At 44.4% G+C, this 70,587-nt stretch overlaps 4 protein-coding genes and 1 long non-coding RNA gene across 6 annotated transcripts in view; 3 read left to right on the top strand and 2 right to left on the bottom strand.

Annotated features, from left to right (window-relative positions):
- Nucleotides 1–3,100, bottom strand: part of ZKSCAN1 (zinc finger with KRAB and SCAN domains 1) — a 55,375-nt gene extending 52,275 nt beyond the window's left edge. The window contains exon 1 of the mRNA XM_086691973.1: nt 3,006–3,100. The gene's annotated coding sequence lies outside the window, so the exon portion shown is untranslated. The remainder of the gene's footprint in view (nt 1–3,005) is intronic.
- LOC147572922 (uncharacterized) overlaps nt 1–5,211 on the top strand; it is a 34,199-nt gene extending 28,988 nt beyond the window's left edge. Inside the window, exon 3 of the long non-coding RNA XR_015245430.1 lies at nt 5,023–5,211. This is a non-coding gene — a long non-coding RNA (uncharacterized LOC147572922). The remainder of the gene's footprint in view (nt 1–5,022) is intronic.
- Nucleotides 5,212–10,289: 5,078 nt separating this feature from the next.
- AZGP1 (alpha-2-glycoprotein 1, zinc-binding) lies at nt 10,290–16,942 on the bottom strand. Its single transcript, XM_025923291.2, has 4 exons — nt 16,785–16,942; nt 14,765–15,025; nt 11,490–11,765; nt 10,290–10,873 (listed from the first exon to the last, which is right to left on the bottom strand). The coding sequence occupies exons 1-4, from the start codon at nt 16,858–16,860 to the stop codon at nt 10,608–10,610; spliced, it is 879 nt and encodes a 292-aa protein (XP_025779076.1). The 5' UTR covers nt 16,861–16,942; the 3' UTR covers nt 10,290–10,607.
- An 18,688-nt stretch (nt 16,943–35,630) lies between these two features.
- GJC3 (gap junction protein gamma 3) lies at nt 35,631–46,405 on the top strand. 2 transcript variants are annotated; one of them, XM_086692012.1, is made up of 2 exons: nt 35,631–36,063; nt 42,251–46,405. In XM_086692012.1, exon 2 carries the CDS (start codon nt 42,252–42,254, stop codon nt 43,074–43,076), a length of 825 nt encoding a protein of 274 aa, XP_086548138.1. In that variant the 5' UTR covers nt 35,631–36,063; nt 42,251; the 3' UTR covers nt 43,077–46,405. The 2 variants fall into 2 exon arrangements, with proteins under 2 accessions (XP_086548138.1, XP_086548137.1); XM_086692011.1 differs by lacking the exon at nt 35,631–36,063 and having other exon boundaries at nt 41,994–43,032; nt 43,348–46,405.
- Nucleotides 46,406–47,901: 1,496 nt separating this feature from the next.
- TRIM4 (tripartite motif containing 4) lies at nt 47,902–68,473 on the top strand. The gene is made up of 6 exons (XM_025923288.2): nt 47,902–48,510; nt 53,484–53,579; nt 54,247–54,477; nt 58,824–58,846; nt 59,110–59,207; nt 62,667–68,473. Exons 1-6 carry the CDS (start codon nt 48,118–48,120, stop codon nt 63,248–63,250), a joined length of 1,425 nt encoding a protein of 474 aa, XP_025779073.1. The 5' UTR covers nt 47,902–48,117; the 3' UTR covers nt 63,251–68,473.
- Nucleotides 68,474–70,587: the final 2,114 nt, after the last annotated feature.

Below are 70,587 nucleotides of genomic sequence, written 5' to 3'. Positions count from 1 at the left end.
AGTGTCCCCGTGTGGGGCAGGCGAGAATCTGGCCTGAATCCTCCCTCCCCCTACTGCTAGCCCAGCGCTCGGGTTACTGTGTGCGCTGAAGAAGAAAACGCAAAGCTGACGGATCCAGGGCGCATTTCGCAGTTCAACAACCACTTCATTTTCTTTTTTTTTTTTAATTTTTTTTTTTCAGAGTTTATTTATTTTTGGGACAGAGGGAGACAGAGCATGAACGGGGGAGGGGCAGAGAGAGAGGGAGACACAGAATCGGAAACAGGCTCCAGGCTCTGAGCCATCAGCCCAGAGCCCGACGCGGGGCTCGAACTCACGGACCGCGAGATCGTGACCTGGCTGAAGTCGGACGCTTAACCGACTGCGCCACCCAGGCGCCCCGAACCACTTCATTTTCAAAAGGACTTTCCCTGTGGAGCAAAACGGATTTGGGAGGCAGCGCGGTCGGCCTGAATTCTGCAACCAGGCGGAACGGGTGTGTGTGCGTGGGTAACCGTGGACACCGCCGCCCCCCCCCCCCCCCCCCCCCCCCGGCAAGTCTTTGTTAAGTTCCTCGCCTGCCCGGGGCACAAACGGAAGGCGAGACCCGAATGCGCGCACAGGTGGAGACGCGGTGCCCGCCGGGGACTGCCGGGCCTCCTCCGGACCCCACAGGCCGCGCTTCGGCCTGGGTAACCCCTGCCTCTGCCCTGGGGTGGGGGTGGGGAACACCGAGTCACGTAAAGAGCGCACTGACGCCGGCCCCGGGCCGCAGTCTCCCGTCTCCCGCAGCCACACAAAGGCCGGAAGTGCGCCCGAGCTGCCTGTGGAGGCGACCTCTCTAGGACTCAGGAGGCCCCAGTTCTCGGTGGTTCTCTAGGCCAGCGGGATGCGTACCTGTAGCGCCATACCCTACCATACCCTAGACCCGGACTTCCAGGGCGTGTACCCAACTCCGGGGGCAGCAAAATGAGTTAAAAGAAAAACAAAACAAAACAACGACAACAAAAACCAAAACCTGGAGACCGAATCCAGCAACTCATGAGAGAGAATGTCGCCTTAAAATGTATCCAGGCCTGAGTTTCAGCTGAGGGGGCGGAGCACAGTGTATTCTTTATCATGGTGGCTGCCCCAGGAGGAGGGGGAGGGGGAGGGGAAGGGGGAAGGGAAGGGGGAGGAGTATGGGGAGGAAATGAGGCCTAGAGAAGGTTCTCTCCTGCTCAGGGTCTCCCGGTGACAGATTTAAGGCAGAACCCAGGACTTGTGCCACCGTGGCCTGCGCACTTGCCATTGCCCGGGGCTCCCCCTCATCTGAAATGAACACTGAAAATTAAAACCTACGAGTTCAAAATGGCAGGAAACCTCAAACAGTGTCAAAAACCGATCAAGTGGAGTGTGCAAGAGTTCAGAGAAGACCGTCTCATACCCATTAAAATGGCTACTAACAAAACAAAAAACAAAACAAACAACAAGTGGTGGAAAGGATGTGGAGAAATTGGAACCTTTGTCCACCAGCATGGCTGGTGGGGATGTAAAATCTGTGCAGCCACTGTGGAAAACAGTATGGCAGCTCCTCAAAAAATTTAAAGGAAAATTACCATGTTGTCCAAGCAATTTCACCCCTGGGTATAGACCCCAGAGAATTTAAAGCAGGGACCTGAAGAGATATTGTATGGGGTTTTTTTCATAGCAACATTGTTCAGGATAGCCCCAGAGTAGAAGCAAGCCAAGTGTCTGTTGATGAATGGATGAACAAAACACAGTACATACATACTATGGAATATTATTCAACCTTAAAAAGGAAGGGAAAGTTTGACACTGATCCTACTAATGTAATCTTTTACAATATGTAATTGTATCAAATGGTCACACTGTACACCTTAAACTTACACTGTATTATATGTTAATTATACCTCAATGAAAGAGGGGAATCTATTCTATTAAAAAAAATCACACAAAAGGGATGCCTGTCAGGCTCAGTTGGTAGAGCCTGGGACACTTGATCTCAGAGTCATGAGTTCAAGCCCTATGTTGGGTGTGGAGCCTATAAAAAATAATCACATTAGAAAAAAAAAAATCACATTAGAGGAAAACCCTAAGACAGGAATTAATTTGGGAAAAATTTTAGGCAATGCCCAAATCTTGTTTAGTCTCACAAGAGGCACTCAAATCAGGACCCTCTGGAAAGTAGTAAGTGTGGCCAAACTCCAAGGCATTTATTAGGATTTCTTATACATCTGAGAATTTACGTTGGTCAGAAATCCTAGCAAAGGTGGAAATGCTTCCAGTTTAACTCAAGCCAAAAGAAATATTAGAGAGGCTGCTCTGGAGGGGTGCCTGGGTGGCTCAGTAAGTTAAGCATCTGACTCTTGATTTCAAGAGATCTCATGGTTTGTGGGTTTGAGCCCCGTGTCAGGCTCTGTGCTGACAGCTTGGGGCCTGCTTGGGATTCTCTCTCCCTTGCTCTCTGCCCCTCCCCCACTCCCCCCCCCCCCCCTCTCAAAATAAACTTAAAAAAAAAAGGAAATTAGAGACTGAAGAAATAGCTGATTTAAAGGTTTACTTCATATGTTAGAAGTAGATCCCTCTGTCATACCATTTGCCACGTGTTGGGATTTTGTCTCAAAAGCCAGGCCTATTGATACAAGTATCTGGATCCAACAGTCAGTTCTGGATGAATCCAAGCCCTCCTGTCCCTTAGCATAATAACCTCAAGCTTCATCTGTGTTGTAGCATGTGTTGTAGCATTCCTTTCTGGGGTGCCTGGCTGGCTTAGTCAGTAAAGCATGTGACTCTTGATTTCAAGGTTGTGAGTTCAAGCCCCACATTGGGCATAGAGCCTACCTACAAAAAAAAAAAAAAAAAAAAAGAAAAAAGAAAAAAAAAAGAATTTCCTACTTTTTAAGGTTGAATAATATTGCATTGTGTGGATAGACCACACTTTGTTTATCTATTCACGCTTGGATGAACACTTGGGTTGATTTCACTTTTCTTGACCTTTAAAGAAGGAAATGGCATAATCTCACCTGTGTTGTCAGAGCATCAGGGATGACTGGAAAGACAGGTGACCTGGGAGGACTGTGCACTACTGGATGCAGACACATTTAGACAGGAGCAATCTGGGTGGAGAAAAGGACCAGAGTGAGAGCATAATTTAGCTTTGGATGGTTGGAGGATAAAGAAAAATCTGAAGGAAGGAGAGGAGGTGGAGGGAAGAGAGGTTGTTTTGGTTTTCTTTGGGGATGGGGTTGGGGAGGGGGATCAAGCTGGAATCTGAACTCTTGATTCTGAGGGGTCTTCAGGACATTCAGGTGGAAATGCTGAGGGACAGGTGTGAAAGCGGTGTGAGATGATACAATAATTATAAGAGGGATCAGCAAACACAGTTGAAAGGAAGTGCCACCTAGGGTTCCTGGCAGCCCTACAGTTTTTTATTTTGAGAGAGAGAGTGCACCCACACTTGCGGGGAAGGGGCAGAGAAAGAATTCCAAGCTGGCTTTCGAACTCATGAACTGTGAGATCATGACCTGAGCATAAGCCAAGGGTGGGGAGGCTTAACTGACTAAGCCACTCAGGCTACCCCAGCCCCTACAACTTCCTAAAGCTGCTGGGAGAACCTCTCCAAATCCGTTAGCATGGTACATAGTGCCCTCTCGTGACAATAAGGTGCAACTGCAGCTGAGCCTACACGCTAGGGAGGAAATGTTTTTCTGAATCCTGAAGGCGGCAGTTATGTCCCTTAGCTGAAGGAAATCTGACACTGACTCACACACTGTGTTTTAAGATCCTCATGTAAACACTGGGTGCTCAAGGGTCCAGGGAAGCTGACTGCTCCCTCAGTAAGTGCTGTGAGCCTAGGAGGCACCTGTGAGCACAGTAGGAATGGTTCGTGGACAGATGGAGGAGAAAGGCAAGGTCAAAGGGGTGTAGTTAAATGAGAACAGTGTGTATATTGAAATTATTTTGGGGTCACCCTCATGGTTCCACATTTCCTTTCAACTATTTTATGAAAAAAATTTTAATGTTTATTTTTGAGGGAGAGAGACAGAGCGTGAGCAGGAGAGGGGCAGAGAAAGAGGGAGACACAGAATCGGAAGCAGGTTCCAGGCTCTTAGCTGTCAGCAGAGAGGCCCATGCCGATGCCAGGCTTGAACTCACGAGCTGTGAGATCATGACCTGAGTCTAAGTCAGACGCAACTAACTGAGCCACCCAGGTGCCCCTACTTTCAACTATTAATGTACAACAATCAATATTGAATTTTCCAGCCAGGCAGCTTTAGTTTGAATAAATTATCTGCCTGGGTGGTCCCTAAGAAACAGAACTACCTGGAAAACATTTTGCTTTGGGGTTCTTTCTTTTTTAAATCTTTCTTTCTTTTTTTTTTAATTTTTTATTTGTTTTTAGTACACTCCATACTCAATGTGAGGCTAGAACTCACAACCCTGAGATCAAAAGCTGTGTGCTCCACTGACTGAGGCAGCCTGGAACCCCTTGCTTTGTGCTTCTTATCTCCTTTTAACTGGCCCTGTCACAGTTAGGGAAAGGTCGTTTCAGAAGTCTGCACATTTCTTTCTTTGTTTTAAAAAAAATTTTTTAACGTTTATTTATTTTTGAGACAGAGGGAGACAGAGCATGAATGAGGGAGGGTCAGAGAGAGGGACACACAGAATCCAAAACAGGCTCCAGGCTCTGAGTTGTCAGCACAGAGCCCGACACGGGGCTCGAACTCACGGACCACGAGATGACAACCTGAGCCGAAGTCAGCCGCTTAACTGACGGAGCCACCCAGGCGCCCCTGCACATTTATTTCATACTACACCCAGAATGTCCCAAATGGCAGAGACCTCCTGGTGGTAGGCTGTTATCAGGATGAGGTTTGACTATAGTGAATGAGATTCCAAATGAGAGCGGCTTAAGCAAGACAGAGGATTATTTTTGTCACGTTTGTAAGGTCTGGGTTTAGGCAGTTCAGGGCTGGATTGGTGGTTCCACTGGCACCTGGTACCCTGATCCCTTCCAGCTTTCTGCTCTCCTATCCCCAGGGTGTGGTTCTCAATGTCACAGTCCAAGATTGAACTCCAGGTACCACATCCATTCCCAAGGAGCAGGAAGAGGAAGACCAAAGGGAGGAGGACGGCTCACCCTTTCCCTGTAAGGGCCTGACCTGGGAAGTGCATGGAACACTTCTGTTGTCTTGAGGAGTGAATAAATTAATAGAGTTTTGAACAGCACTTGGCTTAAGAATGCCTTTCTTTCAATAACAACCATGATAGTAATACTTAACATAGCTAATAATGTTTGAATGCTTCCTATGTACCTGCTACTAAAGAGCGTCACCTGTGTTAGCCCACTTGCCCCTCTTCAAGTGGGATATTTTCCACACTGGTGCTATTTCACAGACAAGCAAACAGGTAGAGAGATCATACAGTTATAAATGGCAGTTATAAATTACAGTCAAAACCATTCGATTGTATTCCAGAATCTGCTTGCTCAACCAGTAAGCCATACTAACTCAGTGTACTCTGTTTTGTCTATATATATTTTTGGAGGGGTATTTAGTATTATATTAGTAACTTATTCCCATATCTAAAGACAAATTGTTCTCAGGCCACTGCAGCCTGGCCCGTGTTTGGTTCTCCAGACCCCTTACACAGCCTGGGTAGAGAGAAAGTGTGGATGGGATGTGGGATATGCCTGAAAGCTGGAGACAGAAGGGCTGGGAGAGTTCCTAAAGAGGAGTGGCAAATACCAGATTCAAGGTCAAAGATGGGAAACTCTGCTGCAAACAATAAGCTATATAAATTGGGACATCCTGCTCAACCCCCAGGAAAACATGTATTCATTCCTGGCTATTTTGTTTTTATTCTGTTTAAAGCTAATGTGGCTGGGTTTCTTTTTTATTTCCCACTATTTGTTGTTGGTGTGTAGAAAATCTATTGATCTCCTGTATTTGCTTGTCACCCACATTTTTGAACTCTGTTTTAGTGAAGTGGCCATTGATTTTCTTGAGTTTTCTAGGTAGGAAGACATAGCATCTGCTAATAAGTGTCATTCATTTCATGACTGTCAATATTTGAACTTCTCACTTCCTCTTGTATTAAGGAATTAACTTAGAAGTTCTAGAAAAATATTGAATAATTGTGGAAATAGGCATTCGTGATATTCCTGACATGAATGGGAATGTGCTAATGTTTCGTAGAAGTATGGGAGCTGGTTTTTTGTTTTTTTTTTTTAACATTGTATATATTTTTCCAGGGTAACAGAAACTGTTGGCGCTTACCTCCAAATAATCTTCCTCCTTCTTCTGTGCTAAAAAATGCCCTCTGGTTTTGACAAGAATTGACAGAAAACTCTTAATCTCAGGGGCTCAGCCTGTGGCATGAAACTGACTTTGGTCGGTGAGATGTAAAGGGAGGTCGGCTGGGGGTGGGTGGGTCTGTCTTCCTAGGAAGGTTTTCCTCGGTGATAAAAGGCAGGAATTGTGGGAGGAAGAATTTAGGCCATTATCTCAAGGCGTGAGTCCTGACTTTGAGCTGAAGAAGGCTTCTGTCTCCTAACACCTAACACCTGCTGCAGTTATTATTGTGACCAGTAGGGGGCGACCCCAAACCCATAGAGAAGGGGGGCTGTTGTGCCCTGAGAAAAATCCCTCGTTTGAGCCATCTGCAGTCAAATACGATATTCCTTGCAGCTGAGCGGCATTCCTAAATGACACATTTGTGCAGGAAGCCTCCTTCTGTCACTAGTTTATTCTGAGTTTTTGCCTAAAGTAGGCACTGGGAGTTGCAGTTCAAAGCCAAATGCAAGCCCTTGAGCCAGAGCAGGTGAGAGCTAGGAGTATCGGGTCAGCAATGAAGAAATTCTGGGGCAGCCACGGGGGAGAAGCAGATCCAGCGGGGCTTAGGAGAAGCATTCAGTCGGGTCTTTTCAGTTTGGGCCACCCGGGGTTCCTTCTTCTCTCTGCCAGCTCTTAGTTTAGGAATGGTCGATAGCAATTATTCACCTCTCAGGTAGAAAGCATTTCCACTTCCTGGAGCTCTCCTGCTGTCGGGGATCTACATCCAGCCACCTTGGCTTCCTAGGTTCCAAGGGAGCTAACGCATTTCCTGGTACTTAGCCAGGAGGAGACCCGGCCCAGGTGCGCGCGGCCAGCCTGCACCTTTGCCTTTAGACCACGAGGGGGCGCGCGAGCAACGCTGAAGATGCGTCTGGAGAGCTTGAGAGGAAGGTCTGGGAGGAGGCTCTTCACCCAGGGTACGCAGGCAGGGTGGGGCCGTGTAAGGGGGCTAGAGGGAGAGACGAATGAGGTCTGAGCTGTAAGAGCGAGGAAAGACGCAGAAAGGAACACGGATCGGTTTGGAGGCTGGTCTTGGGAGTAGCTACCCTGGGAGTGCAGGCAATACTATTGGAGGTGGATCATCTTGAAAATTCTTCCTTGGATGAGAAGCAGGAAGCTTCCAGATGCTCCAGCAGCAGGGATCAGGTGGAGTGAGCAATCAAGGGGACTGAGGCAGGAGGCCTGTGTGGGACATGACAGCCTAGGGAGGAGCGTGCTGCCAGAAGTGACTCAGATCAGACTCTACCCCACAGCTCATAGCCAACCTCTCAGCAAATTCGGTGCTCATCGGGTCCATCCGCAAGTCCCCGTAGGCTTGATCCCCAGAATATATCCTGACTCTGGCTGCCTATCTTGACAGCTACTACGACTGTGATCCAAGTCCTTCCCCCGGCCTTGTATCTAGTCTCCCTGTTTCCACTCTTCCGTCGCCGTGGTCTGTTCTTCACATAACAGCCAAAGGAATATTTTATTTTTAAAGTTTATTTATTTATTTTGAGAGGGGGGTAGGGAAAGAGAATTCCAAGCAGGCTCCGCACCGTCAGCGTGGAGCCAGACGTCGGGCTCCAACCCATGAATTGCGAGATCATGACCTGAGTTGAAATCAAGGGTCCGAGGTTCAACCCACTGAGCCACCCAGGCACCCCAAAGGGATATTTTAAAAACCTAAATCAAATCATATCACCATCTTTGTTAAAACCTACCAGGCAGTGCCATTTGCAGTAGAAACTCCTTCCCAAGGCTGACAAAGCTCTTATACAATCTGGCTGCTATCTGCCTTTTCAACATCTTCTCTTATGACTCTGCTCTTGTTCATGATGCTGGAGTCCACTGGTCTTTATTCTGCCTTTCAAGCACCATGATTGTTCCTGCCCTGGGGACTTGGCCTTTGCTGTGCCCTCTGCCCCAAATGCTCTTCCCCCCGGTTATTCCCATCTTTGATTCCTTTCCTTTCACTTGGAAAGGGACAAAAAAGAGATGAGGTGATGGGGTGGTGTGGGATGCTTAGATAGTGTGGAAATTAGCTTCCCTCAGTGGCTTTCTGGAAATCTTCCCTGATTTTTCTATCTGAGAGATAGCATAGAAGGAGTATGTGTTGGAATTAGTGATCATGGTAGCGGTCATGGGAAGAGGTAAGCTTTGGGTTGAACCTTGACAGAGGGTATTGTTTCAATAAACAGAATTGGGGCAAGCTCCAGGCAGGAAAGGGTGGTACCTACTTGTCCTGCTTGGTCTCCACTGCTTATTAGAGTACCAAGCAGAAAATCGATACTCAGTATAGAATACTTGAGTGAATGCACCAATAAATAAACAAAAGAAACAGGAGAAAACACTAAACATATCTGACAATCAGGTCTACTTGGCTGGCACAGCAAGACCCAGTAGCACGCTAGGCTGAAAGGGCAGCGTTCAGCCAAACTGAAGAGGACCTTAACAGAGACTAGGGTTAAGTCTTGTAGCCCTTTGGCATCTCCTGCCCATTCTTGCAGTCTAGCTGGTGAACTGTTCCCAGAGGAATCTTCCAGAGAGACGAGGTAGTACTAAGGGACTGAGGAACTGCCAAGGAGATAGTTTGTGGCAGTGAGGCCCTCCTGGGGTGGGGCATCTTTAAAGTGCCCTTGAACTTAGGATCTGTTGCTGGTTCTCTGTTGGGCAGGTGGGAGGTGCTCAGGGAAGGACACACATTTGGTCCTCTGGGCCCTTTATCCTCCCTGGTGGGCCTGGGCATGCCCACGGCCTAGCTCCACTCTCAGTCACATCCCTTGTCAGGTCCCTGTGGCCCTCCACTCAACCATCTCATGCCCGACTGGTCAGGAACGATCTTTTTACCTCTTCTTGGCCAGCTGTCTTGGCCTTCACACCTCCTCTGAAATCTGAATCCCTCCAGGAAGTTTCTCTGGGTGTCCGAGTGGCTCTGTGTCCCTCTCCCCTTCCCCCACAGCTGGCCAGGACTGGGGTCTTCTGAGGTTCCCTTTCCTGACCCACTCCCAAGCCATGTCCCCTGTCCTAGGTGGGGTGGGGTCTCACATTTCAGTCTGCCTTAGCCCTGGCCTGTTCCTGTGGACTTTGGGTTTCCTTATTGATCTGAAATTCTCCCATCACGTGGTTTTCTTTATTTGTTCAGTGTCATGTGGTTTGAAATGTCAATGGCTATATTTTTCCCTCTTGACTATTGGGATATCCCCACCTGTAGCCCTATACTGTTTATTTGTTTGTGTTTTTGTCTCGGAGGAGAGGAATATGGATTTCACATAGACGGAAGAAACTATTTCTCAGCTTTGATTTCCAAACTTGGTCAAAGTATCAAAAATAAAAAGTATAATCTTAAAATTTAGAGTTTCCAGAAAAATAAAAGAGTCAGCTTAGAATTCTGAATGCTTAATGAGCTCAGCTCAGCTCATTTCACTTGGAGAAATCCAGTGTAGAGGCTGAGGCTGGGAAGGAAAGGAAGGTCTCGTCATAGAGATTAGCTTAATGAAAAGGTCAAGTGTGAGCTCTGCTCTGTCTTTTGGGGTTTAAACCTGTGGATGGTGGTGGGTAACTTGGTTAAACACACACACACACACACACACACACACACACACACACACACACACATACAAGTGAACATCAGATTCCTGCTTTCCTGGGAGTATGTCCCGGAGAGAGGAAGCCTCTCGAATGAGCTATGGTGTGTGGCTCCAAGGCAAAATGGTGTGGGAATGATGGAGCACTGGAATGGAGGGCAGTGTTTCACAGGGAGGAGGGAGGTCTGGGGCAACTGAGGCACAGAGGAGGCTTGGGTTTGTATTAAAGAGGTTCTCCAACCTCACAACAGATGGGACATCCACAGTGGGCTCCTAAACAAGGCCCAACGGACCAGGTGGTCCATGCCACGCTACAGTTGACACCCCAGGTCATGATGCCCAGAAACGCTGCTTTGAGTCGATGCCGAGAATTTCAGATGAATCAGAGGCTTAGGAGCACAGGACGAATGGTAACATGTACTCATTATTTATACTCCATTGCAGTTGAAAAATCTCTTCCTACACTGTGTGCTAGGCAAGGTGATTACTGTTGATTTGATTCTATAGATTAGATAATGGGGTTTTGCAAGAGAATTTAGCAGTGAGTCAGCTCAGTGGCCGGCATTCAAATCTTCTGTCCCCTGACTTCTCGCACTGTTCCCTGGGCCCCACTGGTGATGCTGACGGTGATTTCTAGAGCTCATCTTCTGGCGTTCCACAGGAAGGGTGACTGCTGCACCTGAGTCCCCTTGCGGCTGTCAGCCCTGGTTCCCTGCCTCTTGTCCTACAGCCCAGTGAGGGGCTGGTCCAGGCTGCTGTGCACTATGCGACAGAAGACTGTGTTCTTAGTTCTCCAAGGGGAAACTGTCAACGACACCCAGGACAGGTAAGTGCCGTTTCCACTGGGGAGAAGGTCTCCCCTCACCTCAGTCTCTACTGTATTGCCCCCCTGAATCCAGTGCAGATCAATATCTTGTGGGTAGAAGTCACTGGCCCAGCACTTGATTGTATCTTCTCCTGGGGTCCTGGTGATGGACATAGATGGGGGATCTGCAGGGGGACAGAGCCCGGACATGGAGGGTGTGCCCTAGATGACTCCCTGCTCGTGTCCCTTCCCTCCACTCTCTGGGTGTTCGTGATGAGCAGAACTCCAAGTTTTGTGTCTGCCTCCCCAGGGAAGCTTTACAAAGATCAGGGAAGGCTGAGGGTTTCCATGTTGGATCACGGAATGACTGTGGCCACCCTCTTGCTCCCCTGTCCCTCCACCATGTACTGACATCTGATGGCAAGAAATTGTGAATGCCTCCGTACAGTTTTTATTTTTTCCCAAACTTCTGAGTGGGCTTTGGGGCTCTCTCCTCTCCCAGGCTCAGCTCTAGGCCTCAGTTCTGCCTGCAGCTCTGTCCATCAGATCCTTCCCTGCTGTATCCTGTAGGACCCTCGTTCTCATCGCCTCCCAAACCAACGTGTTAGCTTGTGCCTACCAGTCCTGTCGCAGGCAGGCATTTTACATGCCTGCCTCCATCCAGGGCCAAGCCAGGAGGCATCAGCATAGAGACACCACCATGGGATGTGCCTGAGATATTCCCTGGGTTCCCAGCCTGAGATCACCTTGGTCCTTCTCAGCTCAGCTCGGGAGGAGCAGGGCACAGGAAGTGGGGGGTACCTTGTCGGTCCAGGAAGGCCTTGCCATATTGCAGGTACCTCCGCAGCATCGCCGGGCACTCCTCTTCCAGATAGGCCTTGGCCCGCTGCACGTAGACCTCTTCTGCCTCCCACTTCCGCTTGGTGTTCAGAGCTGCTGGGTCCTGGGGGACCCAGCCTGGGATTTCTCTGTTGAACTCGATGAAGTTCTGTCCATCGTAGGCATATTTCCAGAATGCTCCACTGCTTTTGTTATTCAGGAGCTCACAGCCAAACCTTCCCTGAAAGGTGTGAGACCCTGTACCCTCCCCGGGCCCCCAGGAAGTCAGTCATCCTGGCATCAACTCCGTCTTAATAACTGCTATTCCTACACAGTTTGCAAAAACAGCAGGAAGAGTGGTTTTGGAAACCTAAGCACACGGTCCCTTTATCTTGACAAATGGGTTATGAGCCAGACATACAGCAGACAGAGACAGGGAAAGTTGCTTTGCTTTGGGTTTTAGGCCCGTCTGAGCAGAGAAACATTCTTCCCAGCCGGGGAGTATCAGGGAGCTAGAGACTAGGCACAGGATGTCTAGTCCCTATGCATCATCTCATTTAGTGAACTGTGAATGCACTGGGAGCTCTTTTTATATTTTATAAATTCTTTTTTTTTTTTTTTAAAGTTTATTTATTTTTGAGGCAGAGAGAGACAGAGCATGAACGGGGGAGGGGCAGAGAGAGAGGGAGACACAGAATCCGAAGCAGGCTCCAGGCTCTGAGCCATCAGCCCAGAGCCCGACGCGGGGGGGGGGGGGGGCTCGAACTCACGGACCGCGAGATCGTGACCTGAGCCGAAGTCGGACGCTCAACTGACTGAGCCACCCAGGCGCCCCTATAAATTCTTTTATTAAACATTTTTTAATGTTTTATTTATTTAATTTTTTAAAATGTTTATTTTTGAGAGAGAAAGAGACAGAGACAGAGACAGAGAGTGGGGGAGGGGCAGAGAGAGAGGGAGACACAAAATCTGAAGCAGGCTCCAGGCACTGAGCTGTCAGCGCAAAGCCAGATGTGAGGCTCAAACTCATGAACCACGAGATTGTGATCTAAGCTGAAGTCAGACACTTAACCGACTGAGCCACCCAGGCGCTCCTATGTTTTACTTATTTTTGAGAGAAAGAGAGAGAGAGAGAGAGAGAGAGGGACAGAGAGAGAGACAGAGTTGGAGTGGGGAGGGGGCAGAGAGAGAGGGAGACATAGAATCCAAAGCAGGCTCCAGGAGAGACAGAGTTGGAGTGGGGAGGGGGCAGAGAGAGAGGGAGACACAGAATCCAAAGCAGGCTCCAGGAGAGACAGAGTTGGAGTGGGGAGGGGGCAGAGAGAGAGGGAGACATAGAATCCAAAGCAGGCTCCAGGAGAGACAGAGTTGGAGTGGGGAGGGGGCAGAGAGAGAGGGAGAGACAGAATCCAAAGCAGGCTCCAGGCTCTGAGCTGTCAGCACAGAGCCTGACACAGGGCTCTGACTCATGAACCGCGAGATCATGACCTGAGTTGAAGTTGGACGCTTAACCCACTAAGCCACCCAGGTGCCCCATCGGAAGCTCTTAGAAACCTGACACAACCACACTGAAGTGCTGTCTCTGAGTGAAATAGAATTTCATATTTAGAGTTTTATGCAGATTATGAAATGTCCCCCTTTCCCCCCTCTCATTTCTAAGTGGAGCTGATGTCACCACTGGAGTAAATGTGATGTGATCTCTGCTTCCCTCTTCTCCAGAGTTTGATATCTACATTACAAATCTCGGAGGCCCCCTCTCTTCCCAGAGAGCCACAAGCCTTGGAAATCAGCCTCCTTAGGGAAGGGGACACATGTCTTCATTTTGGTGATAAAGGGAGGTGTTTACCCAATACTGATTAGCGCCGAGGGCACAGGTTCTCCTCTCAAGCTCCCTGGCCTCAACTGGCAGCTCTTTCCCCACCCCCACCTGGCTTGTGCACCAACTTGGGCCTTTAACCTCTCTGGGCCTCTGTCTTCTCATCTTGGAGACGGCGATGGTGACAGTACTACTTTAGAGGGTGAGCGGGAGCATGACATGTGTTAACACCTGTGCCTGGTGCCTAGCAAGTGCTCAATAAGTGTTCGCTCCCATCCTTTTTCCTGCCACCCTGTGTTCATCTCTTTACCCTCTTTCCTCATAATTACTCGTGTCAACGTTTTTATTCCAGCTGGTGAAATGTCTGCTGGTGTCTCTGGGCACTGTGCATCAATCACCCTGTCCTATTTCTGACACACTCACTGGGCTGTTTTCCTTACCCGGGCTTCCCAGTCCTTATCCTTCAGATTTCTGCAAAACTCTGGCCTCCTTTAGGAAACTTTCAGGTTCTGTGTAGCTTCTTAGGCATTTTTGTACTCAGAAACCCATCTTTCGACGCCCGCCCTACGAAGACTTAGCATCAACAGTTTGCCAGCCTGTGACTGGCTGACTTGGGGAGCGGGCAGTGTGCAGGACTGCGTGCTGGGCTGGACACATGGGAGCCAGTCCTGGTGCCCTGCACTGTCCTGGCTCCTCAAATGCCTCCTACCACAAGTCCAGATGAGCCCCCATGGAGAGGAGGGCCTTTAGGATTCCCTGTACCTCCAGCAGCATGTGGCTTTGAATTCAGTCCCCACTAGCTCCCGGTATGGGCCATGGTTGGTGCCAGGCACTTTCTCTCAATCATGCAACACATTTCATTTGGGCAGGTGTTACTGGCTGTCCTAGGGGATGGGACTAGAGGGGTGATCAAGACAGATGAAGTTCTAGCCTTTGTGGAATTCACATAGGTAAGTTTGATGGAATCTCCTGGAGATTCCAGTTTTGCCGATTCAGACCAGGCATTAAGATGCGTTCACTGTGAAATGGCTAGTGACTGGCTGGGCTGCGATGTGAACCCACATCTGACCGACTCCAGGGTGAGCTCACTCTCTGCTCGACATCCCTGGGCAGGGGAGTCTGATGCCTTCTAAAGTGCCAGCCAGCAGCCCCAGACGGATTGGGGTGTGGAGCTGAGAGGTCACATGTGCCTGGGTGAGAGTTGACTCTGACATAACTTCCTGTGAGAGCTGAGGTCTGGGAGTGAGGATGGGGACATGACAGGGCAGGTGGAGAGCAGCTGCGTTGTGGGGTGGGGGTGGGGAGATGCAGAATGTCCACATATTTCTACTCTGCTTTCTGTTCCTTGTTAGGGATGGGGATTAGTTCCACCCTGCTGATCCCTTTCCACTCACACCTGCAGGGCTAAGACCCTCCACCCCACCCTCCTTGGTCCACTGACCTTCTCTGTCCTTGTAATAGTCCATGATGTCCTGCAGAGTCTCCATGAAGATGCTCTCCCTGGCCTGCTGAAGTTCACTCTCCTTCTCCCAGTCCTCTATTCCTTCCATCTGGCTCCATGGGTCCAGGGGTATGGCCTTCCTGCTTTTATTGTCATAGTGAAAGAAGACCTGGTCATTGAGGTAGGCAGTGGCCTGGAAGCTAGGGAGGCTGTCAGTGGGCCTGGACACCCCGGTGTAGAGGAAGCTCAGACGGTAAGACCCTGAAAAAGAGGAAGAGACTTTGAAGTGTGGGGTCCATGCAGGCCCAGCGTGGGGCAGCAGAGGGCCAGGAAGGGGGATGTGGTCACTGCGCCTTGGCCTCTGCAGCCCACAGCCTCACCGCACTGGAGGCTCGCTCGAGGGAAAGGGCCCTCCCAATTCTAGGGATGGTATTTCAGAGACCATTCTGTAGCTTCACCACACTGTCTTGTCTTGGCACGAGACAACACAATACTTCTCAGCCCCCTTGTAGGTATATTGGGATCATGAGACTGAGTTCTGCCAAAAGGGGATGCGAACTGTAGTGACGTCTTTCTTCTGGTCTCAGGCCCTATTAGCTGGTTTGTCGTCTCTGTCTCTTATTTAGGTGACGACTGTGGAGGCCTCAGGATAAAACAGAATCCCTGGATTCCCGAGTCACCCCACGGAAGACAGGAAAGTTGCCTTATCTGTATGCACTTTACATGAGTAAGAAATAAACAATGTGTTGGGTTAAGCCACTAACAACTTGGTTACTGGAGCATAACCTAGTCTAACCTAATCTAATACGTATAGTTCCAATGTGTAGGAAGAATTTACCAGCAAACTCAGGAAATGACCTAGAATGGATCTAGAGCTCAGAATTCCCAGGGCTGTGCCTTATGTTTTGGTATAAGGCAGGGACTTGGAGAGGAGGACATCGCCATAATTAATTCATGATACAACTCACAGGGGTGTTAAATGTTAATCACATTTAGAAACTAATTAGCAAGAATAATGTCAGTACTTGAACTAGGAATCTGCCACATGACTACCAACATTATTAATTCAGTAGACCTCAAGTAAAGCATATTACCCTTCATAATGTGGGTGGGCCTCACCCAATCAGTTGAAGGCCACAAGAAAAAAGCCTGGTTCCCCAAAGAAGAAGTAATTCTGCCTCCAGACTTCCTTTGGTCTCAGGACAGCAACACCGACTCTTCTCTGGGTCTCTACCTGCTGAACTAGCCTGTGGATTGCAATTGTGCAAGCCAATTCCTTAAAATCAATCTCTGTCTGGGTATGCATCCTATTAGTTCTGTTTCTCTGGAGAACCCTGGCTAATACAAATTTTGGAGTAGGGTGTGATTAACATTCTCAAATAAAACCTATGTTCTCATAGTTTGTAAATGTAGCAAACTTAAAACATGCACACTGTGGCTTATGTTTCTTCCCCCTGAGATTTTTGGCTGAGAAACAGCCTCATTTTCCTGTTCTAGAGTTGACTTTGGTTCTTTCAAGGTTCCAGCTGGCCTCTCTCCCAGTAACTTGCCTTCAGGGTTAACAGTGGCACTGTGGGGGGAGGGGACAGATTTCTTTCTAGAACCCTCCAGTTAACCTGCCTTCATATCTGCCCCTTGGGGTTGCTCTCTCTTCCCTGAGAGTCAGACAGATTCCTCCAGCCCTTGGAAGAAAGAAAAGAACAAGAAGTTCTACCTGTGTGGCTCCTGCCCCGTCCTGGCTGTATGACTCTGGCCAGGTCACTTCACCTCTCTGGTCTTAGTTTTGTTCATTTGTAAACTAAGGGGTTTCAGATCTTTACGGCCTCATTTAGCATGGGTCCAGAGGCTCCCTCAGTGCTTCTAGAAGTTTCTGAGCTGAGTTAGCTGACAGCCTTGGCCTCCCATTCACACAGTCTACTTGTGGATCACAGCTGTAGGAGGGGCCCTTCTCCAGCCCACCTGTTCCATTTATTACTTCCCCTCCGTTCTTCTCCAGAGCCACCCTTACTTCCTCACTCACCAGCTTGGGTCTCCTGAGGGACTGCAGGACCCAGAAGGAGCAGCAGGGACAGCAGGACAGACACCATTGTGCCCATTGTGCCTGACTGGAAGGTTCTGGACTGCCTTGGGTCCTGGAGCTCGGAGCAGACTACTTGGAGATAAAGCCAGGTGTAGTTGTGGGAATGGTTGGGCTTTGAGCCCGGCCCGGGGAAGGCGACTTTGCAGGCCAATGAGAGTGCAGGACAGGCTCCTCCCCTGACAGTGAGAGAGAAGGATGCACAAGCCAGAGGCTGCACTCAGTGAGCTCAGAGACGGTGTGCAAATCGAGAGCTGAGACGGCTGATCTGCAGGCTGAAAGTCTGTGTATCCCCCAGGTGAAAGAATGCCAATGGCTGGGGGTTTCAGGTAGCAAATGCCTCTGCAGTCTATCATGACCCACCCTAGGCTCACTGTGGGTGCGGGGAGGGGACTTGGGTGTTGTCAGACCACCTCTGGAAAAGCTCTGCACCTGGCCAGAGCCTGGGCCCCTGGCAGAGCCCATCTAGGGTATGACTCTCTCTCTCTCACACCCAGCATCCCAGAGTTCTGTCTGGAGGACATTCACATCCCTGACTCCCTCCCTATCTCTCTGTCCCCAGGGGAATCTGCCAAAGAGACAAGGGAGTACTAAGGGACTGAGGAACTGCCAAGAAGGAGACAGTGTGTGGCAGTGAGGCCCTCCTGGGGTGGGGCATCTTTAAAGTGCGCTTGAACTTGGTTCTGCCTGCAGGAGGATCTGTTGCTGGTTCTCTGTTGGGCAGGTGGGAGGTGCTCAGGGAAGGACACACATTTGGTCCTCTGGGCCCTTTATTCTCCCTGGTGAGCCTGGGGGTGACCATGGCCCAGCTCCACTCTCAGTCATGTCCCTTGTCAGGTCCCTGTGACCCTCCACTCAGCCGTCTCATGCCTGACTGGTCAGGAACGATCTTTTTACCTCTTCTTGGCCAGCTGTCTTGGCTTTCACACCTCCTCTGAAACCTGAACCCCTCCAGGAAGTTTCTCTGGGTCTCTGAGTCGCTCTGTGTCCCTCTCCCCTTCCCCCACAGCTGGCCAGGACTGGGGTCTTCCAAGGTTCCCTTTCCTGGCCGACCCCCAGCCTATGTCCCCTGTCCTGGGTGGGGCGGGGTCTCACATTTCAGTCTGCCTTAGCCCTGGCCTGTTCTGTGGACTTTGGGTTTCCTTATTGATCTGAAATTTTTCTTTTGTCATGTGTTCTTTCAATTTGTTCAAAGAGCACAAAGTTGCTTTGACATATCACTGGCTGAGTTATTTCCTTCTGAGTTATTTGGGTTTTCTTCCATGACTAAATATCAGAGACAGTATTTTTGCATATGGCTCACCCAATTCGGTGTAAGAGAAAGTACTATTGAGCAAGAGATCTGAAGGATCTGGCTTATCCAGGCCAGTTTCTCCCTAGGGAGCTCAGGATGAGGACAGAATCTGAACTTAGGCACCTTCCTTGAGTCTCACGAGTGTACTGGCTGGCAATGTCTCTCCCTGTCTCCATTCTCGTCCTGAACCCAGAGCTTTTGAGAATATGTATAGTGGCTAAAGTAGGATTCTGAGGAACACCATTGCATACTTCTAAGCCCTCTTTCTATTCTGCAGGGTCTTCTGCCTGCTGTGTCCTCTCTTCTCGAGGTTCCTTGGTCCTTCTCATGCCCTTTGCTGGCGAGTAGAACATAAGAAGCAGTGAATGCTTAGTCCAGGTAGTAGGCGCTCACTCTGAACAGGTCAGAGTACTCCGCCTCCAGGTAGACCTCAGCCACTTCACTGGGATGTTCTCTGATTCCCATTTTTGACTGCTGTCCAGGGCTACAGGGTCCAAGGGTGCTCAGGCTGGGATTTCTTTGCTGAATTTGATGTCTTTTTTTCTTTGTTTTTACTCTAGAGCTTTCAAACCAACATTCCCTGGAAGGTGTGAGGCCCTGAAGGTAGGGCCTCCATACACAGCCAGCTAGTCTGGCTTCATATTTTTTAATTTAATTTAATTTTATATTTTATTTTATTTTATTATTTTAGTTTAGTTTAGTTTTTATTATTGGTTTTATCCTATAAAGCTATAAAAGCAGTTGAGGATTGAATCAAGTTTTTGTTCAAAATAAATTTCCAGGGGTGCCTGGTTGGCTTAGTTTGTGGAGTGCTCAACTCTTGAGCTTGGGGTTAAGTTCAAGCCCCACGTTGGGTACAGAGATTACTTAGAAATGAAATTTCCACATTGTTACTTCCAATTGCATGATCTTTCTGCAGTTCTTCTCTTTTCTGTCAACCATTCCCAGTGAAAATTCTTTACTTAAGGACAATAAGTATTTTTTCAATGCCTGGTTTATGCAAAGTAAAATGACTTCCAAAATATTTTTTCTTCATTTTTCATTCAATGATTTTCATATCTTTCTAGGTGGTTATTTTGGAGATGTATACCTCCATGTTTTTGAATAAAATGCTTCCTTGATATTTCAGTGTCAGGCATTATATAGGTGTATATAGATATCCTAGATATTCTGGAAGAGATGATTTACCTTCTTTCCTTTGCCAGCCTCCACCACACACACCCACTTCCCATCATCCATCCCCCTAATATAAATATTATATATGAGAACTTAGGTTAGATCTATATTCATTGTTTTCATTATTATGACTATGTAATACCTTTACAGCTCTGTTATACAATCAACTATAATTATTTTACTTTTCCACACAAACTTTTGTTTTCTTTTTTTTTTTAATTTTTTAAAATGTTCTTATTTATTTTTGAGACAGAGAGAGGCAGAGCATGAGCAGGGGAGGGGCAGAGAGAGAGGGAGACACAGAATCAGAAGCAGGCTCCAAGCTCTGAGCTGTCAGCACAGAGCCCGACGCGGGGCTCGAACTCACAGACTGTGAGATCATGACCTGAGCCGAAGCCGGACACTCAACCGACTGAGCCACCCAGGTGCCCTACAAACTTCTGTTTTCAATGGAGCTGCTAAGTCATTACTTTTCTATGTTCTTATTCAACTGCAAACTCCTCACCAATCACATTAATCTCATTGCAACACATGCAGAGAGGTACCAAAGATCAGTGTGTCAGTACCTTTGGGATACAATCCTGCCTTGCCAGCAGAGCAATCATTTTGTGAGTTGCAGAGCTCATGGGGACAACTGGTCAACTCAGTGCAGAGGTAGGGGAGGTCAGGGGTGTCTGCTGGGCAGGGCAATCTGCCATGGGTCTTGAGCTTGAGCTTCTTGCATGTTCTTACTGGGCATGTCAAGAATGCCAAGTCCTGTGTGGTCACCAACTGGGCCATTTCTCAGGGTAGTGTTTGCAGTGAGCAACCTCAAGAGATGCCCTTTGGAAAAAGATCAGGCTCAAGACAGTTCATGAGGAAAGCATGCCTTTCCCAAGTTCAGTGTTCCTTGACTGTAACGTACACAAGCCTACTGCTTATATGGCATCCATTTGGGTCCTTCAGAGATACTGCCTGGGATTTAGGGGCACAGGGTAACCCTGGCCAACGTGATGTTCATACTGCCTGATGTGCGATGACCAACAGTCCTTTCTTTGTGTCCGAAGGTTCTCCTGTCTTCTGCCAGCATCCACGAAATAGTAACAGTTAATTTATGGGCTTGCAAGTAGGGCTAAATTCCAGACTCTGACAAGCACCTGCCTCAGGGATGGTCCCACACCCCTCCTGTCTGCATGTGGATTCCCACTGGCAGAGGGGATTTTGTGTGCCAAGGTGATCAACCCGCCTGTGTGCTCCAGTCTTGGTGGAGGGGGGTTGAGCAGAGAAGGCTCCCTTTGCGTAGATATGCTGGTGCAATTTTGGGAAAGCTGGTCTACCACTGCAGGGCAAACAGGATGATCCAGTCCTCACTGCTGGCCTTCTGAAACTGCAGTAGACCTATAAACCTAATGTCTCCACATCATTAAGGTCCAAGTCAGACATTTCCACTTGGGTTGGTGTTTCTTGAGTCTTAAGGGTAATCTCCCATTTGCCACAAGAGAGAGCTTATTGGTGGGCTGGGAGAGGAAAATCAGATCTGAGGATGCTCTTGAGTCAGTTGAACAGAATTTATTTCTTTGGATATCTTGTGACTGCTAAGAGCACCAGACACAACAACATTTGTAGGTATTCCAGAACCAAATAAAAGTTATTTTTAGTCTTTATATTATTTGCAATTTTTCTTTCCATTCAACGTAAGATTTCAACTGTTCAGTTTTATGGTTGTGCAGTGATTATGTCTGCTCCTTTATTTTTTTACTGGCCCTATCCCAAATTCCGAATGTCCCCATCTCCCCCACCCATTTTCAACAATGCCCCTTTGTTTTATCCTCTCTGAGTAGCCAGTCTCTGGGATCAATATAATCCCTACCTAGGGCTTCCTCCTCCCTCCTTCTGATTACTCAAAACAGTAACTACTAATATGGTGAGAGTTTTGGTTAATGATCCAGGTTTTACAGAAATTATGTCTGGGTTTGATCCCCAGTGCCACCATCACCTGCTACATTTGTGACCTTGAGGAAATTACTTAATTCTTCTCTGCTTCAATTTCCTCATTGCTAAAATGGATATTAATAGTAATAGTTTTACCTCTGATGCGTTTTTTGGTGAGGATTAAATAAGATCACAGGTACTTGGTACATAGCACTTGCTCAATAAATGCCATCTATTATAATTACCTTGGGGACCCCTCTTCCTCTCTTTATTTATCATCCATTACTCATGACTTCTGACCACAAGTTTTCTGTTCCAGGTAATGTCTTTCCAGTCCTCTATGCCCTAATCACTCCTACTTATGATCCAGGCTCTTTTTCTGGTTCATCCTCCTGGAGATTCCAGATTCCCTGCAGCTTTTGGGGCATTTTGTTCTCTACTCCCACTCTTAGTCTCTAATTCTGTGCTCGGTATCAATAGTTTACTGGGTCTGAGGAACTGGCCTCTTGCTTTGCATCTTGCAATCTGTATGACCCACAGAAATGATTTATTCTGGGTCTGCTTCCTCTTATGTAAAATGGCCTGGAGGATACTTAGGGTTCCACGTGGCTGTAACAGTCAATGGCAAGGAAAACATTCAGTAAAAACCCCAAATGGACTATGAACTATGGACCATATTTAATGAGTAAGTTCTAAATGCCGAGTAATGTCCTTGGCAACGGGGGAACAGGGCAGATCAAGAGACACTATCCCTTGTTCCCATGCAGCTTACATAGGCTAGTTTTTAAAAATGGAATTCTCACAATAACCATGAGAGGAGTTGTTGATACAAAGCAGCCCAGATGATTAAGTCACTTGATGAAGCCACTATGAAATATCTAGTGACTAGCAGAGCCACCATGTAAACCTTGGTCAGAATGACCCCAAAGTCAGCTCATTTTCCAGTCAACAACCCTGGGCAGGGGTGAGTCTGATGCTTTCTAAAGTGGAATCAGCCTCAGATGGGTAGGGGTGTAGTCAGATGTGTGTGGATGAAAGTTGGCTCTGACACCGCTTCTTGTGTGAGAGCTAAGGCCTGGGGGTGAGGGTGGGGAGGAGGAAAGTAGATGAGTTGTGTCTGCGTATTTCTACTGTGTCTTTTGTTGGTTTTCGGGGCTCTGATATTGCCTTCTTGCTAACTTCCCTCTTCATGCCTACGAGGGATTGTCCCTTGAGCTGTGAAAACAGCATAGCATTCATTCTACTGGCCTTCTCTGGCCTTGGAATAGTCCATGATGTCTTTCAAAGATGTCTTTTCTAGTCTTCTGAACTTGGCCTTCCTCTCGTTCTCCATCCCTACCATTTGGCACTAGAGTCCCAGGGGATTTCTGCTTTTATAATCATGGAGAAAGGAGGCCTGATTGTTGGAGCAGGCAGTGACCTAAAACCTGGGAAAGACTTCACTAGGCCTGGAAAATCTGGCATAGAGAAAGTCACAGACTAAGGCGCTACCAAGGTGGAGAGGATTTTGAGGTATGGGTCAACTGTGAGTCCCTTTGTGAGGTAGCAGAAGATCAAGGAGGAAAAAACTTGGGTCATCGGGATCAACAGCTGACCATGGCCTCTGGTCTCCAGGCTTTCCTTCCTGTCCATCTCTCAGCATTGCATTCTTGCATGGGCAAGTGCTTGCCTTTATGTAATACAAAGTGCAGGAAGGAGGATTTTCTAGAAATTCTAGAAATGAGCCAGATGGGATCAGCATGGAATAAAACCAGGATGCTGCCTCTATATCATCAGTTCTTGAGTTAAACTTGTTGCTAAGTTGAGTTCTTTCCATAATGGTGAGAAATACATTTGTTGACTATTTGTAAATGTTACAGATTTTAAACCTGCACAATCTTAAGAAATTGTTGGTTTATATTTTTGTTTCCTCCAGATTTTCATTGTGATGATGGGCCCAGGACTAGCTTAGCTCTCTTCTTTCCAGGTCTCTAAGGTCCAGTGCTGCCGTATTCAATTCTCTGGCGGAGATGTTTTCCTTCTTGTTCTGATACTTTACTTCTGCTGACCCCTCCTCAACCCTTGTTCCTGGTGACCTATCACACTCCTCCAAACCAGATAGATATATCCAACTGTGAAAACGAAGGAGGGAGGGAGAGAAGAAAGGCTTCTCTTCCCATAGAGGTGGGTTACAGAGATGCCAGGCCTCCAAACTTCTTTTTACTCCCGACCCTTGGGTGATCCCTGCACCCTGCTGCTCCAGGTCATGGCACATGTCATCAACATATGGCTGTGGGAGGAGGCTGGTCTCTTTTGGTGGGAAGAGGAGAGACAAAGAGGGCATTGTTTGGTGGAATAAAGAAGTGGGAGGAGAGCTCTCTCAACCCTCAGGGGCTTCTTTCTTGGCACCAACCCTCAGAAACTTATTGTGAAAGAGAAGTTTGTCTTGGTGCTTTAGGGTCTTGTCAGAAGTTTAGAAATAACTAGGCAAAAACCCCCTTCCCCTACTACTCCCCCCCGCCCCGCACCAAACTTAGCCTCCTCCCTTGATACCCACACTGACCCGGGCACTGGGGACATTTATAAATGGAGCCATTGAAGAATCTGGAGAAATTCATGCAACTTTGAAAAGTGTCCCTATTCCCCAGGCTCTGTGCACCTCCCCACTTTCCACCCCCACTTCAGACATTTAAACAAGGACTTTGGTCACTCTGGCAGACCATCTGCATAACTCTGAATGTGGGGTCACAGCTCTTGGTTTCCAAGGAGATGATTACAAGCCGTATGCAAAGATGTGCAAAAGGCACCTGACTCAGTAGCTCCTCCTCCTTGAGAAGTGGTTTGGCAGAAGACTAAGAGTCTGACCCTAGAGCCACCCTTAGTTCCCATCCTGCCTCTTCCAGAGTAGAAATAAATGAAACAGGGACCAGAAACACAATAGAAAAGATGAATGAAAACTAAGAGCTTTTTTTTTTAAAAAAAGGATAAACAAAATTAACAAACCTTTAGCTAGTCTTACCAAGAAAAAAAGAGAGAGAACTCAAATAAAATTACAAATGAAAGTGGGGATACGACAACTGATACCACAAAAATACAAAGGAGTATATGAGACTAGAATGAACAATTATACATCAACAAATTGGATAACCTAGAAGAAATGGATAAATTCCTAGAAACAGACAACCTACCAAGTCTGAATCATGAATAGAAAATCTGAACAGACTAATAAGATACATAAGGAGATAAGTAAGGAGATTAAATCAGTGATCAGAAATCCCACCCCCAACAATAAAAAGCCCAGGATGGGGCACCTGGGTGACTCAGTCTGATGAGCATCTGACTTTGGCTTAGGTCATAATCTCATGGTTTGTGAGTTCGAGCCCTGCATCAAGCTCTGTGCTGACAGCTTAGAGCCTGGATTCTGCTTTGGATTCTGTGTTTCTCTCTCTGTTTCTCCTCTGCTCATGTTCTCTGTCTCTCTCTCAAAATAAATAAACATTAAAAAAAAAAAAAGAAAAAGCCCAGGACCAGATGGCCTCATGGGTGAATTCTACCAAAAATTAAAAAAAAAAAAAAAATTAATGTCAGTTCTTCTCAAACTCTTCCAAAAAATAGAAAAGGAGGAAGTACTTCCAAACTCAATTTACAAGGTCAGCATTACCTGGATACCAAAACTAGGTAAGGGTATTACAAGAAAAAACTATAGACCAATATCTCTGATGAAAATAGACACAAACATTCTCAACAAAATACTAGCAAACCAAATTAAACAGCAAATTAAAAGGATTGCACACCAAGACCAAGTGGGATTTATCCCTGGGATGCAAGACTCATGCACCATATGCAACTCAATAAATGTGATAAAACCACACTAATAGAATGAAAGACAAAAATCATATGATCATCTCAAAAGATAAAGAAAAAAACATTTGGCAAAATTCAATGTCCTTTCATGATAAAAATTCTCAACAAATTGGGCATAGAAGGAACACATCTCAACATAATAAAGGCCATATATGATAAACTCATAGCTAACATCATACTCAACAGTGATAGGGTTGAGTGCTTTCCCCCTAACACCAGGAACAAGAAAAAGTTGTCATCTCACTACTCCTATTCAACACAGTAGTGGAAATCCTAGTTAGAGCAATTAGGCAAGAAAAAGAAATAAAAGGCATCCAAATTGGAAAGGTAGAAGTAAAACTGTTTCTGTTTGCTGCTAACATGATCTTGTGTATAGAAAATCCTAAAGACGCCACCAAAAAACTGTTAGAATTAATCAATGAGTTCAGTAAAGTTGCAGGATACAAAATCAACATACAAAAATCAGTGTATTTCCAGATTCTAACAACAAGCTAGATGAGAAAGAAAAAAAGAAACAATTCCATTTACAATAACATAAAAAACAATAAGATACTTACGAACAAATTTAACTAAGGAAGTGAAAGGTCTATATATCAAAAACTGTAAGACTTTCATAAATAAAACTGAAGACACAAATAATTGGAAATATACCCCACGTTCATGGATTGGAAGAGTTAATATTGTTAAAATGTCCATACTACCCAAATCTGTCTATACAGTCAATGCAATCCCTATCAAACTTCTAATGACATTTTTCAAAGAAATAGAAAAAAACAAAGCTACAATTTGTATGGAACCACAATAGACCTCAAATAGCTAAAGCAATCTTGAGAAAGAACAAAGCTTGAGGCCTCCCACTTCCTGATTTCAAGCTATATTACAAGGCTATAGTAATCAAAAGATATAGTACTGACATTAAAAACAGACACATTGACCAATGGAACAGAATCAAGAGCCCAGACATAAACCCACGCATCTATGGCCACCTAATATTTGACAAGAGAGCCAAGCATACTCAATGAGGAAAGGATAGTCTCTTTAATAAATGGTGTTGGGAAAACTGAATATTCACTTGCAAAAGAATGAGACTGGACCTTTCCTTACCTTACTACATCACCCACAAAAATTAACTGAAAATGAATTAAGGACTTAAACATAAGACCTGAAATTATAGAACTCCCAGGAAAAAACACAGAGCACCATCTTCTTGATGTTTATCTTGGCAATGATTTTTCGGATGTGACACCAAAAGCACCAGTAACAAAAGTAAAATAAATAAGTGGGACTACATCAAACTTAAAGGTTTCTGTGCAGCAAAAGAAACAATCAACAAAATGAAAAGGTAGCCTATGGAATGGGAAGAAATATTTGCAAACCCAATCTATCTGATAATGGGTTAATATCCAAAATATACAAGGAAGTCATGTAACTTAGAACAACCCCCCCCACCACCCCCAAACAATCCAATTTAAAAATGTGCAGGGGTGGGGTGCCTGGCCGACTCAGTTGAAAGAGCATGCGACTCTTGATCTCGGGGTTGTAAGTTCAAGCCTCACGTTGGGTATAGAGGTTACTAAAACAAAACAAAACAAAACAAAACAAAACAAAACAAAACAAAACAAATAAACTTAAAAAAGTTCAGAGGACTTGAATAGACTTTTTTCTTCCCCAGAGAAGATATACAAATGGCCAACAAATATATCAAAAGGTGCTCAGGGTGCCTGAGTGGCTCGGTTGGTTCAACGTCTGACTCTTGGTTTCAGCTCAGGTCAGGATCTCACAGTTTGTGAGTTCAAGCCCTGCGACAGGCTCTGCACTGATAGTGTGGAGCCTGCTTGAGATTCTCTCTCTTCCTCTTTCTCTGCCCCTCCCCTGCTTGTGATCTCTCTGTCTCTCTCAAAAATAAATAAGTAAACATTTTTTTAAAAAGGTGCTTAACATTACTAATCATCAGGGAACTGCAAATAAAAACCACAGTGAGATATCACTTCACACCTGTCAGAATGGCTATTATGAAAAAGACAAGAGATAATAAATGTTGGTTTGGATGTGGAGAAAAGAGAACCCTGGTGCACTGTTGGTGGGAATTTAAATTGACAGCCACTATGGAAAAAAGTATGGCAGTTTCTCAAAAAAATTAAAAATAGAAGTACATTATTATCTTGCAATTCCACATCTGGGTATATATCCAAAGAAAATGAAATCAGGATCTCAGTGTAATATCTGCACTCCCATGTTCACTGCAGCGTTATTTACAATAGCCATGGTGTGGGAACAACTTAAATGTCCATCTTGGTGAATGAATAAAGAAGATGTGACACACACACACACACACACACACACACACTGGAATATTTTTCAGCTATAAAAAGGAAGGAAACCCCTGAAACCCATGTTGTTTGGGTTTGAACTGTGTGAGTCCACTTCTATGTGGCTTTTCTTCAATAAATATACTGGAAAAATTTTTTGGAGATTTGCAACAATTTGAAAAAAGCCACAGAAAAACCATGTAGCCTAGAAACATTGAAAAAATTAAATAAAAAGGGATGCATAAAATATGTGTAGATACAAATATACTTTATCATTTATCACCATAAAAATACATGAATCTATTTTATCTTTTATTTCATTATTATTATTTTTTAAATTTTATTTTAAAGATAAATCTCCATGCCCATTGTGGGGCTTGAAGTCAAGTCCCTGAGGATTGAGAGTCCCGTGCTCTATGGACTGAGCCAGCCAGGTGCCCCTATTTTATTATTTTTTTAAAAGGTTTTATTTTTAAGTAATCTCTACACCCAATGTGGGGCTCGAACTCACAACCCCAAGATCAAGAGTCACATGCTTTACTGATGGAGCCAGCAAGGTGCCCCCACAAATCTTATTTTAAAAAGTTAAAATTTATCAAAACATATGCACACACTTACAGACTGTAAATGGTACTATTTGCCGTTGAAAGAAATGTAAATAAATGTAAAGGTGTAGTATTAAATCCTAACTGCATAAAATTAACTGTAGTACATGTTGTTCTGTAGTGATTTCACAGACACTTCCTGTTGCTACTGCAGTGAGCTCAAGTGTGAGCATCTGCTTAAAACGTGGGGTGCTAAGCATCTCCCAGGGAGCAGTTTGTCTCTCCAGAACATTGTATATTGCAATAAAAAGCGACCTCTTGCAGTTCTAATAGTAGTTAAGTTTTTGGAGAGTCATACATGGATTTTTTGACTGCGCAGGGGTCAGTGTCCCTAACCATTGTGTTAGGGGTCAAATGTATACTGGAGAATTAACTAAGTAGGAGTTCCAGATTTTAGCCACTGGGCCAGATGTAGTATATTTAGTGGAGCAAAATAACACAGTTTCTCTTATGTGGTAAATAGCTATTGATCTGATTAGTGTCCATACTGATTCAATGTTAGAAAAATGTGTCAAATACTTATCACAATGAGCACTGAGTAGTGTATAGAATTGTTGAATCCCTGTATTGTACACTTGAAACTAATATTAGCACTGTATGTTAACTGTCCTGGAATTAAAATTATACATATATATATATATATATATATATATATATATATATATACACACACATATATACACATATATATACATATATATGTATATATATGATGTGTAAAATCATTATTATTGATTTGTATTTCAAAAAGTTTAAACTGACGTAAATTCTCATATCTCTGGCTATTTCACAAATATGTTTTTCTTTTATTTGGAGCTTCAAAATTAGTTTGTTCATCTGTGGTATGATATCAGTGGGGAAGCATGAATCACATTGCCATTATTTTGGTCTTTGATTATTGAATCTTTGGCAAGCATTTCTTTTGTTTCAAGAAAACCTTACATTAGCATTATCAATATGGTAAATCTTTGCAAAACTCTTCCATGGCTCAACCAATAAGCATTAGCAAAGAGTACAAGATCATTGAATTCATTTCCTCTATTTATTACAGCCGTTCCACAAACCAGTGATGACTTACAGTATTTGCACATTATATTCAGTGGATTTATCAACCGTATTCATGATGATTTTCTTAGAGTCTGCTTCGGAAAACTGAACACAAATATTTTCAATATGTATCACACGGTGAAACAAAACACAAGGGAAACATCTAGAGAACTGTCCATTGTGATAGTAAATATATATTTTTTAAATTTCTAGCTGAAATTCTTCTTTGATAGTTGTAAAAGACTATAAAATATCTATGCTGAAAGTTTGATTTTTTTTTTTTAGGCCATGACTTGACAATATTTTTTCATGAATTTGGAAGTATACTGAGATGAAATGTACCCAAAATATTAATTGGGTAGTGTCTCTTTTTATCACATGATTCATCTGATTTATTTTGAGAGAGAGAGAGAAAGAGAGAGAGAGAGCACAGGTGTGTTTGCAGGGGAGGGGCAGAGAGACAGAGAGGGAGAGAGAATCCCAAGCAGGTTCCACACTGTTAACACAGAACCCAATGGAGGGCTTGATCTCACAAACCATGAGATCATGACCCAAACCAAATCAAGAGTCAGACATCATCAGATTATTCTCTACAATTAAGTAAAATGCTAAGTTCTTTATCTCCACTTGATTCTATATCAGTAGTGTGCCTTCATTTTAAATTTAAAAAGTGATCCCTATTTTTATTGATTGACTTTATTTTTATTTTTTGAATGTCTATTTATTTTTGAGAGAGAGAGAGAGAGAGTGAGAGTGAGTGGGGTAGGGGCAGAGAGAGGGAAACAGAAAATCCTAAGCAGGCTCCATGCCGCCAGCACAGAGCCTGATGTGGGGCTCGAACTCAAGAACCTGTGAGATCATGGCCTGAGGAAAGTCAAGAGTCAGATGCTCAACTGAGCCATCCAGGCGGCCCTTGATTGATTTTTAAGTAATCTCTACACCCAGTGTGTGGCTTGAACTCACAACCGGGAGATCAAGAGTCACATGCATGCTGTCCCATTTATTTTTTTTAAAACTAGTAAAATAATTTAATTATATTATAATTAAATACTATATATATATATATATGTATATATATATATGTGTGTATATATATATATATATATAAAATAAAGTACTTCAATTTAACTACAGTGGTAGTTAATTTATATAAGTATAACTGTAACTCATGCTGTCTGCATAAAATATTTAATAAATACATTGTGTGTTACATTGGTAAGTAGAAAATTAAATTGAATCATTGAACTGACTTAATCTATTGGCATATCAGTGATATGTTTATGTGAATTACCAGAAACAATGCACATTCCTGATATTTGCACAACAATGTAACAATAATATCTTATGCAATGCATGGTTAAAGGCAATGTTGTCCTACTAAAACAACAAAGCGGTATTTAACAGAAAAGTATTTTATGGGGTTTCAGTTTTTAAAAAAAATTTTTTTTTTCAACATTTATTTATTTTTCGGACAGAGAGAGACAGAGCATGAATGGGGGAGGGGCAGAGAGAGAGGGAGACACAGAATCGGAAACAGGCTCCAGGCTCCGAGCCATCAGCCCAGAGCCTGACACGGGGCTCGAACTCACGGACCGCGAGATCGTGACCTGGCTGAAGTCGGACGCCCAACCGACTGCGCCACCCAGGCGCCCCGGGGTTTCAGTTTTTAAATTTAAATAAATTAATTATACTTAGATGAATTTAAAAATACATTTCCAGGGGTGCTTGGGTGACTCAGTCAGTTAAGCATCTGATTCTTGATTTCGGCTCTGGTCATGATCTCGTGGTTCATGGGTTCAAGCTCTCCATCAGGCTCTGTGCTGATGGCATGGAGCCTGCTTGGGATTCTCTCTCATTCTCTCTCTGCCCTCCCCTGCTTTCTCTCTCTCTCAAAATAAATAAACATTTTAAAAAGGTAATTTAAAATATAAAATGAAAATCCATTTCTTCAGGGGCCCTAAGTTGGTAGAGCATCTGACTCTTGATCTTGGGGTCATGAGTTCAAGCCCCACTTTGGGTGCAGAGATCACTTAAATAAGCAAAACTTAAAAATTCCATTCCTTCAGTTGTCCCAGCTATATTTCAGATGCTCAACAGCCCCATGTGGCTTATGGTTACCATATTGGGTAGTATAGACACAGAACAAAATACAACACTAATCTAGTGATCTTATAGGGGACACTGTACTCAGTAATCAGAGGAAAACAATATTTTTAAGCATATATATAGAGTATTAAAGAAAACTGAGCACATGTTAAGTCACAGAGTAAGTCTCAAGAAAATTAAAGGGCTGGTACTACAGAAATTATGTTCTTTCAGACCACGATGCAATTAACATCAAGAAGATTATCAGAGAATTCCCATACATTTAAAAATTTAAAAACATACTTCGAAACATTCCATCCATGCAGTTGAGAAGAAATAATGATGGAAAATTAAAAAATACTTTACGCTGCATGACAAAAATTCTACAAATCAAAAGTATCGTATCTGGATAGGGAAGAATATCTTCAGACAAAAAGTACACACTATTGATAAAAAGAATGGGAAGATTTGACTGTGTGAAGAAATCTGTTATCGAAAGCCTCCGTGACAAGAGTGAAAAAGGAAATCACTAACTGGGAGAAGATATTTGCAAAATACGTAACTGACCAAAAAATAACACATTCAAAATACAAAAGCCTCCTACAAATCTCTAAGGAAAATAACCCAATAAAAATTTGGGCAGAAGTCAAGAACAGGCATTGTACTTTTTTCCAATTGCTGCTGTAACAAGTTGCCATAGAATTAGTGGCTTAAAACAACACATATAGGAGTGCCCGGGTGGCTCAGGTGGTTGAGCGTTCGACTCTAGCTCAGGTCACGATCTTGTGGTTCATGAGTTGGAGCCCCATGTGGAGCTCTGTGCTGACCGCTCAGAGCCTGGAGCCTGCTTCGGATTCTGTGTCTCCCTCTTGCTCTGCCCCTCCCCAGCTCATGCTCTGTCTCTCTCTGTCAAAAATAAATAAACATTAAAAAAAATTTAAAAAACCCAACAACACAGAAGTCTAAAATCAAGGTTTTGGCTGTATTCCTTGCGAAAACTTCAGGGACAATCAATTTCCTTGCCTTTCCCAGCCATTTGTGTTCTTTGGCTCGTGGCCTCTTCCACATATGGCTCCAGAGTCTTGCCTCAGTCATCGCATCTCTTATCGTACCCTTTGACCTCCTCTCTCCTTATAAGGAACCCTGTGATGTCATCAGGCCCACTAAGACCATGTGTGTCCCCATCTCAAGATCCTCAACTTGATCACATCTGCAAAGTCCCATTTCTAAATTTTTAAAAAATATTTATTTATTTTGGGGAGACAGCAAGACAGAGTGCAAGCAGGGGAGGGGCAGAGAGTGAGAGAGAGACACAGAATCCGAAGCAGGCTCCAGGCTCCAAGCTGTCAGCACAGAGCCCGACGCAGGGCTCGAACCCACGAAGCACAAGATCATGACCTGGGCCGAAGTCAGACGCTTAACCGACTAAGCCACCCAGGTGCCCCTGCAAAGTCCCATTTCTGATATAAGGCAACATTCAAGCTTCTGAGGATGACGACGTGGATACCTCAGGTGGCATTATGTGATCTACTATAGGCATTTTACATAAAAGACTTATAAACCCACTAGATAGTAGAAGGCAATTAAATAATACCTTTAAAGTTCTGAAAGAAAATAATCATCAACCAAGAATTCTCTAGCCAACTAAATAACAATTCAAGATTGAGGATAAAATGAAAGCACTTTGAGACCAAAGAGGATCAAAAGAGTTTACCCCCAACAGTTCCCCAGTAGAAAAACTACTGAAGGTTGTGTTTTAAGAAGAAGAAAATTTGGCACACTGTGTTCACAACAGCACCATTCATGATTGCCAAGTGGTGGAAGCAATCCAAATGTCCATCAGTGGATGAATGAATGAACAAAATTTGGTATATACATATATACACACAAGGAATATTATTTGCCCTTAAAGAGGAATACATTTCTGATAGATAACTATAATATGGATGAACGCTGAAGACATTAAGCTAAGCCAATCACAAAAAGACAAATGCCGTGGGGCCTCTGGGTGGCTCAGTTGGTTAAGCATCTGACTCTTGATTTTGGCTCAGGTCATGATCTCGCAGTTCATGGGTTTGTGCCCCACACTGGGCTTTGCACTCTCAGTGTGGTACCTGCTTGGGATTCTCTCTCTCTCTCTCTCTCTCTCTCTCTTTCTCAGGATAAATAATTTTTTTTTCAACGTTTATTTATTTTTGGGACAGAGAGAGACAGAGCATGAATGGGGGAGGGGCAGAGAGAGAGGGAGACACAGAATCGGAAACAGGCTCCAGGCTCCGAGCCATCAGCCCAGAGCCTGACGCGGGGCTCAAACTCACGGATCGCGAGATCGTGACCTGGCTGAAGTCGGACGCTTAACCGACTGCGCCACCCAGGCGCCCCTCTCAAGATAAATAATTAAAGAAAAAAAAAAGACAAATGCTGTATGATTCCAGTGAATCCAATGAGGTAGTCCAATTCGTGGTAACAGAAGGTAGAATGGTGTCACCAGGGGCTGAAGGGAGGGATAAATGGGTATGAGGTTTCAGTTTTGCAAGATGAAAGAATTCTGGAGGTGTGCTGCACAACAACATGAGTACACTTAACACTACTAAACTGCACACTTAAAATGATTAAGAAGTTAAAAAAAAAAAGAAGAAAATTTAACGCAGAAGGAAGGTATGGGATTCAAAAAGCAACACTGAGCCAAGAAACAGTGAAACATGTTTTTTGTTAAATCTAAATAAGAATTGAGTTAAACATTCTGTTTGCAATGCACAGAATGGATTAGAGGTGGGACACATCTAGGAGCAGGGCCATGAGGGTGGTCATTCACTCTTGAACTAAAACACCATCTTAGTTCAAGGGGCAGAATCTGTGCCACTGGTCAGCAGGGAAGACGTGGTCGATGAAGGAAGGGTTGTCCACGAGGACACCCAAGGTTTTGGTTGGGATCCAGGGTGGATAATGAAGTTAGTCATTAAGAAGTGTAACATGTAAGCAGAGGATTTTTATTTTCTTGCGGGTATGAAATTACAATGGGTTTACAATCAAAAGTTCTTTAAAGGCTGACAATCTGAATAACGGGGAAGCTAGCCATGTTGTGGCATTTAAGGGTCCGCCACCTGCTGCCATGATGCTTGTTCAAATCCCAACTTCTCCACTCACTAGCTGTTCACCCCCGAATAAATTACTTAACCGCCTTATTCTTCACCTCTCTCCTCTGTAACAGAGGATGATAATAGACTTACATCACGAGGTTGCTATGGGGGATAAGCAAGTTAGTAGTCCTCTAGCACTTAGAATATTTGTCACTTAGTAAGTACTGAATAAGCGCTAGTGTAACAGGATATTAAATCGGAAAATCTGACTAGGATTTCAAGATATCATGTTTTAGAAAATACAACACATAGGACATTCTAAAGTGATTTGCTAATCTGAGATGAAATACTTCAAAAGAAAAAAAAGTGCCAAATCAATAAATAACGGGCATATCATTCTTTAAAATTTTTTGAAAATGTTTATTTACTTTTGAGAGAGGGAGACACAGAATCCGAAGCAGGTTCCAGGCTCCGAGCTGTCAGCACAGAGCCCGACGCAGGGCTCAAGCTCACAAACTGTAAGATCATGACCTGAGCTGAAGCCGGACGTCCAACCGACTGAGCCACCCAGGTGCCCCACGGGCATATCATTCTTAAACTCTATGCCCACATCAGAATTGTATACAATTGGCAGAGTTGTTAGAAATTAGAGGGAGAGAGGATTTCTTTGGAAAGAGATATGCTATTAGTTCTCAAGGGCAAGAGGTGAGGGTGCCGCCTTCTTAATCTCAAGCCTGGAGAGAGGGACTCAAACAGGTCTATTGACTCCTGCCTGAAAAATCAAAAAGGCAAGTGATGGGCGAGCCAGCAGATGAATGGATGGACATATGGCTGCATTGGAACTGGCCTGTGGATCAGATGCGAACATGCCAAGGAGAGAGGCAGTGCCAGCTTATCTCATGCCTTGCTTGATGGAATCCCCTGTAGGAGTGAACAGGCTCCAAGGATCATAAAAAAATAAAATCCAGTTGGCAACTGTCAAGAAGGTCAAATAACTTAAGCTTCGAAGACTATCAAGCTGGACTTAAATGTCTCCCTGACAATGCAACGTGCTAGAAGACAGTGGAATGATGCGCTAAGACCCACAGGGGCAGTATCTGGAACCCAGGGTTCCTCCAGCTCTCCTCCTTGAGAGTGCAGGGTTGACTCTGGTCAAAACTCTGCAGTGGTGAGTTGCGCTCTCACCCACCACCCGCTCGCTCAGCCTCACCCCTTCCTTCCTCTGGAGGGGATCCTGGCTTGAGCCATGGGGACAGGAATGGGTATAGGCAGGTGTCACAGTTCTCACCGGGCCTGGTGGAGAGGCGCTGGGCTCCCAGGGATGCTGAGGGACAGGGAACAGATGAGGGGAAGCCTGTGCTATTTCTCCCAGCAAAGCGCGCGCGCACACACACACACACACACACACACACACACACTCACACTCTTGTGGGTAAACTTGTGCTTTGGGTACTTTGGCCAGGAGGGTGGGGGGCTTAACAGAGATGTAAACTTACAGAAATTCTGTCTGTTGTTGCCTGTGAGTGCTGCCTCCACCCCCCACTTGGAAACATGCAGAGGCCATTGCTCTCCTGTCAGTTGATTTCAAAACCTCTGTTTCAGTTCACTTAGAAGAGGCACCCCTCGCCCTCAACAACAGAGGGTTATTCTCCAGACCCCATTCTTTTATAGCAGGGCTACAGGCTCCTCCAGCTGCCATTCTCTCACCCTTCGCTAAGGCTGCCAGGAATGAAGAGGGGAGGGGAGAAGACGTGGGTGGTGGCAGGAGGCAGGGCCTGGGGGAGAGAGAGCTGGGACCCTGCTGGCTGCAGCCTGAGGACTCTTCCCTGACTCTTCCCCCGTGTTGTTGGTGCTTCTGTTAGGCGCTGCCAGGTGAGTGCCGGGAAGGAGAGTGGCTGGGCTGGGGCAGGGTGCAGGGTTGGGAGGGTGAGAGACAGTGGGCTTCAGGGCTGCACACACCAGTGAGCTGGGGGTATTATTACAATTCAGATTTGAGTTGCTAACCCTGGGATACAGCCTGAGGTTCTGCCTTCCTGGTGCTGCCAGTGCATCCAGGGATCACACTTTAGGTAAAAGAATCTAGAACGTTTTCCAGGCCAGGTGGGCTGAGACAGGAGCAGAAAGCCGGGTCCAGAACTGCCCTCGGTGGACATCCCTCCCTTGTGCCTTCACTGGCTGAGATCAGTTCTGCCACCCATGGAATCTTGAAATTTTTCTCCCATAGAATAGAGATGCTTAGAAAGATTCTTACCAAAATCATGATGAAATTAAACAAAAATCTATTTACATATTTGAAAAATCCCCTCACACGCTGGGCTTTCCTCCCTCCCCCAAATCTTTTTTAAAATACTTATTTATTTTTGAGAGAGAGGATGCAAGCAGGGGAGGGGCAGAGAGAGAAGGAGACACAGAATCCAAAGCAGGCTCAAGGCTCTGAACAGTCAGCACAGAGCCCAATGCTGGGCTTGAATTTGTGAACCAAGAGATCATGACCTGAGCTGAAGTTAGATGCTTAACCAACTGAGCCACCCAGGCACCCCATCCCTCCCCCAAATCTTGAGCTCACAGGTATTGCTTCACCAGTGAAAATCTTGACAGGGCTCAGATTCCACCAACTCCTTCCCAAAAGATTTATTTGCAAATGATTTCTCCACTCCCGGGAGCAGAGTGGTTTCCCTGGAGTTTGAGCTTTGAAAACAATGCTGAGCTCTCAGCTCCCCTGGTCTGACTCTAGCTTGGGGGCTCTGGTGCTCTTGTGCAAAGCTGCAGATGTTTGTGGGATGCTGGTCTCAGAGAGTAAGCCTGGAGGGCTGGGGACAGCTAGAAGAGATGGGGGAGACCACATGAAAGCAGGGGAGGAGGGAGGAGGAAAGATCTGCCTGTGTTGAGGCCCCACTTGTATAAGAAATTGCCTTTGGTCTGCAGACTTTAGAAGATGGAGTATGATTTTGTGTGAATCTTTTAGGAAGTCCCAGAATTAGTGTTGTTTTGGTTGTAACAGCCACAGGGCAGAGGACACAGAAGGGTGCTCAGAATTTAATATGGGAGCTCCAAACCAAGGGGTTCTTGGGCAAGTCCTTTCATCCTGCTTTTTCCATGCTCTCTCCCAAATCTCCAAAGCTCTGTGGTGAGCTCTGGAGACCCCAGTTCAGTTCCTAGAGCCTCTGAGAGGACACTGGGTATCTGGCTACAGGTCTGGGGTGGGCAGGAGAGAGAGAAGAACCAGTTATAGGGCCTCTCAGAATTCCTCAAATTCCCAACATTGGAGTATGCCAAGCCTGCTCTGGGTTAAATTCCAGGTCTGCTGGGAATGTGCTGGAAATGTGTTTAGAGTGTGCTGGGCCTCCACTCTGAAACAAGATGAGGCTGAGAACCAGACTTGTGAATTTACCAAATCAGTCTCTAGTCTCTCAATGCTCCAGGACAACCAGGGCGGAACCCCCGCCCCCCCCCCCCCCCCCACCGAACCTGGGGGTGCCTCCCCTAAGTGCAAGGACCCCATAGGGCCTGCAGGCTTCCTCACAGATGGAGCTTGTTGAGGGGAGGATGCGCAAGGCAGCTTGGAAATGGGCCGAACATCACGTCCCACCAAATTAAAACCCTTTGAGATGCTCCAGCACGAATGTCTTGCTTTACAGAGCTGGTGACTGAAGCCATGAGTGGAGAGGTGATGGACAGGTGTGACCCTCAGGTGGTGGTTCTCAACCAGGGGTGAATCTGACCCCAGGGGACATTCAGCAGTGTCTGGGGGCTTCTGGGGGTGGAGGGGAGAAGCGTGCTACTGGCATCTGGTGGATGAAGGCCAGGAATGCCGCCAAACATCTCACAACGCACACGACAGCCTTCCCTGCCCCCAAACCAAATGATCGATCAGTCCCCGAATATCAATGGTGCCAAGGCTGAGAAACCCAGGGCCAGCACTGGAAGCTGACCTTCCTTCTGGTCCTCTATGGAACTCAGTATCTCTCCAAACAAAACTTGGTTAAACATTTATGGAGAAACTGCTCTTTTTCCCAGGCACTTCACTAAGTATTTTCTCATCCAATAAACAGACAAGGGATTTTGCTTTATTGTGGTCTTTGATTTTCAAATTAGGATATAGATTTTCCTTATCTAGTCACCTTTTATTATTTTCAAGGATTTATCTTCTTTCTCTGAATTCTGGAAGAATTACCCAGTGTGCTCGCCAGCACCGCAATCTGAATTTCTTGTCTATCCTCTTGCTTTCAAAGTGGATTTTTAGTTGTGCTACTGGTGATCTTTCCCTTCCATGTGTAGTGGGTTTGTACACTTAAAGATCCATTTACTCTCATTTTGGAGGAGTCTCAGGAATGAGAGGGGGTAAATCTCCATCTTCAATCTGCCATCTTTTAATCATGAGACCGATTTCACATCTTTCTAAGGACGGAGAATGGATTTCTTCTAAAAATTTTAGGGGTGCCTGGGTGGCGCAGTCGGTTAAGCGTCCGACTTCAGCCAGGTCACAATCTCACGGTCCGTGAGTTCGAGCCCCGCGTCAGGCTCTGGGCTGATGGCTCGGAGCCTGGAGCCTGTTTCCGATTCTGTGTCTCCCTCTCTCTCTGCCCCTCCCCCGTTCATGCTCTGTCTCTCTCTGTCCCAAAAATAAATAAAAAACGTTGAAAAAAAAATTAAAAATTTTAACCCAATTTTATGGAGAATAATTTTCAGTGGCCTGACAGACTTCGGAGTCTTCACAGTCTATGAGGGAGGCAGAAAGATAGGGACAGACAGGCAGGTAGAGGTTCAAATTCTGATCGTTAGTGACTCAAAACATGGTCTCTCACAGTTGATGGGTGGTGACATGGTTCTCTGGTCAATTAAGCCCTTTACAACAGTCCCTTGGAAGCATCTCAATCCATCTGTTCCGACTGCACAGAAGTGACCATTCCACCTCAGCTTTGGTGCTATGGCCTGTTCTTATCTATACAGGTGACCCTTGAACAACACAGGTTTGAGCCCTGCTGGTCCACTTATATGTGAATTTTTATTTTTCATTATTTTTTAATGTTTATTTATTTATTGTTTATTTTTATTTTTGAGTGAGAGAGAGAGAGCATGAGTACAAGCAGGGGAGGGGCAGAGAGAGAGGGAGACACAGAATCAGAAGCAGGCTCCAGGCTCTGAGCTGTCAGTACAGAGCCTGATCTGGGGCTCCATCTCATGAACCATGAGATAGTGACCTGAGCCAAAGTTGGATGCTTAACCAACTGAGCCCCTCAGGTGCCCCCTCATATGTGGATTTTTTGAAAAAGCAATCTCTATACCCAATGTGGGGCTAGAACTCATGACCTTGCAATCAAGAGTGGCACACTCCATGGACCCAGCCAGACAGGTTCCCTAGTGGATTTTTTTTTAATATTTATTTACTTTTGAGAGACAGAGAGAGAGAGAGAGAGAGAGAGAGCATGAGCAGGGGAGGGGCGGGGGGAGGGACAGAGGATCCGAAGGAGGCTGTGTGCTGACAGCAGAGAGCCCGATATGGGGCTTGAACCCATGAGTCGTGAGATCATGACCAGAGCCAAAGTCAGACGCTTAACTGACTGAACCACCCAGGTGCCTCTCCAGTGGATTTTAAGGGAGTTGACAGGCAAAGGCCACAAGGCATTTATTTACAGTTGTGCACCCTGTCTCCATGGGACTGAACGGAAGGTTACTCGGGCAGTCGAGACTGCTGACCTGAGCACCTGGGGAGGCCTGACGATGCCCGCAGCCCCCAAGAGGCCCGGGTACTGGTCAGGCCGCAGGTTGTCCAGTGTGCTGTTGGGGTGGTCAGGTGGAACACCTGGGTCTCAGGGCTGTGCCAGGGCAGCTGTGGGCCTTGGGATCCTCCCTGCCAGGTACAGATCCCTCCTCAAGGCAGCTTCCTGGAGGCCAGCACATTCATGAGTGGCCGCAGCTGCCCCTGTCCCTGCCATCTGGCCTATACATGGGTTTCTTTTTCAATATACATGCAGTACTATGAATGTATTTTCTCTTCCTTATGAATTTCTAGTAACCTACAAGCATGTGTTAACTGACTGTGTTATTGGTAAGGCTTCCACTCAACAATAAGCTTAAGTAGTTAAGTGTTTTTTACGTGGGGGAGCCAAAAGTTATATGGGGTTTTTTGACTGTGTAGGAGTCAGCGCTCCTAACCCCCACGTTGTTCAAGGGTCAAACAACTGTAGTTTATTTATGGCACGAATCCCCACTTAAATTGCTTTGTGCATCTTTCTGAATATTATGTGTAGCTTTTTAAAAGCTTATTTATTTCTGGAGACAGAAAGAGAGCACAAGTGAGGGAAGGGCAGAAGAGAGAGAGAGGGAGGGAGGGAGGGAGAGAGAGAGAAAGAGAGAGAGAGAGAGAGAGAGAGAGAGAGAGAGAGAACACGAGAGAATCCTAAGCAGATTCCACGCTGTCAGTGCAGAGCCTGATGCGGGGCCCAAACTCATGAGACATGAGATCATGACCTGAGTGGAAACCAAGAGTCAGACACTTAATGACTGAGCCAGCCAGGCACCCCTCTGGGTCTTATAATAGGGAAGTTGATACAAGGCAAATTGGGCATGTCTCATTTGCTGCCATGTCAAAGAGTTAGAAATTCAGGTTATTATTACTAGAGTTGAAAGGGAGAGACCTAAGCAGGTTCAGGGAGGAAATGAGGGTGGTCAAGTCCTTGAAGCAGCTGGAGAGACCCAAGGACATGGGTCTGGGAGGGAGGGTGGCCTTGGGTAAACGCTAGACCACTTCTTTAAGATGCTACAGAAGGGAGCAGCATGTAGACAAGACGGGGCTGTGCGGCTCCCCAGCAAAGTGTCTTTATATTCCCTGTGGAGTAAAATGTTTGCAAGGTCTTCTAGACCCTTCAATGAGGGGATGCAGGCATGTCAGAGTTTAGGCCAAACACAGGCGGTGAGAAGCAGCAGCTGGGCATTGAGGAGGCTGCCTCAATAAAATATAAATAAAATGGGGCGCCTGGGTGGCGCAGTCGGTTAAGCGTCCGACTTCAGCCAGGTCACGATCTCGCGGTCCGTGAGTTCGAGCCCCGCGTCGGGCTCTGGGCTGATGGCTCAGAGCCTGGAGCCGGTTTCCGATTCTGTGTCTCCCTCTCTCTCTGCCCCTCCCCCGTTCATGCTCTGTCTCTCTCTGTCCCAAAAATAAATAAACGTTGAAAAAAAAAATTAAAATATAAATAAAGATGACACACAGGCTTATAGCAGGGTGCTACTCTCTCTAGAGAAGTGAGAAATTTTCTGAAGCCTGTCCCTGAGCATGGTCACCTCTCACAGTGTGGGAGAGATGAGCCCAAGGGACAATTACAAAGCAGAGAGGAATTTCCAATTTTTATCCAGTCATCTCTGGCTTTGGCCCCATACTCCATTACATTCAATCAGTAAATTCTGCTGGGTTTCTTTTAAAATGTTCTCCTTTTCCCAAGCTGGTTAGGTCTAAAGAACACCAGACTGAAGTGGGCCTTGACACTCACTGTTCACTTGACCCGCACCGGGGCCCGTAAGCTAACTGAATCTCAATCTTACCACTGCAATGGGAGCGGAGGCCAGACCGCACGCCTATGAGCAGCCAAGGCCTGGTGCAAGAGAAAAGCAGAGAGCAAGAGAATGTACGTTCCCTTCTGGGGTCGGCACTGATTCTGTTCAGGCGCCAGTGACAGTAGCGCCAGGCCTGGTGGCCATCAATGGGGGAAACAGTAGTTTTCAGAGGGCTCTGGACTCTCTGGCTGTTTAGCCTTTGGGAAAGGGACAGAGGGAGGGAGGGAAAGAGAGGGAAAGATGGATCCTGGCTTTCCACTGCCAGGTACAGAAGGGGGCAGAAGAGACAGCCACACCCACACCCCCTCGCTATTTTCCACGATGACTCCATTACCTATAAACAGGCGCCATCAGAGTCTTGGTAATAAACCAACTAGATCCTTGGAGAGGCGCGCGAAGTCTTGCCTTATCTATCCTTGGATTCACAGTGAAGAGGTGGCCCCATGCGCCTCCTCAAGATCAGGGAACAGTACACTCACACTCATTATTGCCCTCTGCTCTCTAACAGGATGTGTGGCCGGTTCCTGAGGCAGCTGGTGGCTGAGGAGAGCCGGCACTCCACCTCCGTGGGACGCCTTCTGCTCCCTGTGCTCCTGGGGTTCCGCCTCGTGCTGCTGGCTGCCAGCGGGGCCGGGGTCTACAGCGACGAGCAGAGTGAATTCGTGTGTCACACCCAGCAGCCAGGCTGCAAGGCCGCCTGCTACGATGCCTTCCACCCCTTCTCCCCACTGCGCTTCTGGGTCTTCCAGGTCATCTTGGTGGCTGTGCCCAGCGCCCTCTACATGGGTCTCACTTTGTATCATGTCATCTGGCTTTGGGAAGAGTCAGGAAAGGGGAAGGAGGAGGAGACTCTGATCCGCCGAGGGGAGAAGAGCAGAGATGCCTCCGGTCCTGGAAGCCCCAGGCTGCTCTGGGCCTATGTGGCACAGCTGGGCGTGCGGCTGGTCCTTGAGGGGACAGCCTTGGGGGTACAGTACCATGTGTATGGGTTCAACGTGCCCAGCTCCTTTGCATGTCGCCGAGAGCCTTGCCTTGGTAGTATAACCTGTTACCTGTCCCGCCCGTTTGAGAAGACCATCTTCCTAAAGACCATGTTTGGGGTCAGTGGGCTCTGTCTCTTGTTCACGCTTTTGGAACTTGTGCTCCTGGGCCTGGGGCGATGGTGGAGGGCCCGGAAGCACAGATCTCCCCCTTCTAACTACTCCCCAACTTCAGAGAGCACCAGAAGACACAAGGAACCGACTGAAAACTTCCCAGTGGTGGAGACCAAAGAGCCATTCCGAGAAGCAGGTGAGAAGAGCACTGATGTCCTCCTTCTTTCTTCCTGCTCCTGAGGTCTCTGTCCTGATGACCTCCCAAGGCAGGTCCCTGGACCTCTGGGAGGCACACTTCCTACGTGTTACAAAATAGAAAACCAGGTTCGAGGCAGACGTCTTCTGACCGCTGCTGCGGACCCATCTCCCAACCCTCATCCCCCTCTGTTTGCCGATTCCTTCCAATGAACCAGGACCAGGGTTCTCAGCCAGCTGTACCTCCTGCCCTTCCCTTTAGGTTTCTTCCCACTTAGAAAAAGTCTCAGCTCCTGCTTGATTCTCTACTTTGCAGAGTTATGAAGCCACCTGGTTCGCCTCTGAAGGGAACTCTGTGATTGGATCTTCTTCCGAACATCCAGTGAGTGGGGATTTACTTTTGTGACAAATGAGAGGCTGTTGAAGCATCTCTAAAGGCCATGGTGGGCCACGCTGCCTAAGTCTTCCTGGGAGATTTCCCCCTTGTGCCTTCCTGCCAGAATCCTCTGGCGTCAGCTTTACAATGATCATGGGCTTGGTTCCAGACTCAGCCAGCAGAAGCCTCTGTAAAGCTGTGCTTCTCCCCTGTCCTGTGCAATAAATTCTGACCACTGCTGTTGGCATTCCTGTGGCTGAATGCGACTTTCCTGTCATAGTGACTCTACTTCCCTGTCCTCTGTTCTTCCACTTTCTCTGCTCCCCCCAACTTTGAAGTCTTGTAACCTATGGATGCCCCCAGCCCCGCGGCATATGCCATATTCAGACTGGCCTTCCACGCATATCTAAACCAACAACCTTTATTTTTTTTTATGTTTTATTTATTTATTTATTTATTTTGGGGTGGAGGGGCAGAGAGAGAGGGGGACAGGGAATCCGAAGTGGGCTCTGTGCTGACAGCAGATAGCCTGATGTGGGGCTTGAACTCATAAACCTGTGAGATCATGACTTGAGCTGAAGTCAGAAGCTTAACCCACTGAGCCACCCAGGCTCAATCCCCATCAAATTGCTACTTTTTAAACTCATTCCCCTCATTTCCACACAGAGTTTTGCTGCTGACTCAGGAAGGGAGGTTTACATCACGGTAGCACATAACATAAAGCTAAATATCAAACGTCTGTTTTCTGGAGTCTCTCTGTCAAGTCTGCCCAAGGGTATTCCAGCCTGTCACCTTCCTACAGAAACATCTTCCCCTCCCTCCTTCCTTGCCTTCAAATTCTCAACAAGAGCAGCTACCTAGTTTTGTTTTCTCCTTCTGAATCCCAAATTATCCGTAGGTAAAGTAGGAAGGCTCGTTGCTAAGGAAAGCTATTTGGTCCCCCAGGGGACATTTTGGCAGCAACTAGAAAATTAATAATTTTTCTTTCTGCTATACAAGTGTTTTATAAAGAATCCCTCATCTACTATAACCAGAGTCCAGCCAAGTGACCAAGGATGGAAAAAAGCAAATGTCATCATTCATAATTCCTCTTTGATAACCCTTTTGAAACAGCTTTATTGAGAAATAGTTCACATGCCATATAATTCACCCATTTAAAGCATACAATTTAATGGCTTTTAGTACAGTCACAGAATTGCACATCTGTTAATACAATTTAAGGACATTTTCATCAACTCAGAAAGAAACCCTGTTATCCTTAGCTTTTACCCACAATCCTCCATGCTTCCCACCCCCCCCCCCCCCGCCCCAACAAACATAAACAACCAAATATAATTTCTCTCTATATAGATTTTCCTATTGTGGACTGTTCATATAAATAGAATAAATCATACAATATATGGTCTTTGGGACTGGCTTCTTTCACTTAGCCCATGTTTGTTTGTTTTTTTATAAACATATGCAAATTTATTTTAAAAATGTTTATTTATTTATTTTGGAGAGACAGAGAGTGTGAACAGGGGAGGGACAGAGAGAGAGGGAGACAGAAAGTCCGAAGCAGGCTCAGTGCTGTCAGCACAGAGCCTGATGTGTGGCTCGAACCTACAAACTGTGAGATCATGACCTGAGCTGAAGTCAACACTTAACTGACTGAGCCACAAGTGCCCCAGCACCATGTTTCTGAAGTTTACCCATGTTGCATAAATCAGTACTACATTCCCATTTATAGTTTAGTATTTCATTGTATGGCTCACTACACATTTTTTGTTCATTTTTAGTTGATGGACTTTTGAATTGTTTCCACTTGTTGGCTATTATGAATAATGGTGCTATGAACATTCATATACTAGTTTTTGTGTGAATATGTCTTCACCTCTCTTGGGTAAATACCTAAGAGTGGAATTGCTGGGGCATATGGTAACTCCTTTTAAGGAACTACCAAACTGTTTTCACAGCAGCTGTACTATTTACATTCCCAGCGGCAATGTATAAATGGGTTCCAATTTATCCACATCTTCGCCAACACCTGGTATTTTCTTTCTTTTTGTTTTCTTCTTTTCTTTCTTATTTGATTTTTAAAACTGTAGCCATCCTAGTGAGGTAAAGTGGTATCCCATTGTGGTTTGATTTGCATTTCCCAAACAATGTTGAGCATCTTTCATGTGCTTATGGACTATTTGTATATTTTCTTTGGAGAAAGGTCTACTCATCCTTGGCCCATTTTTAAATTAGGTTGTTTGTATTTTTTTTGTTGAGTTCTTTATATATTCTGGCTCCTAGGTCCTTATCTGACATATGATTTCCAAATATTTTCAACATTCAGTGGGTTGTCTTCCACTTCACTGTTAGTCTCCTTTGATGCATAAGTTTTTAATTTGGATGAAATTTAATTTATCAATTTTTCTTTTGTTGCTTGTGATTTTGGTGTCATATTTAAGAAACCATTGCCTAATCCATGATCGTGAAGGTTTACACCAGCATTTCCTTCTAAGAGTTTTACAGTTTTAGCTTTACATTTAGGTCTGATTGATTCTGAATTAATTTTTATATATGGCATAAGGGTTAAACTTCATTCTTTTGCACATGGATATCTAGTTTTCCCAGCACCATTTATGGAAAAGTCCATTTTTCTTCCATATAATGGTTTTTGGCATCCCTGTTGAAAACCCATTGCTTGTCGATGTATGGCACTATTTCTGGACTTTCAATTCTATTTCACTGATCTTTATGTTTATCCCTATCCTGGTATCACATGTTTTGATTGCTGTAGCCTTGTAATAAGGTTTGAAATTGGGCAGTGTGAATCCTTCTTTTCAAGGTTGTTTGGCTCCTTGGGGTCGCTTGAAATTCCATATGAATAAAGTTGCAAGTTAGCGGGGCTCACTATTTTCAGTAAAGAAGGAAGTTTATCTCAGGCATATGGCAGGATAGAAGCCATAAGAACCTTAAGGTGTCATGGGACCTTATGTTTGTCATTCGGTACACAGGAAGACATATAGACACATACGCACTTATATCACACTCATGGCAAACATCAATAACTGATGAGAGCATTTCTTTCTTCTTGGTCCATACTAAGACTCAGATTCCTTCTCAATAAAGTATTCTAATTTTCATAGAAAATGCATTCATTAGTTGTGTAATTTAAACATTTATTTATTTATTATTTATATATTTTTAAACATTTAAAAAAGTAGATTTTCCGTTGGGCTTTTGTCAAAAATCCCAAAACGGATCACAGGAATCCCCTTTCCAAGTCATTTAATTGGACATTCGGTAACTACTGACTGAGCATATTATGGGAAAGGCAGTATCTGATATTGGGATGCAAGAAGAATTTAAAACTTGCATTCATAAGAAAAGGAATAGACAAAAATAAAATAAAAAAATCCAATGAAGGGAAACAGACAATTCCCTGAAATAGGCAAGCATTTTGCTTGTTGAAAGCCTCAATGGATGTTTCTTGAGGTAGAAAAATGGTTGCTGTACTACAAGTTGGATACCAAAAGGGATGTATCCATGCTTCTGAATCTTAATCACTCCCACTTAAAAAACTTGATCTCTTTTCCACCCACTCTCTGGTCCCAGCAGATCCTTTATAATGTCCTCCTTATGACAGCTCCAGCTGCACTCCCCAGGCATTGTTTTGGCACCTGGTCTTGACCTCCTCAGGCTCCCGCAGCTGGGGCTGAAGCTACAGGATCTGCTCCTTTCTAGCATCTTAGATAACAGCCACTCAGCGGATCACCCCGAGATGGCTTAGCGCATCCCATACCCACAGACCTCCTAGGAGTTGAACCACCGAAGACACCGGTGGGAAGTCTCCGATGTGGGTAAGATCATCTAGCCCGAGATTCTTTACCCTGACTTAACTGTTAGAAGCCCCATCTGCGCTGGGTGAACGTGTCCCATGCTCAAAGAATGGGCTTCCTTTACCTGGTGTTTGTCTCGGGTGCTTGGGAAGAAAGAGAGGGAAATCAGGGTGGCAGGGCGACCAGCTATCACCCCACTAGCTCGTGGGCGGCTAAACGCTCCCTTTCCTGCTCCCCTCCTGGAATACTGGCTCTCCAATTCACCCAACACCAGGAGAGTAGGTGGGCTTCGCGGGGGCAGCAGGAAATCCTGCCTTTCCAAGAACTCGACTAGCTCTTGAGAGTGGAGGCCAAGAATGAAGGCTGAATGGAAAGAACGGACTTCAGGGAGAGCAAGCCTAAACTGGCCCGGCGCCTCATTCGCCCCCACTCCACGCCCAGCTGCACAGACCTCCCTCACCCCAGGCCCTGGCGCTGCAGCACTCCCAGAACGCCCGCCCGACTGCAGCTAGCCAAGGACGCCAGAACTTGACCTCACCTCTCCAACGTGAAGGACAGGCCAAACTCCTTAGCGCCGCCTCGCTTTGCTCCTCCAGCTTCGGCTCGCGAGGGCTCCTCCGGTCCTCTCTAGGCGTCCCGGAGCAAGTTCCGCATCTCTATTGTTGGCCCGAGGGGCAGCCCGCGTCCCGTCGTGCCCCGCGGCGCCCTCTAGTAGCCGAAACCCCGAGGCTGCCGGGCTCGCGCTCGGGCCCCGCGGCGCGCGCAGAGGGGCCGCCGGTTGGCCAGCGCGCGCCGGGACTTGTCCCGAGGCCCCGGAGGAGGGACGGCACTTTCCCCTCCCCGCCGCCCGCAGTCCCTCGCCTCGCGTCGGACCCCGACCCCGGGGCGGAGAATCGGCATGGAAGCCGAAGACCTCCAGGAAGACCTGACCTGCTCCATCTGCCTGGACTATTTCGAGGACCCGGTGTCCATCGAGTGCGGCCATAACTTCTGCCGCGGCTGCCTGCACCGCAGCTGGGCGCCGGGCGGCGGCGCGTTCCCCTGTCCCGAGTGCCGGCAGCCGTCGGCGCCCGCGGCGCTGCGGCCCAACTGGGCCTTGGCCCGGCTGACGGAAAAGACGCGGCGCCGGCGTCAGGGCCCCGTGCCCCCCGGCCTGTGCGGCCGCCACTGGGAAGCGCTGCGGCTCTTCTGCGAGGACGACCAGCGGCCCGTGTGCTTGGTGTGCAGGGAGTCGCAGGAGCACCAGACGCACACCATGGCGCCCATCGACGAGGCCTTCGCCAGCTACCGGGTGAGCCGGCCGTAGCGGGGCTGCCGGTATTCCCGGAATAACCATTGTCATGTCATGTCGTAGGCCATTGTCATGAGAGACCTACGAGGTGGCTGCAGTGCCCATTGGAAGTACGACCTCCCCCGCCCCCCACCACCTGTGCGAAGAAATTAAGCGACACACAGATCTCAGAGTTGGGGTTAAAACTGAGATGGGGAGGGTCTGCATAGAATTTTCAAAGTGTTGGCCTTTGGGAGCTCCTAGTTTAAGACAGTCATACCGAGGGGGTGTATACCAGTGCCGCCCAATAGAAACACGATGTAATGAAACTTTGCTAGTGGTTAAAAGAAACGGGTGATGCTAATTTTAATAATATGTTTTATTTAACCCAGTTTTCCAAAGTGTTATCATTTGACATCAATCGCTATGAAAAGTTATCAGTGAGACATTTTAGTTACGTTTTTCGTAATAGGACTTTGAAATCTGTGTTTACGTTTACAGCACATGTCAATTCGGACTATCCACAGTTTGGGTGCTCACCTGGCTAATGGATGCTGTATTGGTCAGTGCAGGTGTATATCTACAGGGTTTATAGACAACTGATGATTTGGGAAAAGCCTGGCTTGAAGTGCGAGGCCGGGATTTGATACAAGCTTCCTTCATCAGTTGGGAAAAATCACTTACTGTTTGAATTTGGAGATTAATCTGTCCTGCCTATTTTATGGATTAAGGCGCTTCAGTTGAATAAAGCAGTTTATCTTACTTTACTCCAGCCACACTGCCTTCTTTTGTTTCAAGTCTGTTCTCTTTCTCTACCCACACCTTCCATCCTTTACATCTTTTTAGCTTTTAGCTTGAAGACCTTCCTTCATCATCCTTTCCAGAGTAGCCCTACCCCCTTCTATACTGATGGTGTAACTCCAGTGGTCTCCAACAGAATTGGTATCTAGTAAGTACTGGTTGAAAACACAAGTTTAATGATACAAGTTAAAGTATTTTGTAAACTATAAAATGCCATACAGTTTTATCAACTGACTACAAACAGGAAATATGCAAAGTAGCACTATGAACTATACATCCACCCCTTCACTCAGTAACCTTTATTTATGCTTACTGTAGGCCAGGCATTGTTCTAGAATCTGGACATAAATGGATAAGAAGGACAGGAGCCTTGTCTTGTAGGGTACATAAGCATGTAGACCAATAAGTTCAGTATGTAAGTGAGTTATTCAAGTTTGTATCGAGTACATGGAAGGTCTGAGGAGAAATGGCTTCACGGAGTTGAACATGAACTCACTTTTGAAGGGTGAGTATGATAGGTAAAGGAGAGGATATTCAGGCCAAAGGAACAGCATATTCAGCATGGCTGCTTGGAATGGCATGTGATCAATGTGAGAGGACTGGAAGTTGCTTAATATTTTTGGAGGGCAGAGGGAGAGAGGAAGGTGGCAGTTAAGTTTGGAGAACTGCTTGGTGTTGCCCTCCTGCCACCTCCTGGCAGTTTCTGTTATTGGAGGGAAGGATTTTTCTAATCTCCCTGGAATTACTATTTTCATTCAGGGGCCCTTTTCAGATCTCAATTGTAGTAGGATTCAAAAAGACTTAGGTAGAATCTTGGAATACAACCAGCAATACAGGATAATTCACAAATACTGGAATTGTTAAGGGCTTTTAAAAATTGAAAAATTCTATTTAAAATATTTTTTCATTATTATTTTTAAACATTTTAAAAATGTTTATTTTTGAGAGAGAAAGACACAGTGTGCGAGTGGGGGAGGGGCAAAGAGAGGAAGACACAGAATCTGAAACAGGCTCCAGGCTCTAAGCTGTCAGCACAGAGGCTGACACGGAGCTTGAACTCATGAACCGTGAGATCATGACCTGAGTTGAAGTTGGATGCTTAACTGACTGAGCCACCAAGGCACCCCAATATTTTTTTAATGATTAAACAAAAGTGAAAACTTAAAAAAAAATCTTGATCACATTCAAAAGAACTACTTATCTGATTGCAGTCCTCCCATATACATCGAAGTTGACAGTGATTACAGAGTGGCAGTTGTATAATTGATAAAGGAATAAAATTACTTGAAATAGCTTTCCAAATAGCAGGATTATATACCTATTTAACAACTAGAGGAAATAAGTAGATTATATAATATTAGAAAGCATAGTGTAAGAAAGAAAATAACACAGGTGATTTTGTGACGTATAACAGAACTATAGGAAGTCCTTGGCAACCTAATTTTATCCACCCCCCGACATTTCACTATGCGATTTCCAAGCAAACATGAATGTTTGACGAAGTTTATAATACCAGTATACCCACATCTAGGTTCTGCCATTAGCATTTTACTCTGTTTATCACCTATCTATCCATCTGTCTGTTCTCTGCATCCATCAATTCTTGTTTCCTTTTGAGGCATTTAAAGTTAATTGCAGATAGTCCACTTCCTCCTATACTTTAGCAAGCTTACCGCCAACCAACCACATTTAGCATTAGTGGTGGTTTTTGAAGTCACATTTAATATAATTAAATATGCACATCTTTAGTGTACATTTGCTGAGCTTTGACAAATGCATACACCTGGGCACCCTAAGCCCTTCTTAAGATAAAGACGATAAAGATTACTGGGGCGCCTGGCTGCTCAGTCAGGGGAGCGTGTAACTCTTGATCTCAGGGTTGTAAATTCGAACTGCACATTGGGTGTGGTGCTTACTTAAATCTTAAGACAAAAAAAAAAAAAAAAAAGAACATTGTCATCACTGCAGAAAGCTCCTCCATCCTCTCTCCCAGTTAATCTGCTCCCTCTTCCCAACCCAGCTACTGTTCTAATCTTTTTGCACTGACGATTATTTTTGCCTGTTGTGGAACTTCATGTGAATGGAATCCCTTTGCAACCTAGCTTCATCTGCCCCCTCCAACATTTCACTATGCAATTTCCAAGCAAACATGAAAGTGGGAAGAATAGTCTGTACTCCTTTATATGGGCTCCTTTTGCGCAGCGTATCGATTTTGAGATTCACCCATTTTGTGCATATCAGTAGCCTGTTTCTTTTTCCTGCTGAGTCGTATTCCATTTTATGAACATACCGCAGTTGGCTTATCCATCTTTCCATCACTGCATACCTGGGCTGTTTCCAGTTTTTGGCTTTTATGAATAAAGCTGGTATCAGTATTCTCATAGAGGTATTTTTATAGATGCACACTTTCATGTTTCCCGTATCTAGAAGTTGTACTGCTGGGCCTGGGATTGATGTATGCTTAGTTTGACGCCGGACCTTTCCCCAGAGTGGTGGTTCTGTTTCGCACAGCCACCAGCACGATGTGGCCGTGGGGGAGCTCTGGCAGCTCCACACCTTCACCAGTTTTGGTGGTGTCACTCTTTCCAATGACTTCATTTTGCTGTAGACATTGTCGTTTGTAAGTGTGGGAAGAAAAGTGACACCGACTGGTTTTCATTATTCTCCTAGGGAAGAAAAAAATAACTTGCCCTGCTTATTTCTTAGTTCTGTTCATTTTTTTTTTCCTTTTAGCTTTTTATTTTGACACATATTCACACGTCCAGAAAGCTCCCCTAGGCCACTCTTCAGCATTTGACGGTATTCACTGGTTTTTATTTAAATTTTCTCTTCCTTTGGTGTATGAGAAACCATCCTCTCTGGGTTTTTCACCAACCACCACTCAGCTTAGCTTCTTGGCAGGGTTTTTGTCCTCTGCACACCCCTTAAGTGTGGTTGTTCCTTGTTCCAGCCTGTATTGCCTTCTTGATAGACTCTTACTGGGGGATTTTACTCACACCCTGGCTGCACCTGCTGCCTGTGCTCTAACCCTCCCCCCTCAATCTACTTCTGCAGCTCAGATCTCTTGACCCTTAACTGTTAACTGTACTCATCAGGGACACCTCCCCTCCAAACTCAATTTAGTAAAGTCGAATTTAATTCCCCCCCTTCCATTTACATACTGCTCATTTCCCTGTATTTCCTTATTTGGTAAATAGACCACAGTCCTTCTAGTTGTCAAGCCAGAACCCAGGGGCAAAGTCTGGATTCCTTTCTCTCACAGCCATTTGGTCATCTGTTCTTGCTGGTTTTCCTCGTGTGTGTGTGTGTGTGTGTGTGTGTGTGTGTGTGTGTGTGCGCGCGTGTGTGTCTAACCTGTGTGCTTCTGTCTGAGGTCATGTCTGACCTTATGCTACCAGGTGCTGCTCCTCCACAGCCATTTTTGTTAATGCTGATTGGCTCCTTTTACTTTTTAATAGCTCATTCAGGTTGTTAAATTCTAAAATCAAGACCGAAATTCATAAAAGTTTTAGTCCCCACCCTCCCAAACTTCTAAGCCATTTCTATTCCCCAGAAATAACCAGTGTTAATCTTTAGGTGTATGTTCTTCCAGATTTTTCTTCTATTTAAATACACACATCCATGCACAGATACATGTGTATTTGTTCTTTTCAAAACAGAATTATACAATACTATTGTTTTACAGTGTAGTTTTTTTACTTAATAAAACACATCAATATATAAAGAGAGCTACCTGAGATTGGCACAGAGTATCAATATACCATAATTTATTTAATAATTCCCTATGAATGGGTAATGAATACTGCTACAGTGAACATTCCTATACATATTATTTTTGCTAGTGTCTTGTTGCACAGATTATTGGAAGTAGGATTATGCACATTTCAGATGGTTTTAAATCCTGTCAGTTGCCCTTCAAAAGGATGGCACCTTTTTACAAAAGTCTCCTACTGTTATAGTGTCAGAGGCCTCCCTCACCAGTACAAGGTATTTATTAAGCCTCTAACAGTTTTCATTTTTTGCCAACTTAATAGGCAGGCTCTATAGTGTATTGCAAAGATTTCAGATCAGAATACTTTTTATGCCTAATTCTGTAACTGTCTTCAACGTTTTCTCAATCTCATTGCCTGTTCAGCTCTTGAACAAGCAAGATGTTTGCGGAGATGCTTTCTGATATGTGTTTCTGCTGGCAGGAGAAACTTCTTGAGACTCAGTGTAGTCTGACGGCCAAGATGAAGAAAGCCATGCATTTGCAGGACATGGAAGTGAAAAATGCTACTGAGTGGAAGGTAATAGCAGAATCGGTTGAGCCTTTCTTGCCCCTGAGACCCTTCGGTATTGTTGGGAGGAGCTTGCATGATGTTAAGAGTGGTCAGGCCCCTTGCAGATAAGGTGATAGATCAGGAAGTGTGTGTCTCTACTGACCTGTGGCTTTGGGCGATGGGAGTACCACATACTTCATCCCCATCTCTCTAAGGTGGTACCCCTCTCCTTCCCACTTTTTCCTAAATATACTCCTAGGTTATGGGTGGTCTGAGTCCATGGCATCGTGGAAAGTAAATGGACTTTGCTTTCAGAGATACTGGTCTAGTTGGGAGGCGTGATGCGCACGCACAGAAGCACATCTAAAGCTTAATGAGACCAAACAGTAGGTATTCTGGAGGCTAAACTAAGTAATAGATGTGAAAGTGTGTTTTAGTTTAAAAAGTACACAAACAAGGCATTGCTGTCAGTAGTAGAGCCTCAAGTGTCACAAAGAATGAACTAATACTATACAGGCCAGTACAAAGATACCAAGTGAGTATAAATAAATTAGCGGGAATTTGTGGAGGGTGGGCAGGGGCTTTCTGGAGGAGGTGATTGGGATGGAGGGGACATGGACTGTTGGGGAGTCACGTGCATGGAATTTAGGAGCAAGGGCAGGACAAGGACTGAGCAAGTGTCATGTGGCCGTAGGAGAAGATGAAGAACCAGCGAATGAGATTCGGTGCAGAGTTTGCAAAGCTGCACCACTTCCTGGCCGAAGAAGAGCAACTGTTTCTTCAGAGACTGAGCAAAGAAGAAGAAGAGACGAAGAAGAAACAGAATGAGAACACGTTAAAGCTCCATCAGACGATCACTTCCTTGAAGCAGCTCATCTTAGAGGTCGGGAGGAAGAGCCAGAGCCCCACCCTGGAGTTGCTGCAGGTGAGACAGTCACACACTGAATTCCCTCTTGTCTTTCCTGGTGAGTGGGTTTAATAGAGGAAATGTGTTCTCTCTGTTGATAATTGTGTTACTACTGTCACTATACAATTAAAGAGTCAAAGATTCACCATTCAGAGGAAATTAACGCAACATTTAGGTATGCTGAGCTCAGGTGCTGTGGAGATACCCAGGTTCACTTGGTTTGCCTCGAGTCTGAAGCACATCTAAGACTTTTCCATTCATGTTACTTATACATTTATGACTCTTTGTTAAAAGGGTAAAATAAAGCAAACCTACAATCACCAAGGAGATAACTGTATCAGTAGTTTTTAAGATAAATTTGTCTTCCTTACTAATTTTTAATCATTATAATTGTAGCTTGATAATAACTTTGCTCTTAGCCTCAGATTTTGATAGGTATATTCATTTAAATAATTTCTAATGTCTAGCAACTGTTAAAAAGTTATAATTCTAATTTGGTAGCACTTAGGGGCGCCTAGCTGGCTCAGTCAGTAGAAAATGTGACTCTTGATCTCAGGGCTGTGAGTTCAAGCCCCATTTGGGCATGAAGCCTCCTTAAAAAAAAAACAAGTAATTCATTAGCACTTAGATTTGGGACTTTAAGGCAGTTTATTATATAATCTTTACCTTTATATCCTCAGCAAGTAAAATATCCTTATAGGTTCTTTCAGTTTTTGGATAGGATCCCATATTTGTAAACATCTTAGATCCCTCAGAATCTCTCTTCCACATCATGTGACTGAGGAGGAAAGAATTGTTGAAGAGCGCTTCAGTCTGTGATTACTCTTTTTTCCTCACCAGGATACAACATTCTGCTATACTTTTAAGGAAGAGAGACACATGGACCCACTCACCAGTTATTTTCAGCAAGAAATTGCTAGGGGAAGGGTATTATAGCTTATGTTAATGTAATGATTTCCAAGAATTGTCTACAACTTTTACAGCTTGCTTAAGCCACGATGTTCCAGTTACATATCCAAATGTATATTCAGCAGAATCTTTGAAATAACACATTGGAACAATTTTTTAAATAGAGGTTTAATATCTACTCAGAATCTGAAACCTCAAAGATATGCATGAACCAGCAGAATACTTACAAAATATATATCAGCCAATATAAGTGCAACGGTAGGGAAATGATTAAAGAAGACAGAACTGGATTATAGAATCTCAGCCTAAGAGAACTTATTTTACTAATCTATTCACTTATCCATCTATTTTTCCTTTATTTCATCATTTTTAGCCTATAACTCACTTCTTTTCTTCTTAGAACTGTATAGACACCTTAAAAAAAAGAACTATGGAAATATTGAAAAAAAATTCTGTTGTACCTAATTTTTATCTTTTCATTTGCATGTGTTCTTATACAATGTACAGTATTGCTTTGGTTTATGTATTTTTAATTTATGCAATGATTTAATCTTGCTGCATTCCATCTCTTGCTTCTTTCCTTAGGCACTATGTTTTTGTTTTCTTTTAATTTTTTTTAACATTTATTCATTTTTGAGAGACAGAGTGTGAGGGGGAGGGGCAGAGATAGAGAGAGAGAGAGAACGAGACAGAATCTGAAGCAGGTTCCAGGCTCTGAGCTGTCAGCACAGAGCCCGATGTGGGGCTGAAACCCACGAAATGTGAGACCATGAGCTGAGCCGAAGTCGGACGCTTAACCAACTGAGCCACCCAGGCGCCCCTTAGGTACTATGTTTTAAGATCCATTCCTGTTGCTATCTATACAGTACGTTGAACCCACGTGTCTACCTACCACATTTTGTCAGTTCCTTCTTCCAAAGTTGGAAACCCAGGTTGCCCCAACACCATTACCACTACAAATAATGCAGTGAAATCATTAATATCTGCTTTTATTGTTTTTGTTATTATTTTTTTTTATTAGTTCTTGGGTTTGCTCTATAGTTCTTTCTCAGCCTCTGGAGCTGGCATGCCTAGCTCATCTACATTGACCCTTTTGTTTGCTGGTAAATTTATTTATTTATTTATTTATTTATTTATTTATATTTTTTATAGTTTATTTTAATCTATTTTGAGAGAGAGAGAGAGAGAGAGTGTGTGTGTGTGTGTGTGAGCAGGGGAGGGGCAGAGAGACAGAGAGAGAGGGAGAAAGAGAATCCCAAGCAGGCTCCGTGCTGTCAGTACAGAGCCCGATGCAGGGCTTGATCTCCTCATGAGCTGTGAGTTGAAATCAAGAGTTGAACACTTAACCGGTTGAGCCACCCAGGTGCCCCTGCTGGTAAATGTTTTTAAACTATACTTTCACCTTTAAGTATCGTTTGTGTCCATGGATTTGGGCAACATCATTTTTACTGTCATAACAAAATAAACATGTTTAAAAACATTTTAGTATAACATCCATAGAGAAAAATGCATAAATCATAAACCTGACAGATTATCACCAAGTGACCCACCCACGGAACCACCAGCCAAGTCACGTAATAGAACATGAATAGCTTGCCAGGTGCCCTCTGCGTGCCCCAGTCAACACCCCTTCCCTTCTCCCTGAGGGTGTTCTCCCTCCAGACTTCTCACACTGTTCTGTCTGTTTCTGAGTACAACTCTTTCAGTATTTGCTGCTTTTGCTCCACATTGTGTTGTGAAGTTCACCCAGGCTGTCGTAGGTGGGAGCAGACATTTATTTCCATCACTGTGTACAACTTCTCAACCAGGAGGGATTTTGCTCCCCCAGGGGGCAGTGCTGGAGACATTTTTGGTTGTCACAACGTGAGGGTGGCTACTACCGGCGTCTGGCGTGTAGAGGCCACGGATGCTGCTATACATCCTATAATGCACAGAAGACACCTCCCCCCCAGCTCCCAGCAAAAACTTTTCCAGCCCCAAATGTTAATAGTGCCAGGTTGAAGGCCCTGTTCTGTAGTATTCCATGGTACTAATATACCAAAAATACCATTCACTCTACTGTTAGCAAAATTTGGGTTGTTTCTAGTTTTTATTGTTACAAAAAAGCAGTTATGAACATGTCTTTTTTGGTGTACGTGTGTCCACATTTTTGTCAGTTATGTACCTGTGAAAGCAATTCCGAGTCACAGGGCATCTGTTGGTTCCAAACGGATGATTCCAAACTGTTTTCCAAAGTGATTGTATCAGTTTACACTGTTACTTGCAGTGTGAGAGAGATCAGTGGCTCTGTGTGATCATCAGTGCTTAGAATTGTCAGCTCTTTACTTTTAGCTGAATGGTATAGAAATGTTAGCTCAGGCCCTCAGTCAGCACCCCTTTCCTCCTTCCAAAGGGTAGATGAATTTTGCAAATGACTAATGTGGTTGAGCACTTTTTCATGTGGTAATGAACCATTTTGATACACTTGTTTTTTTTTTTAAAGCTTTCTTGAGGTGTAATGTACATATCTTATAATTCACCCATACATATACCCCTACACTTAAAAGTGTACTTTTTATCATTAAATAAGTGATTTTTATAATTTTCCCTAGTTGTGGAAACCTTACCAAAGTCCAGTTTTAGAGCATTTCCATCACCCCAGTAAGATCACTTTGTGCTTATTTATAGTTAATCTCTGTTCCTGCTTCCAGCCCCTAGACAGCTTACTTTCTGACTCTATAGATTTCCCTTTTTGAAATATACCATATAAACAGAGTCGTATAATAATGTGGTCTTTTGTGTATGGAATCTTTCATTTATAATGTCTTTGAGGTTCATTCGTGTTATAGCATATATTAGTATTGTATTTATATTCCTTTTTTTTCTTTTATCCCTGAATAGTATTTCATCGTAGACTATACCACGTTTTGTTTCTCTTTTCAGTTGATGGACATTTGTGTTGTTTCCACCTTTTGGCTATTAGGAATGATGCTGCCGTGAACATTTGCCTGACATTCTTTGTGTGGACATACATTTTCATTTCTCTTGGGTAGATAGTAGGAGCAGAATTGTTGGGCTGTGTCATATATTTATATTTAATTCTTTAGAAATTGCCAAACTGTTTTCCAAAGTGGCTGAACCATTTTATGTTCCTACCACATCCTCAAGCAACACTTGTTAATGTCTGTGTCTGAAAGAGAATAGATGGAGAAGTAGGCAAAAAGCCAGGAGAGAGTTAGTGTCATGGTGGCAAAGGAGAAAGAATAGGGTTTCAGGGATTGGTTAACATTGTCAGATGGTGCAGAGAGGTCACATGAAGAAAAAGACTCCATGTATCAGTCCATTGGCTTTGGCAGCATGAGAGCATACATGACATTGACAAAAGCGGTTGACAGAAAAATACCTGCTCCCGAAGTTGAGTACCAGATCTCAGGAGGAAGGGGCATAACTTACTTATGTTTTTCTTCTCTTCACAGAATCCAAAAGATGTGTTGACCAGGTATGAGCGGCTGCTTTCTTATGGGGCCTGAGTGGAATGGTGAAGATACATGCTGAGGAGAGGGGAAACAGGCCTGGGCTCCATAGAACAGTCTGGGCACACCCTGGGAGTCCATGGAGGAGGGATTTTACTGTTGACTTTTGCAAGGGGGAATGGGAGAGTGGTGGTGTGAGCTTTGGGCTTGGAACCTTCCGCAGGAGTTGGGGGTCTTGGCTGCCTGAGTTGTCCCCTTTAAGAAGAGCAACCCTCTGTACTTTTCTTAGGAGTGAGAACCAGGATGTGAACTATTCCCCTGAAGTTCTAACAGTGAAGACTGTGTGCAAGATACCCATGATGAAGGAAATGCTGAAGCGATTCCAAGGTGAGCAAGGTTGGAGCTCCCTAGAAATCTTTAAAATAAGAGAATAAGCAATGAGAAAAGCCTGGAAAGGAAAGAGGAAACAGAGCATACAGCTAGCATGAAAAGTAGTAAAAACTACTTAGGAATACATGGATATGTGCTTCATTCAAGAAGCATTTACTTAACATATACTGTGGGTTATAAGGTGCCAGTGATACAGAAAGAAAAAGGCCTAAGAATTTAAGCAAACTGGAGAGGCAGACCCATATCACTTACTGTCACATAGTGGGATCTACTGTTTATGGTGGTATGAATAAAATATTATGGAAGTACAGAGAAAGAGCTCTGTTGGGGGTGAAGTGGGGGGTTTTCACACACAGGTGACATTGATCTGGGGTTTGAGGCATGAGTAGGAGTTTGCCAAGTAGAAAATGGAGGCACATTCATGTAACCAGAGGGAGCAGTGTGAGCCAAGGTGTGGAGGAAATGGAGGGGAGAGTATCCAATGTGACTAAACCATAAGGTGCATTGTGGGAAAAGGCAGGAGCTGAGGTTGAGAAGATGAGCATAGGAAAGTCTGAAGATAAACTTACTGGATCTCCAGGGAAACACCAAGGCACATAGGTGTTGTCAGAACTACATAGTTGGTTCTCACATGCACATCTCCATGTGGTAGGTGTCTACTTCCAGCTAAAATGAAGTAATGGGGACTGGATTTACTCCTCAGCCTAAAACTTAGCTAACTAAGAAAACTAAAAGAAACCAGATACAGTACATGAAGAGAACAGTTTTCCCAACCCTGGATATCAGGCAGTGCAGGCGAAGGACCCCTGAAAAATGTGAAACAAATGAGGTGAGCTCTATGATGGCTCCAGCCTCTAGCCTTGAAAGAGCTTTCAGGCTACTGCAGGGAGGGGTAGTGGAGGTGGAGCCAGGCTGAGGAATGGGGCTGAGTCCAGGGAGAACAAAGCAGTGAGAACTTGCAGAGTACTGGGCAGAGTATTGGTGAGGAGAGGGCCGTCTATAGAGAAAACCCTGATGATCTATGGAGGTGCCCCCTGAGTATTCAGCAGAGTAATGCTTAGCATATGCTTGTGAAAAACTACCTTAGGCTGAGGAAGGCCGTTTCCAAAATGATTAGAAGGAACAGTTCCTGGTGCTCCCACAGGGCCTAGACAATGCCTGTGCCTACCAGCCAGACTGGAAAACTCCTAATTCCTGGGAAAATCTTGCCTCATTAGTAGAGAGTAATTAACCCTACACTGAGTACTGCTTTGGGCCCACCTTAAAAGTCATGAGCTTAAGACCCAAAAGGATCACATTATTTCCAAGTAACTTTATCCTGAGACAAACCATGAGAATTTTAAAAATGAGTACCTAACAATCTAAGTTCACAATGCCTGGTATCCAATCAAAGATTACCGGGTATGCAAAAAGTTAGGAAGGCATGACCCATAATAAGAATAATCGATTGAGACTGACCAGGATTGATCCAGATATTAAAATAAGCTCCGAAGGACTTTATAATACAGTTATTATAACTATCCTGTAAAGAGGCATTTGGAGACGTGGAAGATCTAAAAAATCCCAGATCAAACCTCTGGAGATAAAACCACAGTGACTGAGGCAAAGAATACACTGGTTGAGATTAATACGTGATTAGATATTACAGAGAAATAGGTGAGTGAACTTGAAGATGAAGCAGTGGAAACTACAAAATGAAATGCTCGGGAAAAAGACCTTACAAAATGAAAAAAGCATTGGTGAGCTGGGGGACAATATCATGCAGCCTTACATGTGGTAATTGGGGTCCCTGAATAGATGAACAGGATGGGGATGAGATAGGAAAAAATATCCGAAGAAATAATGGCCAAAAATTTTCCAAATTTGATGAAGACCCTAAGTCCACAGATCGCATAAGCTCATCAAGCCCTAAAGAATAAGAAATAGGATGGAAACTACACCAAAACCAGTGTTAAGAGAAAATTTCCAAAGCAAGAAGAGAAAAAGGACGTTACTTACAATGGAAAAATAAAGATGACATCATATTTCCCTGAATTCGCCAAACATTTAAGAAAGAAATCTCTTTTGGGATGAGCACTGGGTGTTGTATGGAAACCAATTTGACAATAAATTTCATATATAAATAAAAAAAAAAAAAAAAAAAAGAAAGAAATCTCCAGGGGCACCTGGGAGGCTCAGTCCGTTAAGTGTCCAGCTTCTGCTTAGGTCATAATCTCACGGTTTGTGAGTTCGGGCCCCGTGTCGGGCTCTGTGCTGACAGCTCAGAGCGTGGAGTCTGCTTCAGATTGTGTGTCTCCCTGTCTCTCTCTCTCTCTCAAAAATAATTCTACGAAGCCTGCATTATCATGATACCAAAATCAGACAAAGACATTATGAGAGAAAAGGTCTATAGATCAACGTCCCTTATGAACACAGACAGAAGAATTCTAAAGAAAATTTTAGCAAATCGAACCTAACGACATATTGAAAGATAATGCATCACAACCAAATGGGTTTTATTCTAGAAAAGCAGGGTTGGTTTAACATTTGAAAAATCAGTGTAATTCACCACATTAGAAAACTGAAAAAGGGAAAACTATATGATCACCTCAGTAGATGTAGAAAAAACATTTGTCAAAACCTAACATCCATTTCTGATTAAAAAAATCCTCTTGAGAAACTAGAGAGACATGGAGAGTCTGGGAGGGAAGAGAATTGGGAGGCAGGGAGGCCAGGGAGGAAGTTAGAGACACCGTTAAAGTGGGAGGTGCTGAAAGTCTGAGTGAAGACAGTGGCAGTGAAGACACAGAGGAGGAAAGGAACCTGGGTGGTATTTCCAAAGGTGGATTTGATAGGACTTGGTGACTAATAAGCCATCAAAGGTCAGAGGGAGAGAGGAGTCAGATAACCTCAAGATTTCAAAGTGTGAGTTGTCTGGGTGAAGGTAGTGCTGTTACACCACAGAGAACACAGAAGACAAGATGTCTGCATGTGAAGGGGTATTCGTCTCAAGAGGATGGAAAGGCACAGAATAGTGAGTTCCATTTTGAGTGATCTGTTAGGGGCCTGTGGAGCTTCCCAGTGAACAGCTGGAACCAGGAAAGAGTAAACTTGCTAACGATGACTTTTCTGTGTCCCAGGGCAAAGAACCAGCCTGTTAGCCATCTTGGTCTGGTCCTGATTCAACAAGTCAGAATTGTTAGTGTTTTCCCAACTTTATGCTGATTGTGAAGACTTGGGGCCATGAAATAATGAGCCCCCTGTTTTTAGGTCTTAATCTTTTAGAGCAGAAGGGAAACGAAGATTTCACTTTGCTAAGGCCACACCCAGCTGAGGATCAGTTGAGAGGCAGTGGGGTATCTCATCCCTAACAGTTCTTGTTAGGAGAAGGATGGGGTGAAGCTGGAAAAGGGGCATTTCTGGAGGTTTGGTGGTAAGTTGTCGCATTATAAATCTCTGCTCTCATTTTCTCTGCAGTGGCTGTAAATCTAGCTGAAGACACAGCCCATCCCAAACTTGTCTTCTCCCAGGAAGGGAGATATGTAAAAAATGGAGCATCAGCCAGTTCTTGGCCATTGTTTTCCTCAGCGTGGGGCTATGTTAGTGGATGGAGGACCCCTCCGAAGACCACACAGTCTGTGGAAAGATTTCAGCACTTACCCTGTGTTTTGGGAAAAAACGTTTTCACTTCAGGGAAACATTACTGGGAAGTTGAGAGCCGAGATAGCCTGGAGATTGCCGTGGGGGTATGTCGGGAGGACATCATGGGGATTGTTGATAGTTCAAAAATGTCCCCTCATGTGGGAATCTGGGCTATTTGTTGGAGTTCTGCTGGCTACCGACCGCTAATAAGCTTTTCTGTAAGTCCTACCAAGCAAGAGCCTGCTCTTCACCGGGTGGGAGTTTTCCTAGATCACGAGGCTGGGGACATCTCCTTCTATAGCGCTGTGGATGGAGCTCATCTACACACTTTCTCTTGTCCTCACATCTGCCTCCGGCCATTTTTTTGGTTGAGTCCGTTAGCATCTTTAGTCATCCCAGCAGTGACTGGTGGGAAATGAGTCTTCCCCTGCCCAGGAATCTTTGCCTGTACCCTAGCCTGGGGACATGGATCCCTTGGCCCTCTTCTTTCACTCTGTACATACTGGTCCAGGTAGCGCATCAGTACTGTCCATTCAGATTCTGATTTGATGTCTTGTTCAGCTCCCTGTGTGTGCTGTGCACAGAAAGTATGGTGGAGCCTGTTGGTGGCCTTTCCAGCACCCACTTGCCCCATGTCCCTCCTCCTCTTCTGGTTCTTCCTCATTGAGCTGTTTGGTGTGCACCCTCCCTGTGCTTCAGGAGAGGCAGCTCTCCCCAATGCGAGGCAATTCTGGCCAATGAGCTGGGATGAGAAATGTTCCAAGATGCTTCTGGGGAAAGATCATGTAGCTTTAAAAAAGAGGTGTTTAAGAGACACAGCCCCTCTTCTGACGTTAGTAGCTGTCTTGGAACTGAGGAGAGCACAGTGACAGTGGAAAGGAAGAGGGAACGTGGGCTTTGCTAGCACTGTTGAACTGTTGGAATTTCCTTAATCCCCAATTTCTTGTCAGAGGAGGTTACTGTTCCCTCACTGTACAAGGCAATTCAGGTTGCATTTTTGTATAGGATGGACTCTTTTCCTGAAACTTGACAGATTTGTAGACTGTTTCTGCTCAGTCACATGATTCCTCTACTCTCCAGTAAGTACTGATACCTCCCGATCAGAAAGTTGAGGGAATCTTCCCTTACTCTGCCCAGGCTATGACTCTTTTTCACCCGACCATGCCTACGCCCTCAAGTGTTGATTATGTTTCCATCTGTCAAATTCTTACTGTTGTGTATGCAAGGTATTCACGTCACATCTAAAACATTGGGAGGCACTTGCCAAGTATTCACACTGCACTTCTGGCCTCTTCATTAATGCTCTTGTACGACTCCTGCAGAAGCTTGGTGTGAGATGGAAATTAAAATCCTCTTTTTACAAGTAAGAAAACAGACCTTTGGGGTAACTCACTCAGTATTGTTTGGCTGGCAAATGGGAATGCTGGGATTAAATCCAGATCAGTCTGAGGTAAAAGCCTGTGCCCTTTTCTGGTCTTTGTAAGCTTCTGGTTTTTGTAATGCTCTTTGTGAGCATTTATTGAATGCAGATTGCATGTCAGCAACATCTTCGTGTTGGGTTTTTATTTTGTTACACATTTTTATCCATTTATATGTGTTTTCCCTCATTTTATCTTTGTTTTCTAGAGTATAAGCTCTCAGGATTGTGACAGGAACTGGGTAGTTACTTTAAAAATAATGATTGTTTCTCTCTGTAAAAGTTGTCCACTTATGGTAGAAAATTCGGAACATACAAAAAGTATAAAAAGCTGAAAGTTATTGGTAATTTCACCACTTCTAACATTTTAATGTGTTTCCTCCCAGATTTCTGTAGACTTTCTGGCAGTGATTTAATAGCACCCTCCCTAACCCCTCCTCCCCTCCTATGTCTCTGTCCATCCTGGCTTGTCTTTCTCTTCAGCCTGAGCAATCCCCTCATTCAGTGATTTCTGCTGAATTCTCCTTAACTTTCTAAAGTACTTGCTGTTAGGAGTTGCATTGGGTCCTCTAAAAAGATAGGTTGAAGTCCTACCTGTGAATATGACCTTATTTGGAAATTAAGATGTGGTCATTAGGGTGGGCCCTAACCCAATGTAACTGGCACCCTAATAATAATAGTAATAATAATCTGTGGTGCACACGGAGGTGCCGTGTGAAGACACAGGGAAAATGACTGTGGGAGAGATTGGTGTCATGCTGCCACAAGCCAGCTGAGGGCTGCTAGAACCTGGAAAAGGCAAGGAAGAACCCTTCCCTAGAAGCTTCCGGAGGAACATGCTCCTGCCAACACCTTGATTTGGGACCTCTAGCCTCCAGAACTGTGAGATGATTAACTTTTGTTATTTTAAGCCGCTGGTTTGTGGCTTGTCACAGAGCCCTAGGAAGCAAATACACTTGCCCATCAGGACTTCCCCCAGTGTCTGCCTTGCTCGTTTCCAGTCCTTGGGAAACTCATTACTACCTTTCCTCCATCCTCCTCCTGGGCTGTTGAGCCAGGTTGACTGGTTCTGCTACAAAGTCTTGCTCTCTGACTTCAAGTGGGCTATTTGAACTCCTTGGTGAACAAACTTTATTTTTTCATCCCTTGACTTCCTTTTACATTTTTGGTGGCAGTGATTCCAGACCATTTCCTCCTCTTTCAAGGCTTCATGAGCCCTGTCATACTACCGTAGGGGAGGCAAACTTTACCTCTACCTGTCTTAAGTTTTTGGCTGGGCCTCTGACAAGAAATCAGATTAACAAGAGAAAAACAGTTTACTAACACACGCAGCACACACCATGCAGGAGAAACCTAAAGTGAAGAGCAACTCAAAGTGGAGGCTTAGAATTCTGGTTTACGTAGTACCTTTAATAAAGAACAATACATTTGTGGAGGACAGGAGGAACGTCTTAGCCTTCCAGGTGCGGCAGTCTGTGGGAAGGTAAACGCATATGAGGAAACTAATGGAGGAAATGTTTGCAGATTCCTCTTTGGTGTTGTCTCCAGCAAAAGGAGAATGTATATCTTGTCTGCAGGCAGAAAAAGAGGAGCTTTTTCTGGGTTTGCTGCTCTTAATTGCCTTCAGCTCAAAATAATTTTTATGCTAAAGAGGCATATCTTGGGCTGACACATTCTGGTTTCCTTCACTATTATTAAAGAACTTGCATCTTTTACAGAGAAAAATATTCTTCTCTTACTCCACCTAATATATATATATATGTATATATATACACACACACACACATATACATATATACATACACATATACATATATATATACACACACGTGTATATAATACATATATATATATATATATTTTTTTTTTTTTTTGCCTCTTTTGTGAGTCTTGATATTGGCTCCCCTCAGGTATGAGCTGGGACACAGGTATCATATTTACTAAAAAATGAAGTAAACTCATGATGCTTCTGATATACAAACAGGACTGTAATAGTTTTCAGTGTTACTTAGGGATTTTTCTGAGTCTTTACTATGTTAACATGTTATGACATATTGGAAGAGGTATTTATTACACAGGATTTCTCAAGCTTATTTCACCACAGAAACTAACTGAGGGACTAATTCAGAGACTTTCCAGAAGATGGTTTGGCAATAACTATCCTACACTTTCTCCAGATGGTCTTGACTCTCTCAGATTTCAACCTAGACTTTCACTGCCTCGCCCTCAAAGTTGGTGGGTATATGCATTGGTGCTCTAAGCACCAATGTCTACACTGTGTGACAGTGGATAAGGCTCTGCTAAGATCTTTTCCCCTGGAGACTGGGCTTTTGTTATGTAGAGCATTCTAGGCACATTTTTCAGTGATTTCTGTTCCTCCCCCCTCCTGACTCTGGTAGGAGGAGATCTTTCTCAACTTTTCATTCTGAGAATTTGGTGGAGTTCCTGGAGTTAAACCCATGAATATATGCTCTCCAGCCCCCTGCCCAACCCTGCAGCTCCAAGAAGTTTCTCATCCTTAAGCTAGCCCACACTCAACCTCACACTCAATATTCATCGAAACCATTATTTATTCCTATAAGTTTATAGCTCTGTTGGATTTTGCTTCAGGTAAGGAGATCTTAGCTTTGCCTCTGTGGATTTGCTTGTCTATCCAGATTTTGGGGTGGCAGTTTGCCATGCAACCTAAATTCTCTGATGAGTGCAGGAAAAGCCATTACTTTTCAGTTTTCTCATCTTTTTCTTGTAAGGATGTGAGTTAGGACTTCCCAATTCTTTACATGTAGGAGCTGAAACTGCAAGTCTGTCATAATATATCATAATATTAAAATAGGCTTCTTGTGAGACCTCTGTATGGTTAATTGTGTCAACTCGACTAAAGGGTGCCTAGGTAGCTGGTAAAACATTATTTCTGGGTGTGTCTGTGAAGGTATTTCCAGGAGAGATTAACATTTGAACTGATACATTGAGTAAAAAAAGATCATTTTCACCAAAGTAGGTAGACATTGTCCAATCAATGGAGAGCTGAATAGAACAGAAAGGCAAGTTTCTCCTCTGCATGAGCTGGGACGTCCATCTGCTCCGGGGACATTGGCGCTCCTGATTCTTGGGCCTTCAGATGTGGACTGGCACTTATACCATTGATCCCCGATTCTTGAGCCTCTGGACCCCAACTGGAACTTACACCATTAGTTATCCTAGTTTTCAGGTCTTTGGACTTGGATTGAATTACAGCACCAGCTTCCCTGAGTTTCCAGCTTGCAGACAGTAGATTGTGGGACTTCTTGTCCTCCATGGTGACGTGAGCCAATGGCCAGTGATCCATCCATCTTATTGGTTCTGTTTTTCTGGAGGACCCCTTGCTTTTTTTTTTGTTTTGTTTTAAATCATCTAGTCTTTCCATTCTTAACTGTTATTCTTAAACTATTCACCTTTAAAGTTATTGTTTCTTTCCAACATGGCCCAGCAGAATAGCTCCCACAGAGAAGGGTGGTGAGAGGAAGGGCTATTCTTCTATCATCAAGGTAGTGACAAGAGAATACACCGTCAATATGCACAAGTATCCATGGAGTGGATTTCAAGAAGTGTGCCCTTTGGGCACTCAAAGAAATTTGGAAATTTGCCATGAAGGAGATGTGAACTTCAGATGTGCACATTGATACCAATGTGGGCCAAAGGAATAAGGAAGGTTTCATACCATGTCCATGTGTGGTTGTCCAAAAAACAGCAAGGATGAAGATTCATCAAACAGGCTTCACACATTGGTTACATATATACCCATCATCACTTTAAAAAATCTACAGGTAATAGATGTGGATGAGAACTAGCCACTGATTGTCAAATAAACGTATAAAACTGCAACAGAAAAAGTTATTGTTTGATATAGTTGGATGAAAATATATTATTTTGCTAGTTCTTTTATTAGTTTAATTTTTTCTAAGTTTTTTCCTTTTTCTGCTTTCTCTAGTTTTATTGTATATTTAAAAAATAAAATTCATTTTATCTCCTCTACTTATTATTGATACTTCTTTTAAAAACCTTTTTAGTCATTGCCATGGGATTTACAGTATACATTTTGAAAAAATCTGAATCTACCTTCAAGTAACGTGTCACTTAATGTGTAGAAAGAGACTTTATAATAGTAGAACTTGTTTTCCAGTCCTTGTTCTATTGTTATCATACATTTCACTTTTTTTGGAGGCAATAAAAACCCAATACATTGGTACTTTTAATGTTTTAAACACTTACTTGCTTTAAACATCTTCTGGTATATTGAAAGTGTAAGGGGGTATGAACTGACAACAACAACACAAAAAGGTGGAAAGGAGACACAATGAATAAACCCAAGTAACTGAAGACTCAAGAGATTTTGGAAAAATGACTTATAACTTATAGACTACATTCCTGCAGCCAAAGAGACCCAGGAAAGAGAAAATCACAGCTCCAGAATCTAGATGTTGACACTTTAGCCTTCTATTCTTCAATGACCTGGCCTATTTTCAGGGTTAAAAGAAAGAATGCAGAAGATAGATAATTCCTTTTTTTTTTTTTTTAAGCTTATTTTGAGGGGGGGAGGGGCAGAAAGAGGGAGACGGAGAATCCCGAGCAGGGTCCACACTGTCAGTGCAGAGCCTGATGTAGGGCTTGATCTCATGAACCGTGAGATCATGACCTGAGCCAAAATCAAGAGTCAGACACTTAACCGACTGAGCCACCTAGGCACTCCAAAGATAGATAACTCTTAAATGGAAAAGATTTCCAGAGTCAAAGGGATCAGAGTTCTCTGAAAAAAATTGAAGGTTACAGTTTGTCTTTCCTTAGTTTTACCATTATCAGTGTCATAGTGTAGATGTGTGGAATGCTTATTGACATGTCATCCCATTTTTGGTTTCTCATTTAGCATGACATACACTTTCAGGTCTTTCTTCTTTGCCCATTGTAAGAATCTCTTTTAGAATCGCTTTTAGTTGAACTGTTTAGTCCATTTATATTTAATGAAATTATTGATATAGTTGAGTTTAAATCTATGAACTTGTTTTAAAATTTGCCTTTCTGCTTTTAATCTAATACTCTTTTCCTGTCTTCTTTTGAGTTAATAAAATGTTAAGTTTTATTTCATTTCAGCTTTTGGATCACTTTAGAGCTATACTTCTACTAAAAAATAAAAGATTTTAGGGGTGCTTGGATGGTTCAGTTGGTTGAGTGTCCAACTCTTGATTTTGGTTCAGGTCTTAAGCTCAGGGTTGTGGGGTCGAGCCCTCTATTGCGCCCCACACTGAGTGTGGAGCCTCCTTAAGATCTCCTCTCTCTCTCTCACTTCCCCTCTGTCCCTCTCCCTTGCTTGCATGCACTCTCTCTCTCTCTCTAAAATAATAAATTAATTAATTAATAAAATAAAATATTTTAAATTTGACATTTTGGTCAACTGTTCTTCAACAAGGGTGTCAAGAATACAGAATGGGGAAATTATAGGCTCTTCAAGAAGTGGTTTTTGAGAAATTGGATACTTATGCAAAAAACGTGAAATGGCTTAAAGAATTAAATGTAAAACCTGGAACTGTAAAACCTTGATGTTGGCCTTGGCAATCATTTCTTAGATATGACACCAAAAGCGCAGTCAGCAAAAGCAAAATAAATGGTATTACATCAAGTTAAAACATTGTACAGCAAAGTAAATGATCAACAAAATGAAAAGGCAACCTATGGAATGGGAGAAAATAGTTGCAAACCGTGATCCGATAGAGTTAATAACCAGAATATATAAGGAATTTCTACAACTCAATACCAAAAATAAAATAACCCTATTAAAAAAAAAGGGGGGGGGGCAAAGGCTCTGGATAGACATCTCTCCAAAGAAGACATACAGATGACCAACAGGTACATGAAAAAGTGCTCAACATGACTAATCATTGGGGAAACGCAAATCAAATCTGCAAGCAGATATAGCATCACATTTATTTGGATGGCTATTATCAAGAAAGCAAAAGATGGGAAGTAGTATGGAGGTTCCTCAAAAAATTAAAAATAGAACTACCATATGAGCTAGAAATCCACTTCTAACTATATATCCCAAAGACTTGAAACCAATATCTCAAAGAATAATCTTTGAGATATTAATAAACTCATGTTTATTGCAGCATTATTCACAATAGCCAAGGCATGGAAGCAAAACTAAATGTCCATCAGATCATGGACATCATGATGAATAGATAAAGAAAATGGTATGTACATGCAGTGAAGTATTATTTGCCTTTAAGTCCTGCCATTTTTGACAGCATGGATGAATCTGGAGGACATCAGTTAAGTGAAATAAACCAGAACCAAAAGGACAAATGCTAC

Source organism: Puma concolor, chromosome E3 (genome assembly GCF_028749965.1).
Source record: "Puma concolor isolate L17-30 chromosome E3, mPumCon1.1.hap2, whole genome shotgun sequence".
Taxonomy (NCBI): domain Eukaryota; kingdom Metazoa; phylum Chordata; class Mammalia; order Carnivora; family Felidae; genus Puma; species Puma concolor.
Note: the sequence above shows the minus strand (reverse complement) of the source record. Positions and strands in the feature narration are given on the sequence as shown.

What these genes read in the sequence shown, in the direction of transcription:
- AZGP1 (XM_025923291.2), bottom strand. Translation starts at nt 16,860, where the DNA reads ATGGGCACAATGGTGTCTGTCCTGCTGTCCCTGCTGCTCCTTCTGGGT. An exon ending in CCCTCAGGAGACCCAAGCTG is followed by an intron (nt 15,026 to 16,784) that starts GTGAGTGAGGAA and finishes CCTCTTTTTCAG; the next exon opens with GGTCTTACCGTCTGAGCTTC. An exon ending in GGCCTTCCTGGACCGACAAG is followed by an intron (nt 10,874 to 11,489) that starts GTACCCCCCACT and finishes GTCCCCCTGCAG; the next exon opens with ATCCCCCATCTATGTCCATC.
- GJC3 (XM_086692011.1), top strand. Translation starts at nt 42,186, where the DNA reads ATGCGCCTCCTCAAGATCAGGGAACAGTACACTCACACTCATTATTGC.
- TRIM4 (XM_025923288.2), top strand. Translation starts at nt 48,118, where the DNA reads ATGGAAGCCGAAGACCTCCAGGAAGACCTGACCTGCTCCATCTGCCTG. An exon ending in CCAAAAGATGTGTTGACCAG is followed by an intron (nt 58,847 to 59,109) that starts GTATGAGCGGCT and finishes TACTTTTCTTAG; the next exon opens with GAGTGAGAACCAGGATGTGA. An exon ending in AATGCTGAAGCGATTCCAAG is followed by an intron (nt 59,208 to 62,666) that starts GTGAGCAAGGTT and finishes TTTTCTCTGCAG; the next exon opens with TGGCTGTAAATCTAGCTGAA.